Genomic DNA, 72,089 nt, shown 5'->3' with positions numbered 1-72,089 from the left:
GATTCTCAAAAATCTCGGTCCAAGTCTCATGCGAAATCATGTAGCAAATCCCGTGGCAGGAATGCAGATGTTACTTGTCACCATTGTGGGAAAAAGGGCCATATTAGGCCACAATGTCATCAATTGCGCAATGAAAGGCACAAAGATAAGGGGAAAGACAAAGTGCAGGATAAGTCTTCTGATCGTAGCATAGTGCCTGCAAAGTCCAGTGTTAAAATTGAAGAGATCAATGTTATGCAGCCTGAGGATATTGATGATGATGATTATATCCTAGCAGCTTCTTCTAGTGCTTCGCAGATGACAAAGATACACTCTATGTATGCACATTGTTGGCTCTTGGACTTAGGTGTGTCCTTTCATGTGACACCTTGCAGAGAGTGGTTTCATTCATACCATACTATTTCGGATACTGTGCGCTTGGGTGATGACAACTCTCTTGATATTGTGGGCATTGGTGATGTTAGGCTACAGTTTCCTTCTAGCAGCAGTTTTGTTATGCAAGATGTACATCATGTACCTGCTTTGACATGCATTCGCATGTCAGCTGGACAGCTTGATGGCGCAGGTTATCATGTATCTTTTGGAGACTCTGCATGGAAGATCACTCGTGGCAGACTTGTGATTGCGAGAGGTACCAAGGCTGGCAGTCTCTACCCCTTGATTGTATCAGCTTCTTCCCTTGATCATGTTTTGTCTGTGGGTTCTATCCCACATGTTTCTCTTTGGCATGCCTGTTTGGGCCATATATATTTGAAGGGAATGAAAATGTTTTCTAGTTTGCAGTACTTACCGCCCCTTGATTATGCATGTTTTGATTCATATAAGCATTGTCTTTATGGCAGGCAGACTAGGTCTACGTATAAGAAGTCTGGTAGGCCACGCATGAGTGAGCCCTTGGCATTGGTACATTCGGATGTCTGTGGGCCCATGCATTGTCAGTCTATGGGTGGTACATTCGGATGTCTGTGGGACAATGCATTGTCAGTCTATGGGTGGTGCAAAGTATTTTGTTATGTTCATAGATAATTTTTCACGAAAAGTTTGGGCTTATCCCATTAAGCTGAAATCCGATGTCTTGGCTGTGTTTCAGTCATGGCTTGCATTGGTTGAGAACCAGTCTGGGTATAGGCTAAAATGCCTAAGGACGGATAATTGGGGTGAGAAAAATGATACTCACATTTCCTTTTTAAATGGAGCCCCAAGAGGAACACCAAGGAAAAGGGAATTCTCTTGCAAGAACATATATCTTGTAACATCAACATGCTTTTTTTATTAGATTTTATATGATCACAATGAAGAAAAGAACACCAGGCATAACAAATCTTCATGCAGCATCATGTAGATCTCCCACGGATTTGATAGAATTAACCATATTCTTCAATATCTTCACAAAATCCATCAATAGAACAAAGAAAACAAAGGAATACACCATCTTTGAATGGAAATACATCACATAGTATTCATCTTCAATGTCTTCATAGTCTTCTCTCTCAATCTCTCATATACAATCACTCCGTTTTAATAAAATTGGCTATCTTCGACTCTCTCTCTCTCTCTCCATCAATAATACATCATATCCTCACTACAATCTCTCATAATCACCCACAATAATCCTTCTTAGGTCGTGGATACCCCTCCCAAGAGGTGTGTCTGATATAAAGAGGCACCAGAGCCACTACAGTGTCCTTTCGTAGTTCACCACTGTCACTTCACTTCAGTCTTTATTTGAATCTTCAGCAGCTACTTCTTTGACTTCTTTTAGCTCTTTTTCACTTGTATTCACCTCTTTCCAAGGCTAGAAAACTTTCCCAAGCTACACTCTCATCCAACAGAACACATACAGAAGCATACAAAAGGTCTACAGAAGCTCATTAGAAGCTCAACAGAGAGTTACAGAAGGTCAACAGAAAGCATCAGAACCACATAACTCATACCAAAACCATTCCAAACCATCAAAAATCACTCATCAATAAGCTTTCAAACAATCTCAAACCCTATCAATCAATACTCCATCCCTCCTTACAGAGAGAAAACAGAACAAAACAGAACAAAACAGAAGCTCAACAGAACCAATCAGGACCAATCAGAACATATCAGAACTTCACATCTCTACTAATAAACATCATGAGCTTAATAAAACCATTCCAACCTATCCAAACACTCTCAAACCACTTCCAAACCAATCAATCATCTCATAAAATCAACCATTCAGCTCTCAAAAACAGCAAAAATCAGCCAAAAAATAGATCATTTCAACACTCAACATATCCCCACACTTAATAAGGTAGCGTGCTCGCAACCCAGGAAAAAGGGAATACAAGTTCATTCAAAAGCTCAACTTTGATCTTCAATAAATCTTCAAAAACAGTCCATCCAACCATGACCCCAACTTATCACCTGTATCTGATATAAAAATACAACGAAAAGAAAACCCTTTATACATTAACACTTCTTATCAAACTGGAAATCACAACAAACTTATAAAGGATATAAGAGGTTTCTTCTTCTTCTGCATCAGCATCTTCAATTATCCAATCAGCAACACCATCACCACAATTCTCCAAAAATGTAGCTCGCATGAAAGCTAATCGAATAGGCAACCACCATGATCTTATTACATTAATTAACCCACAACACAAACACTACACACAACACAACCATCTGAATGACTCCTCCAAAAAGAGAGTTTTATCATTAAAAATCATCCACCATACATGGCAAAGGTATCAATGAAGATGATCCCTCTTGAAAGATTGGTGATTTCGAAAACGATCCATGGACAAAGATTCATCTACAAATGTCTTGGGAGGATTCTGAAAAAACTGAAGGCATCACATCCTTTCCAACATGACAATGTATCTGCTAGGCAAACAGAGGGCATGAAAATACAATACATCCAGTTGCTGGGAATCAATGCTCACATTGACATTCATGCACAACTTTGGAATAGGCTTTGAATCATTATGAGAATGCCTATGCATATATGCCAAGTACCAAGTAAAATGAGTAGTTAAGCGCACAGAAGGATCTGCAGACTAAGAATACTGATGAGCAAAATGCAAATAATTCTGATAAGCCTGACTAGCACTTATCCATTCTCCTGGGATCAATGGCCAATTGATTTGAGGTCCAGTAAGGGAATCATTTGAACTCCAGCCTCGTCTTCGAAGAATCTTCTTATCAAATCCTGGATACCCACTAACTAACTGAGGAGGAGTAGGAATAGAAGTGTTAGGAGACGGAAGAGGGACTAAGAAAAGAGGATGAAGTGATGGATAGGCAAAATCATAAAATGAAGAATGGATTAAAGATGGATTGGCTAAAAATTGAGGACATTCTGTTAAGAAAGGCGTTAAAAGATAAGGAGGAAAAGTTGATAGAATATCAGGGGATGGGGAAGGACAAGGATCAGGAGGTAGAAAAACTTGATCTTCAATAAAAGAACAATGGGTAAAAATAGGAATTTGAGGAGATACTTAAGGTTGGAAAAGAAGGGGTAAAATGACTTTTGGGTTAGATTGAAAAAGGGAAATATAAGCATCATACCTATGAGCCATTTGTTGATAATGAGTTAAGCATGGTAAGGATGGACCTAAAGCTGATCTACGATGATAGGCTTCAAAGAAAGAAGTATTAAATGGGGATTGATTGGAAAGATAGGCTAAAAGATCCACCCTCAGTTGGCTAGTGTTCTGGGCATGAGCTGAAGCTTTGACTTGTCGGTGATTCAAAATGACAGAATCAACCATAGTGTGCCATGAAGACTCGGGACACTCAGTCACCTTGGAAAAATATCCCTAGAACATCTCATCAATCCTCAACTCCAAATGTCTGACATACAAAGAAGCTTGCAATACTACATCTCCGACATACCAAGCCAGATCTTCCTCATTTGGAATCAGTAAATCACCCCTCAAATACATATAGGATAGAAGCATCGTATCTGGAGTGACAGAGTCTTCAAAAACCATCCTCACTACTTCTATCAGCAAATCTGATGACCACGCTCCACTCCATCCATCCTCTGGAATAGGTAAATCCATCGTGGAAAGCTTTATATAGAAGGCCAACTTCTGTTGTTGATAATGGACAAAAAAGGAATGATCTGGTGGAACATATTCTTGATACTGCTCAAAAGAAAACCATAACAAATCCATACGAGATTGCAATCTTTCCACCTTGGCCTGGAATAAGGGACATAAGGTAGCCTGTCTTTGAAGAGCTGCCAAGTCTGCAGGGGATAAAAGAGAAATTGGCTGCATAGGACTCTGTGTATTAGACCGAGACTGAGCCAACTGATCTTTGAGTTGCTGGATTTGAGCATTGCTCTGGTCTAAAATAGCTGTGGTGGATTTCAACTTCTCTGCTTGGGCAGCTATCGCCTCCTTCATCTCTTGACTCTCCTTCTGTAACTTATCACTCTCCTCTGTTACAGCAACCACTTGAGGCCTAGCTTCTGCCAACTCAGCTTTCAACTAGGAAATTTCAGCTTTCTGAGTATCCACGAGCTTAGTCTGCTGCTCCATTTGCATACAAAGGTCAGAGAATTTCTCCTGAGCCGAGGCTAACTCAGTAGTGGTCTTATTCAGTTCCTCCTTAGACTGATGAACTTCGTCATAAAATGAATAATATAATTGCTGGATATAGGCAATCATCGAAAGTTCAATAGAACTCTGGATATCCTTGCACAGGAATGGAATAGCATCTCCTGTTACCATGCGGTGAACAAAAAGAATATTAAGGTCGAGCATCCCATCTCTATGGGCTCTGAAAAGATTTGGTGTCTGAAGGAATGCAGGCAAGCTGCTGCAAGACTGGGCAGGAATTGTCACTGGAACTGGAGGAATAGGCATTGAATCAATCACCCTCTTGAGGCATTTTCTCTGAATGACCAGGGGAGGAGGAGAATCATCATCCTCAATTATCACTTCATCATCTTCATTATGAGGCAGAGGAGGAACTTTTGGAGGATCAACTGGAGGTAAAGGAACTTCCTTTGCAGGGGCAGCATGTAGCAAGAAGACATAGAGGAATGACCCAAATGTAACATTAGTCACATTTTCTCGAGTAGCTCGAATAAAATGGTGATCCATCTTGGAGAGGAGGTAAGTACTCCAATCAATGGTTATGCCTTTCAAAATCATTCGTGAAGCTATAAACAACTCCTTGGAAAGATAATGAGATGGGGATTTTGCAGGCATGAACCTGTCCTGAAGGAATTGGCATATCTGTTTCCATAAGGGATTGGAAATCATGGAAACACCCACTCCTGACGTGGTAATGACCTTCTTCGGATCAAGAATATCTTGAGTCTGCTTCTGCAACAGCTTCAAAATATCATCATTGGTAAAGAATTATCTGGCAGCAGGGACAGACTCCCCACGATATGGCAGACCAAGAGCCTTGCCTAGACTCTTCGGTGTCAGAAGAACAGAAGTGCCACGGACTGGACCAGACCTCTTGCTGTAAGAGGTTAGAAACTCATCACAAAGGGAAGGATCATCTGGAACCAGGGGGAAAGACAGGCTCACGAACTTGGACAAGCCCGCTTTAGCGGCAACGTCCGAATCCAGTAATAAAGAATAATCATGGACAGCCAAAGAAACATACTGAATCGGGGGAGAAGTACGAGAGGGCGCCATTCAGATGGTTATACACACACCACAAACACGGACAAACAAAGAGAATACCTGCAAAGCAACAGATGAAAAACCAAGGATAAGATATCAACCAAAGTGGTAAAACGTGACTCGACCAACTATCCCCAAGCAAACCACAGCCTAGAAAAAATTCGACATGACCTTTACACATATGCGACCGAAAGCTTCATGCTATGCAACATGCAAACACCCAAATCCCTGTATCAGGCAATAAACGTACCCTTAATTGTATCAAAGAAACTGAACTAAAACATAACAACAACCCACACATATCAAGACCACAACTTTGATAATCAGGTTTGACCATGGAGACAACTCCGAAGACTTCGCATATCCATCCCATGAAATGAGTTCATTAAAAATGGAAAATAATTGTAGTGAGGGGGAATTAATTTAATGAAAGGTTCATTTTAATAAATTATTAAGAAATGGGTGAATTTTTTTTAAGTGATAAACCTTATCAAGAAAACGACGGTTCCTTCTTAAAATTTTAATTACCAATTATTAGGTTGGAGCAATGCATTAATCCGAATCCCGGACTTCTATACCCAGACTGGGTCTCTAAATGCAAATTCATTTATTAAAAATTAAGGTGATGTGGAGTGCTTTATTGCCAGCGCGTACTCTTGTGACGGTTGGTTCATTTTAATTAAAAATATTAAAGTGCCTCTTAAGTGCACTTAGCACATGCTAAGTGAACGGCGGGTTAATTTTAATTATAAAATGGTGTGTTTAACAAGAGTGCGCGTGCTATGGTGGTGTTTAGGGTTCATGTTAAAAATTAAACGTGGATTTTGGGGTAGCGAAAAAAAATAAAAAATATAAAATGAAAAATACTTAAAAGTGAGTGTATGTGTATGCAATGAATGCGCTCTTCTCAATCCCAAATGGAGATCAGCAATCCAAAAAGAACCAAGGTACCTGGATTTTTCTAGAATTTTCAGTTTGTGTTTTGAATGAAAGAGAATGTTGTATGAATTTAGCATTTAATGAAGTATGTTTACCATAAAATAATCATGGAATAAAATGACACATCATTTTCAGCTTAGAAAATCTTCCAAAAATAAGAAAAATTATTAATGGAATTTTTAGGATTTTTTCTGTAATTAAATTGGAATTTTTTATGATTTTTAATGAATTGTTTTCATTTTCTGGGTATTTTTAAAAAAAAAAATTAATTTTAAAATGTTCTGAATTTTTTTTCCTGAATTTTTCAGTTTAGAAAAATATGGCAATTTACTGCAAAAATATTGGGAATTTTTCAAGATTTTTCTTTTTCTTTTTTTTTGACTTTTAAGTTTTTTTTAATGATTTTTTTATTTTATTTTTCAATGTATTTTTAAGGTTTTCGGGTTTTGGAATTAAAAATCTGGGAATATACCCAGGAATAGACTGCGTATCAGCTACGTGTGAACAGCCAACTGCACACCACCTCGCGGACCAGCTAACGCGCGTCCCTGCGCGTGAACATCCGCGAACGATCTCCCGCACACGAACATGAACAACCAAACTCTCACGAATAGCCAAGCGTGCGTGTTTCAAAGGGCGAAGAAGAGGAGCTGCAAAAAGAGAGCTGCAGGTTTGCGTTGTTTGGTTGGGTGCGGCTGGGTGTCGTCCGGTGGTTTTTGCGGGTGTCTGTGGGGTGTGACAGTGGGCTTGGGTGGGGTTCTGCGGGTCTGCGGGGTGGGACAGTGGGCTTATGAGGAGATTTCTGCGGGAGGGACAGGGGGCTTGGGAGGGGGTGGTGGGTGGTGGGTGGTGGGGTGTCCTTGGGGGGGAAGGGGGGCTTATGCAGGGGTAAGGTGGGTTGTGGGGTTGGATTGGGGGTGGGGGGGGTTTGGTGTGCTTTGGGGGGGAAAGGGGGCTTGCAGGGAGGTGGGTGTGTGTTGTGACTATGGGAGGGGAAGGGGGGCTTAGAGGGAGGTGGTGGGAATGGTGGGTTGTGACTGTGGGGGAAGCGGGGCTTGTGGGGGGGTGGGGGTGGGTGTGTGACTGTGGGGGAAAGGGGGGCTTACAAGGGGTGGGGGTGGGTTGTGTGCCTTGGGGGGGAAAGGGGGCTTAGAGGGAGGTGGTGGGAATGGTGGGTTGTGACTGTGGGGGAAGGGGGGCTTGTGGGGGGGTGGCGGTGGGAAGGACACATGGAGGGGAAGTAGGGAGGAGGCCACGGCGGGGCAGGGCCACGAAGGAGGGGGCGTCGCGGCAGGGAGGAGGCCACGGGGGGGCAAGGACACGGGCGAAGGCGGGTGAGGACGGTAGCAGGGGCGTCAGAGGCCACGGGGCGGCAGCACATGGAGGGGTCCACGGCGGGGCAGGGCCACGAGGCGAAGGCGGGCGAGGACGGCGACAGGGCGGCGTGGTGGAGAGGAGGCGCTAAGCGGCCATCGGCGGAACAGGGAGGGCGCGAGTCGGCAGGTGGCATAGGGCGTGACGTCAGCGGCACAGGGCGGCGGCGGCAGCATGCACGACCAGGGCAGGGGCGAAGGACAGGGGAGGGAGGGCGCCGTGGAGGAGAGGAGGGAGGAGAAGAGGAGGAGGGAAGGGAGAGGTGGAGCGTGAAGGAGAGGAGGATGGAGATGGAGATGGAGGGGGGGAGAAGGCACGCAGGGAGAGGGAGATGGAGAGAGGGAGGGAGGTAGTTGCGGGGGGAAAGGGTTGGGGGGAGAGAAAGGTGGGGGGGTGGGATAGGGAAGGGTGCTCGGGAGGGTTGGGTAGGGGTGCCCATGGGATGGGGGGTGGTAAAGGGCGCCCGGGGGTGAATGTGGTGGTGGTGGGGGGGGGGGGGGGGGGGGGGGGTGCCCAGGGATGTGGGTGGGGGTGCCAAGGGGTACCCATCATAAGAGAAAGGCGTGCCCCCGTCCCACGCGCGTGCGCGGGGTGGGGTAAAAAAATTTGCCGTGACGGGATCGAAATAGAGCTTGGATGTCGGTGTGGGGCACGCGGACGCGGCCGGGGAGCGTGGAGATGCATGAAATCGAAAACGGGCGTGTTCACGCGCGGAACTAGTCGCGCGAAAACACGGAAAAAGAAAGAAAAATGAATATCTCCCAATCTGGTCATCAAAACGAAATGTCGTAAAAACAAAAACTGGGCAGGATGGTAGGGGGAAGACAGGGAAAAAACGCAATGGGGGTTCCGGGGGAAAGACAGGGTGTTCACATGCAAAAAATGCAAAAAAGGGTTCAAAAACACAATTAAAAATTAATATCGAAAGTTCCGTGCAGCAAAACAAGGTGCAGGAAAAAGGAAAAATGTGCATAAAGATGTCCCTGACAATCTATCACGTCAAAACATAGGTCCGACTGAGCTAAGACGCGTTCACATGGGAAAAACCCAAAAAACAGACTCGAAAATGGAATCAGAAATTAATATTGGACGAATCGCTGGCTGGAATGACATGTAGTAAAAAGAGAAAATGTTTGCAGGAAGGGGTGGCACAGGGTTGTCATGTCAAAACGCAGTTCCGACAGAAGTAGGAGGGGGTCACACACGAAAAACACCAAAAATACGTCCGAAAACACATTGAAAAATTAATAATTAAAAATCCAGAAGGCGAAAGAGGGTGGAGAAAAAAGGAAAAAGGTGGGGAAGGCGTGGTGGACACGGTGTCAAATCAAATTGGAATTCCGATACAAACAGGGCAGGTTCACATGGAAAAATGTCAAAAAGACGCACGAAAAAGTCTCGAGAAACCGCAAAAATTAATAGTGGACAATCTGTGCATCGAAATGACACGGAGTAAAAAGGAAAAATGTCAGGGAGAAAGTGCTTGTCATGGCTATGACGTCAAATCACGGTTCCGAAGCAAGCAAGATGCGTTCACATGGAAAACTGTCCAAGTTGCGTAAAATGCTTGAAAAATTAATAACTCGAAAATCGTGGACCGGAACAGGGGTAGGTAAAAAGGAAAAATGGTCAGTTCAAAGGGAGGAACAGGTTTGTAAAGTCAGATTGGAAGTCCACTGAACGTAGGGTGTGTTTACATAAAAACACAGCAAAATAAGGGAAAAAGAGAAATGGAGGAGGAACAGGTCCAAGGGAGGGGTGACAGTGGACGGGTGGGTGGGAAGGGACCTCATCAAGGTAAAAGCAAGTCATGGCATACATGCATGAGCAGGTTGAGGCATATGCAGAGGGGTATGCAATGTAGACGCGCAGGGACACGTCCCCACACTTAAAACCTTAACGGGTAGGGTTAACCGAGCAACAGAAATCTAATACCACATAACAGACCATCCACTAACGTCCCTACACTTAAAACATGAACGTCACTGAGAAACAGAAGGTGTAGGGTTAGAAAAACTTGGCCCATAGTGTTGAGGATCAAGGTTGATTGTCGACGGCACGTCCGGTGTTGTTGTCGGCTGCAGGAGATACCAAGGTATCTCCACAGTACACGTCCTTTGTGGCAGGGACCACGCGGCAGCACCCAGGGAGGTAGTTGATTGAAGGAATCGCAGGAAATTCGCCGAGGACGAGGGACATTACACTCAACTTACAGGCACTCAAATGGAATAAAAGAGCAGTCACTCACCCCATGACTAATATCACTCGAGGAAGAATAATTGAAACCCATATCTCATACCCGGTTTAGGAATCGACAGGGGAGATGGTGCAGAGGGAGTATGCCAGGGTGCACAGTTGATGGTGCATTAGTGCGTCCAACCCATCTGGCATAAGTGCAAGGAGGAAGGTAAGAGAGCCTTACAGTGCAGTGTACAGAACAGGGTGACGTGTCTTATGATGATGGTAGAGACCCACCCCATGGGTGCATAGGGAAATGGGAACGTACCTGACTCCAAGTGTCGTAACGTCACTCAATCTCACCTCTCGGTAATTGATTGAAAAAACTCCAATCACACTCAGTCCACCCTCTGTCTCACGCTCTGCTGATATATACAGGAGGGCAGCCCTTTCCTAAAACCCATTAATGTTATCCTCACGATCACTTATGCAAAGGTTGTATGCCTTGTGCACATTTGATGGTGCAACTGTGCATCCTGCCCTGTGCCGGCATACGGTGCGAGAAGGAAGGCCAGGGAGCCTTATAGTGCAGTGCACAAAAACAAATTGTGCTTTGTGCATTGAGAGGCCCATCCCGTGCGTACAACACTTCATTCACACTTCTCACCTCTCATTTGATTTGAAGGGAAAAGACTGGTCACTCGTCCCACCCTCTGTCTCACTCTCTATTGATAGTTACAGAGGGCAACCATACTCATGTCCCCATCCGGTTAGGATGAAAGCTCGCATCACTCGATTGTTTGTCGATGAAGATCGCCTCGTCAGTTATTGAAGAGGCATACCTAGGGAGGTAGCCATCAAATCGAACATTGTGTTGGATAGGACATGTCGTCTGCTAGAGGACAATTAGATGCTCTGCAAAGAGACACAAGACACAGTGTACCAAGGGAGGCAGCTTCGGAACTGGATCCTGGGAATATCAATTGATGAATCCACTTTCCGGACTGCTGGGTGTTGCCACCTTTTCCACAGTCAGCTTCCCGCCCGAGGGTGTGTACCACCTTTCCTTGGTACGAGGCCTGCTATGACAGGGAATTGCTTCCTTTTCTCCTATAACAGATTTGTTTTTCATTTTTCTTATCTTGTTTTTTTTTTCTCTTCTTGTTTTTTTTTCTTGTTTTCCCCTATTCCCGAGAGTATCTCCACCTTTTCTCGACCTTTTCTCCCATGATCGATATGTATATTTTTTCCTTTTTTTTCTCTTTCACCTCGCCATTGCCGCTGGTGGAAAATAGAGGATAAGAGATCAAGGCTGGAAGGTCGGACTGAGGGGACAGAGGGTTGCGTCCACCTCATTAGAAGGCTGGAGAATTGCTATCAGAAGTAGCATCATAAGAGTGATAGGGCCATGCCAATAGGGGAAAGGATCAGGTGACCATGATTGTCAAGATCCCTAAGGAGGGAAGTACTTCTTCAGGCGATATCCATTGATCAGGAAGGGATCATCAGAGGCATCAATGGTCTGCACTTGGACAGAGCCATTAGGGTTGATAGCAAGTATCTTATATGGGCCCATCCACCGTTGTTGAAGCTTGCCAGGAAACTTGCCAAATCGTGAATCATAGGCTAGGACCAAATCACCTTCTTTGAACTCCTTGTGCTTGATGAAGCTGTCATGGTAAGCCTTGCGTCGAGCTTGCGTGGCTTCCATGCACTGTAGAGCCATCCTGCAAGTTTCGGCCAAACATTCCAGGTGCAGGAGACAGCGTTGCAGTGAATCATCGTCCCCCTAACGTTCTTTGATAGCCACTCTCAAAGAGGGTAATTCCAGTTCAACAGGGACAACAGCTTCTGTACCATACACCAGCTGGAAGGGTTCTGTCATGTTGCTGCTTTATGGGAGGTTCTGTACGCCCAGAGGGCCTCTGTAAGTCGATCATCCCAATCACGATGATGTGTGGCAATTGTTCTTGTCAGAATCGAGTAGAGGATGCAATTCGTGACTTCGACTTGGCCATTGGCTCTGGGGTAATAAGGAATGGACTTGCGATGGCGAATCTTATACAGCTCTGTCAACTCTTCCATGACTTTATTAATGAAATGAGTGCCTCTGTCACTTACCAGCTCTAAGGGACTGCCAAAACGGGTGATGATATTAGAACATGGGAACGACCAGGTTTGGTAATTACCTCAAAGTCAAACTCCTGAAATAGAAGGAGCCATCTCATCATTCGTCCTTTCACATCCGCTTTGTTCATCAGGAAGGACAAGGCCTCATGATCCACATAAAATTTAAAGTGGGTAGATAGGAGGTAGTGGCGAAACTTTTCTAGGGCAAACACCATTGCCAAGCACTCCAGCTCTGTCACTATATAGTTCCGCTCCCTATCAGTGACTTTTCGGCTTGCGTAATAGATGGGTTGATCCAGCTTCGAGGAGCCCTTCTAGCAAAGAACTGTGCCTAAGCCTTCAATGGATGCATCAGTGTGTACATGAAACTCCTTCGTCCAATCAAGAGGCTGCAGAATGGGTGCCTCGATTAGACACTGCTTCAAAGTGTTGAAGGCTTTGTCACATTCTTCCGTCCAAGTAAACTCTGCATCTTTCCTTAGAAGCTTGTGCAAGGAGGTTGCCTTTGTTGCAAAATGAGCTATGAACCTTCTGTAGTAACCCACATGGCCTAGGAATCCCCTCAACTGTTTGAGGTTGGTGGGTGCTGTCAGAGCTGTGATCTTTTCGATCTTTGCAGGGTCTATTGATATCCCTTGTGCAGAGACAATGTGGCCCAACAAAACTCCAAAAGAGACTCCAAAGATGCATTTGTTGGGGTTGAGGGAAATCCCATACTCCTGACATCGATCAAAGCATTGTTCCAGGTGTTCACGGATAAAACTATAGATACAGAAGTCATCCAAATACACCTCAATAAAGTCGTGCAAATGATTTTGGAATGCGGCCATCATGACTCGCTGGAAAGTAGCAGGGGCATTGCAGAGTCCAAACAGCATCACTCAATAAGCATAGGTCCCCCATTATGTGGTGAAGGTTGTTTTGGATTGGTCTTCTTCTGCTATCTGCACTTGGTTGTATCCGTTGAATCCATCCAGAAGGGAATAAAGCTCATGTCCTGCCACTGTGTCCAACAGTTGGTCTGTGAAAGGGATAGGAAAGTGATCCTTCTTCGTCTTGGAATTCAACTTGCGGAAATCCACACATATACGAAGCTTGCCATTCTTCTTGGGTACAACCACGATGGGTGAGACCCATTCACTATTTGCCACTAGATAGATGAACTCAGCTTCTAGAAGCTTCAGCAACTCTGCTTTCACCAATGTGGAATAATTCGGAGGGCGGCATGAGCCACTGCTGAAAGATGGCTTGGTCTTCTTTAATCATTTCTTATAAAGATTTTGCATATGAGAAGATCCATTTACCAGACCAAATGGTACCATTGCCATTCTATCCCACAGCATGAGCTCATCTGCTTCTGATGCTTCTGGAACTTCTTCTTCATATATAACCTCTTCAGGTGGGATAGACTCTTCCATCTCGCTTTCATAACCTTCTTCTTCCATATCATCTCCCTCCTCTTCTGTCTCTGTCTCTATCTCTATCTCTGTCTCTGTCTCTGTCTCTGTCTCTGTCTCTGTCTTTGACTCTGTCTCTGTCTCTGTCTCTGTCTCTGTCTCTGTCTCTATCTCTGCCTCTATCTCTGGCTCTGGCTCTGGCTCTGTCTCTGTAGGAGCTCTGTAAGAGAAGAACATGTTCTATGTTTCATCTTCTGCCTCTGTCTCTGGCTCTGCTATGGCCATGTAACAGGGAGAGCAGTACATCCATACTTCTATCTCACTGTCAAAAGTGATTTCGAAAATCGTTCCTGGTTCAGGCAGGAAGTATTCTCCCATTGACAATGGCTTTGCATCTTTTGGGAGTTGGCTTACAGTATCCACTGTTAAGGAACGTGCCACTGTTTTCTTGGGAAGGATCTGTTTGACAGCATCTTCATCTGCTGATGTTCCATCTGTAACCTCATTAGGGGAGTCAGAAAATAATTCCAAGGAGGTGGATCCATGCCCTTTTTGAGCACCATATAGCTTCAGCACCACTTTGTTGGGTCCTCTACCCAAGGTCAAGATTTCTTTGAACCAATCCGTCCTTGCTCTGGCTTCAAAAAGCCATGGTCTGCCCAATAACAGAGGGTAGGATATACCATAAGAGTTTGGCTTCACCACCAGATAGGTTAGCCAATAATCTTTTCTAGTCACTGTAGTCTTCACATATGGGAGAATGCCCAAAGGCTTGATTCTACTCTAATCCGCCAGTCTGATGAGCCATTGGGTTGGTTGCACACCTTGTAGGCCTAGATCCTTCATTGTCACATCCGTCATAATGTTCACTGATGAACCACCATCAATCAGTGCATTTGCAATGAAGCAGCCTTCTATCCACACGCCAGTCTCTGGGGTACCCGGATCTAGGAAGGCGTTAGCCACGTCCACTTCTCTTACAAGCTCTGAAGCTTTGTTGGGCTTTGTTGCTGTTGAGGGAGCAATCCTTAAGCCACGTCTTCTTGTCAGTATACTTTTGAACTTTTTCGACAACTGGGAGACAGCATCAACAATTGTCAGAATGTGAGGTTTGGTTTAAAGGTATCTAGATCTCTGACCAGATCGTATTCCTTAATAGAATCCACTGGCTTCTCTAAACGGTTAGGGAATGGGGCAACACCCATTTTCATTTTCCTTCTTTCTTCCAACAGGGGCATCATGGGAACTTCTTCTGCCACTTGTGGCACTTCCTCCTCTTCTATCTCCCGGACCTCTGGTCCTATCTCTAGAATTGTCTCTGTGACTCTCTGTGGCACTGTAGTGCTCTGTACGGCACTATCAGGCTCTGTTCTGTTCTATTCTTCTGGCGGAAGATTGAACTTCACTATTCTGGTAGGAGGATTATGTTCTTTCTGGATAGGTGGTTCCTTCTTCTTTGCACGCGTAATGGCAGCAACTTTCAATTCCACTAAATTGGAGGTAGGCTCTTGGGCCTTGGCCGGACTATCAGTAACACTGTTTTTCACTAGGGCTGGGCTTGGACAGTCTTTTGCAGTGTGGCCTTCTCCTTTGCATCGACTGCATAAGGGCTTGTAATCCACTGACCTTCTGGGATTTGGACAATTTGGTGAAATGTGTCTCTTTTCTCTACATCTGTAACACTCCACTTCTGATCTCTGACCACCGCCAATCTGTCTTCCTCTATAACTTTGAGAGGAAAACCTCCTTGGACCGAAATTAGGACCAAACTCTCTAGGCTTGGGTCCAATATCCTGTGTTGTCATTTTGGATTCCAGCAAGTTGAATCTTGCGTCTTCTTCCTTCATTCTCCTATCATGCATCTCCTTTAGAGAGTAAATATCCTCTGTATGGTTCTTCCGTAAACAGTAGGAACAGAAAGCTCCAGGGATGGTTGGTTTCCGTGTACATTTAGTGGCTAAATGGCCTGCTTGATGACACTTACCACACCAAGTATTTGACCGCATCACATCTCTTCCTGCTCCTGCAACGTTGAATATACTGGCGGTATTCACTTTCAACGTCTGTAGCTGCTCTGTAATCACATCCATCAACTCCCTTTTGATATTTGCCACTGAGTTGGATAAATAATCCTTCAAGCTTTCTCCTCCTGAGGTACTGGCAGTAGGGTTTTGAGGAGTCTCTGTAATCACTGCATAAACAGGTTGTGCTGGTGCAGAGGGATCTCCGCTCTAGTTCTGATTCAGAGCTCCTGTTTGAACTGTTGGTTGTTGGCTCCAATTGGTAGGGTTCCACTGTTGCTGCTGATTTGGCATTGGGGAAATTGGTTGAGACCATTGATGTTTTGGTTGAACCATCATTTGAGGCATTGATTGTGGCCACTGTGGATTTGGTGCACTGTACTGTGATACTGGGGGCATCTGTGGGTAAGGATAGGGGATTGTCCCTGGGACTGCATTTGGTGGGTACATCATTCCTGGCATCAGAGGAGGTAGGACTCCTCTTTCTGGATTCATCGCCAATCTAGCTTCCACTTCATCGTACAATCTTGCACCTTCTGTTGCAGCTTGCAGGGTGGCTGGTCTTTGCAGCTCCACAAACTTATGGACTTCTGGTTATAATCCTCTGAGAAACACCCCCTTCTGAATGCCATCATCTAGATTATGGTTAGTCCATCTCTTCAGGATGGATTCCATTCGTGAGACATAAGCTTCTACTCTTTCTCCAGAGGACTGACTTAAATTCATAAATTCCTCTCGCATCCGCTCTTCAAAACCTTCACGCCTAAATTTAGTGAGGAATGCCAACTTCAGGTCGTCCCATGTGCCAAAAGTTCATGCTGCTTGTCTCTCATACCACTGAAACACCGCGCCCTTGAAAGTGGCGGGGAATATTGCTAACCAATGCTCAGGGGTTCTGGCATTGTTAGCCACACATGCTACCATAAACTTTGCTACATGAAGATCAGGATCTTCATTGTACTCTCCCTTAAAAATTGGCAATGGAACTACATTCGTTGGCCTGTCATCAATATTTCCAGGACAGATCTGGCTTGGAAGTGGACCTCCAGCAGAAGAAGGAAGGGCTTGATGTGCCATTGGGACTTCTGTAAAGAGTTCCGCAAGGGCGTCAAAGGCGGCTTCTGCTGTGAGCTCGTTCTCAGCTTTGCTTTTCGCTTTCTCTCTTCTCGCGTACCTCTGGACTCGTTCTAACGCTTGCCTCTTTATTGCGTCATTCATAAGGGGGTTGGCTCCACTATGTTGTTAGTACTCCACAGAGGGATAACAGAAGGCTTCAGTCTCTGGAGGACGCTCTTGCCAACATTTCTTCTACTTCTTCCTTTTCAATGTCCCTAAATTCTGCTTTCATGCCACTACACAGAGGAAGGTATTTGGTTCTAAAGGTGTCAAAATGCATACGTCTAAGCATTGTAGTGGTGCCATCATCATAGTAATGCCAGCTTCTGATGGTTTCAACAGTGTATGTTGTAAAGAACACTCTGTCTACCAACTTCCAGTGAGTTGCCAATTGAACAAACAGAAGATTGTCAGAACACCAAGCATCCCACGTATCTTGTTGTTGAGCATCCATGAACAAATTCCAACACTTTTCCTTCTTGTCTTTGTGAACCTCCACAGACCAAGACTCCTGAAGCTTCTTTACAATCTCCCACTTGATGATGTCTGGGAACTTCTCAATGAATGCCAAATCTTCCATGGATGGTCATTTTCTCTGTTTCTGCTCTTCAATTTATCCCCAAACAGTTTGCCACCAAGATGCAAGTTTCCGGTGCTTCAACAGGAAGAGGAAACTGTCCACCACATAGAGCATGCATCATGATGGTGATATGTTTCCGCCATTGTGGGATAAACTTCTTGTGGAAAGTGGCTTTGATTATGAGAAATTCCAACTCTTCAGTGGAAGAAGGAACTTTACCAGCATCCATTGAATTCTTCTCTTCTTGGCAATGCCATTTCCTTCATTTTCAGCCTCTTCTGGTACTTGTTGATAGCAAGTTTCCCCGGCTGCGCACCAAAAACATGGAGCCCCAAGAGGAACACCAAGGAAAAGGGAATTCTCTTGCAAGAAAATCTATCTCTTAACATCAACAAGCTTTTTTATTAGATTTTATATGATCACAATGAAGAAAAGAACACCAGCACAACAAATCTTCATGCAGCATCATGTAGATCTCCCACGGATTTGATAGAATCAACCATATTCTTCAACATCTTCACAAAATCCATCAATAGAAGAAAGAAAACAAAGGAATACACCATCTTTGAATGGAAATACATCACATAGTATTCATCTTCAATGTCTTCATAGTCTTCTCTCTCAATCTCTCATATACAATCACTCTGTTTTAATAAAATTGGCTATCTCTGACTCTCTCTCTCTCTCTCCATCAATAATACATCATATCCTCACTACAATCTCTCATAATCACCCACAATAATCCTTTTTAGGTCGTGGATACCCCTCTCAAGAGGTGTGTCTGATATAAAGAGGCACCAGAGCCACTACAGTGTCCTTTCGTAGCTCACCACTATCACTTCACTTCAGTCTTTATTTGAGTCTTCAGCAGCTACTTCTTTGACTTCTTTTAGCTCTTTTGCACTTGTATTCACCTCTTTCCAAGGCTAGAAAACTTTCACAAGCTACACTCTCATCCAACAGAACACATACAGAAGCATACAGAAGGTCTACAGAAGCTCATCAGAAGCTCAACAGAGAGTTACAGAAGGTCAACAGAAAGCATCAGAACCACATAACTCATACCAAAACCATTCCAAACCATCAAAAATCACTCATCAATAAGCTTTCAAACAATCTCAAACCCTATCAATCAATACTCCATCCCTCCTTACAGAGAGAAAACAGAACAAAACATAACAAAACAGAAGCTCAATAGAACCAATCAGGACCAATCAGAACATATCAGAACTTCACATCTCTACTAATAAACATCATGAGCTTAATAAAACCATTTCAACCTATCCAAACACTCTCAAACCACTTCCAAACCAATCAATCATCTCATAAAATCAACCATTCAGCTCTCAAAAACAACAAAAATCAGCCAAAAAATAGATCATTTCAACACTCAACATTAAAGGAGCTTGAAAATGTGAAGATGAAATAAGATGATGCTATGTAGGATCACCTTAATAAAATTCAAGACTTGTGCAAGCAGTTGATGAATATAGATGAGTATTATTCTAATGCTCAGATGATCTCTACGACCTTGAATTCTTTGCCGCCTTCTTATTTGGCCTTTCATACGGCATTGAATCTTACAATGTGAAATTTACTTTTCTTCAGTTGATTAGCTTGTTGCTAGAAGAAGAGCAGACAATGAAGAATAGTGGAGTGGATATTGTAGCTTTTGAACAAGTTGTTATGGCAGGACAGAAGGGTAAGGGCAATCTATCCAGGAATACTCTACAAAGTTCTGGAAGTTATGGATCTTCATAGATTAACAAGAAGCAAGGGGACACACAAGCCAAGAAGGGAAAGTGCCATTACTGTAAAAAGATAGGTTATTATATCACAGAATGCAAGAGATGCATTACCAAGGAGCAAAAGGAGTCTGGGATATTAGTTTCAGATGCACCTTCTACTGCTACTGCTATAGAGTCCGTGTCATTTGTCATTGACCATGACTATTTTTACACTTGTAGTTATGATTCTTCTTAGGCAAATAGAGCATTCAACTCTACATAGGATGCTAGCACTTAGTTCTTTGACATTGGTGCTTCTAAGCACATTATATCCCGCAGGGATTCATTTACCTCTATTGTTGTAGCTCATGTTGGCAAATCAATGCATTGTGCCAACAATGCATCTTATCCTGTTAGAGGTGTTGGAGATATTGTCTTAAAAGCCATTGATGGCTCTACTCTACATTTGCAAGATGCTTTCTATGTGCCAAGGATAAAGAAGAATGTGTTGTCCATTTCTTCTTTAGCAAAATGTGGAATGCAAGTCACATTTGATGATGATAAATGCATGGTCACGAATAAGGAATTCTTGACTTTGGTACTCACTGGTATATTATGTCATGGACTTTATGAGTTAGATGATTATTCAATTGATCAGTCGGTTTGTTTGGCATCTACTATTACTCCTGCTATGTCATAAGAAGAGTTATGGCATGCTCACATGGGGCATGTTAACTATGGCAATTCGATGCTTGTGCAATGTACTCAAATGCTAGAAGGCTTACCTCTCTTGGAGAGACCTCCTGAGCACATTTGTGAGGGATGCATTTTGGAAAAAATGCGTCGGTTTTCTTTCCCTCATAATGTTGCTTTTAGAGCTACGGCCATTGCAGATTATACATTCAAATGTATGTGGACCCATGTAGAAAAAATTGGATGGATGTTATCATTTCATCACCTTCATTGATGACTTTACTCATTTTTGTTGGGTTTATTCATTGATGAAAAAGTCAGAAGTGTATGATGCATTTTTGGCTTTTATTGCACTTGTGGAAAATCAATCTAGCTATCAGATTAAGACTCTTGGTTCAAACCAAGGGGAAAATATATGTCTTCCTTTTGTTGAATAATTTTTTGAAGGTAAAAGGCATTGCACATCAATACACTATTGTATATACCCACAATAAAATGGGATTGTAGAAAGAAAGGATCAATCACTCATGGAGATGGCTAGATGTATGATGAAAGATTAAAAATTTGCCACATGGATTTTGGATGGAAGCAGATATGTGTGCTTGTCACATTTTGAATAGGTGTCCTACTAAGGCATTAAAAAATGTAACGCCTTTTGAGGCATTGAACAACCATTGTAAACCTTCAATTAGTCACTTTCGTACTTTTGGATGTCTTACATATACTCATATTCCCAAAGTATTGAGAAAAGTTGGACAATAAGGCTGTCAAGTGCATATTTGTGGGGTACAGTAGTGAAAGCAAAGGATACAAATTGTACCATCCTATTTCCAAAAAAAATTTCATCAGTAGAGATGTGCTTTTTGATGAAAAATCTATTGTTGGTTATAACACATATCAAGCTACAAACGATGTGTTTGAAGGGCTACTACCTATTTCTTTTGGTGATCTAACTAGAGCTTCAATAAATGAACAAAATGTTCAGCCATGTGCTCCATTTAATAATGCAGAAATTTAGCCTATGGCTAATCTGAATATTCAACAAGATGCTAAACTTGAGGTTCATCCAGAGCATGTACATAATCAGGAGGCTAGACAAATACCTAGACAATACTTGCAAACTCTACAAGACAGTCATTTGGATGCTCCTCTTTGAAAACAAACATGTCTACATGATCATGCTAATACTATATGGAGTTTGTTATGGTAGCAAACATGCTTGATGATGTGATGAGACTAATCCTTTTGTACACTAGATAGCAGCAATGCAAGAGCTGAATATGATTCTATCATGAAAAATCAAACATGGGATTTGGTAACATTGCCTATTGGAAAGAAAGACATCCGTACTAAATGTGTCTATAAGTTGAAATGAAAAGTGGATGGATCCATTGATAAGTACAAGGTCAAGCTTGTGGCAGAAGTCGATGCGCAAAAGAAAGGCATTGATTATGAGGAGACATTTGCTTCTACATCCCAAATGACCACTATCAAGTTTATGGTCTCTTTGGCTGCCCATTATGGTTGGATTGTGTACTAGCTTGACATTAAAACTGCATTTTTACATGGGAAAATTTGGGAAGAAGTGTATGTTCAGCATCCAATGGGTTTTGCAGTTGAAGAATCCAAACACTTGGTATACAAGCTAAAAAATAATTTGTATGGTTTGAAGCAAGCTCCATGAACTCGATATGCCAAAATTGATGCCTTCTTACTCAGCTAAGGGTTCATTAACAATCCATCAGAGTCTACGCTTTACGTATGCAAAGAGGGGGGATCCTTACTGGTCATTTGTCTTTATGTAGATGATCTTCTACTCAGGGACACATGTTGGTCAAACTTCAATATTTAAGAAAAATTTGCAATAAACTTGCATTACTATATGGGCATTCTATTAATTCATGATACTAGAGGCATTGGATTATCACAGTCCATATATATTGGTAAAATCCTTCCAAGATTTGGCTTCTAGGATTGCAAGCTAGTAAGTACACCGATGGGAGACTGAACTTAAGCTGTCTTTCCATGATGACAGCGACATGTTTGGCATTCATACATATGCACTAGTAGTTGGATGTCTCATTTATTTATGCAACACAAGGTCAATTAATCAGTTTGCAGTTCTAGCCTTGAGCAAATATATGCACAGCCCATGATGTCACATTAGCAAGCTGTAAAGCATGTTTTCCGTTACTTGCAGGACACTAGGACTCTTGGATTGCTTTATGCCAAAGGGGAGCCATTGCAATTACATGTTTATAGTATTTTGCTTGGCTAGAGATTTTGATTCTTGTCACTCTATAAGTAAAAATTGTTTCTTTCTTGGCTCTTCTTGCATTTCTTGGCTTAGCCAGAAACAATCCACTATTGCCATATTCTCTTGTGAAGCGGAATACAAGGCAGCTTTCACTACTATAGTTGAATGTGTATGACTAAGACGTTTGTTGGTTGATCTTGATGTATCTATCACGGAGCGTACTCCTTTGTTTACTGACAATCAGAGTGCTATTGCAGTGGCACGAAACCCAATGTTTCATGCACACATGAAACACATTGAGATACATTATTACTTTGTCATAGAGAGGCTACATGCAAGGGATATCAACCTTGTCTATTATCCTACCAACAATGTGATAGACATCTTCACCAAAGCTCTACCTCACAATAAATTTAAAGCATTTCATAATGCTTTAAATTTGATCTCCTTTGGTGGATGATCCTTGTATGTGCCCATTACTTTTCACTCCAATGGGGTTTGTTGGATTTTACTCACGCCTATGCTCACACAAGAGTGTCAATGATCCACAGGTACAACATTGCGTCACTTTTTACTCTCTGTAAGAGAGGTTTTTTTCCCCATTCATATTATTTTTTATTTTTGTATTTATGTTACACAATTCGATCACTTATCACACATTACACACTTTCCTGTGTGAACGCACCTTAAGGCACTTACACAAGCCTAAAGTCTAAGGATTATACTTTGTACTTTGAGTTACACGCTTTGCAACTAATCAAGTATCGAGTAGTGAGACCACACACACTCTCCCTCTACTGCCTACACACTCAAGCTGAGCTAAGTTGATTGTTATCGTCTCCAAACCAACAAAAGAGTCTCACCAAGGACTTCCAAGACTCTTTGTTTGACATTGCATCTTGTTTGTTGAACTGAAGATGGCTTTGGAAGCAAAGACCCTTTGACCATTTTCTTCATCAATATCTCTTACATAACTTTGAAGAGTTGAGTATAGCTTTGTCTATTGATCCCTAATTGTTCAGGGTGCCTTGAATCTCTTCTTTGTTTAGGAAAAAGCTTTGTAGGAACTTTTCAACACTTCTTCCTTGGCCTTCCTAAAGCTCTTCTTGGTCCACATGTTCCTTACAACTTTGGGAGGAATGATGTTCTTGTAGACTTACAATACTCTCTCAATGTTTCTCGTTTCTTTGTCTGGATAGATAAAAGCCCTATTATTTATAACAACAATAATAACAACAACACAAATATAAGCATGGATTCATAATGCTTTCACACAATGAACACTTACTTTGAACTTGATGCTCTCCAAACACAAAAGAAGAATAGAACTAGTTTTGTGTGTGGCTAATTGTTACCATATTACTATTGATCTTCTCCCTCAACCTTCACTTCTAGGCTTGAGAATCTAAATATTTTTAAAACTTCTTTGTCTTTCACACAACCCAAGTATCGTTTCCTTCTGCATGATTACACATAGTTGGCCTTGAGACTCTTTATTTTTCCTTGGCTCTCTAATTTTTTCTTCATTGTATCTCTTTCTTGGTATAACCAGTGGTTCTTAAACTTTAAAATGTTTGAATGGTCTGCTCGATTTTGTGTATAAGCTAAAAGCCCTTGATGACCATCTTCAACAAACCTCGACAATGAGGAACATGAAGAAAATGGAGGGGTTCTTCTTGTTATATGATCCACATATAATACAATCTACCATCAATCCATAGATCCAAGTTCTTTCTGCCCTCTAATCACAGTGCTTCCATTGCACTCAGTGTATTAACAGAGACCTTATTTATTTTACAAATAGATTCTTAGTCATCATCTATATCAACATGAAGATGGTATAGACTTCGTCTACAATCATCCATGCATGCAATAGAGTTATCAAGAAGTAATCCATGCTTACAATATGGATGTGGTTTAGAATCCCTCAAAATCAAAATTTGAAAATAAATAGGGAACATTTTAAGAGAGTCATTGAAGGAGATTCTAAGTGGTGGTGAGAAATTGAAGGTCACAAGGGCATGCAACCCCTTCATTCTCAATGATAGACAACAAAAGTACCAAGATACAAAAGGGGAAAAAAAAATCTAGATTGTGATTTCTTTTTCCAATAATGTTTTTAAACATTTGCACCACACTTTCTCTCTCCTCAATTTCTTATAGGACAAAAAAAGGACCTCAAATTTTGCCTAATGACTCAACTAGAAGGAGGATAATGTTAATTGCAAATAAGAAAATTGGTAGAATCAAAAAAGGTGGGTATTGTAGGGAGACAAAAAACAAATAAGGGTGCAAATCTGACAAAGGCATAGGGTGTCAAAAATATTTTGAAAATTAATCCTTTCAAATCATTCAATAGAAATGATAATTTTGTGCACTATCATACAATTATTTGTAATAATATTTTGAAATCCAGACTCAATGCTTGTACAAGTAATATTTTTTTATGTCAAAAAACAAAAACTTGCATCTTTCAACAAGGATATGATCACTAGCTTCCATTCACTTTTGAAAATCGACCAATGTAATCTATAAGCATATATGTAAAGTAAGAAATGTCAACCAAGAGCCAAAAAGAAGAGATAAACGCCCAACTTTGAGTGGAATCCAAAATCCTAATCCCTATGTATAAATATTAAAAAGTCGATGGATACGCTCATTCTTGTGGTGTGCAACCTTGAGAGCTTTCTTCTTCTCCTTGTTTCTACTCTATCATTTACAACTTCATCTTGAGAAGGATGGATAGACTGATGAGAGCCAGAGATATATTGCCTATATGAGAGGTAGCCATCGCCAAAATGAAACAATAAGCATTCTGTTAAGTCTAGTATCCAGCTTGGGGAAGCTCTGACAAAATTTGGCTAGCTCATTCAAAGGGGTACTTTGAAGGGAGTAGACTTTCCTAAGGGTGAACATCTAAACTCTTAGTTTCAACATTGTGAGAGCTGATTTGTAGGTTCTTAGCATTCTAATGGACATATTTCAATCCTTGTTTGAGCTCTTATGTTCATTGACTAGTTTCAACAAAATAGAGATTTTATTTTTGGGACATCACAAGCCTATTGACTAGATTTACAATCATGGCTTCAGAGTGTTGAAAAAGGGTGAGATTTTCTCATTCTTAAACTACCAACTTAGCTTCATCTAAGTCAGAATTAGAGGGGTTTCATTGGAAGGGAAAAATATTTGCCACAATTCAAAAATAATCAAACAATCCTCTCATTGTTTGGTGAAAAGCTTGTCATTCTTGATTCTATGTTGCTTTCAACTCTCGTCTTTGCCACTACAATATTTGGCTTTAGCACAACATCTTGGAAGCAACTGGAGAGATTTGTTAGAAACTATTTTGTCACATGAAGAGGGACACCAATGGCATGCAATTGCTTGGGATGTAAGAACTTCAAAGCTCTAAGAGGTGGCTTGGGTGTTGAGTCACTCCAAGATAAAGCTGAAAGACTCCAATCTTGCCAAGGAAATTCATCAAAAGCAACCCTGAACAAAAAATACTCTAAAATTGGATGGCTAATAGCAAACTACTAACGGGGTGTTGGCTTGAACTTCGATGGTCAAATACCTTACTCAAGAATGCGATTGTAATGAAGATATCTGACTCAAATAGTGACCATATGGAAAGCCAAAACCGAAAATTCTACTTCGAGTCAAACGGATAATGGAAAATGTGAAACTTTCCTAGAACAAGTGATATGGCTCTTTGATGGAGACTTTGAACACAATTTTAGTCCTATCTTGACAAGCCCAAACTCTCAAAGGCACTCTATGGTAAAGCTACAAGAAGATGGGAATATGTGTCGCATGATAACTACCTTTGGTCGCTCAACTTGGAAGAAATTGCACAAAAATGGAGACTACTAATAAGGAAAAGCTTTGGATCCAAGAAACCTTCTAAAAGAAGGCGATGACTTGGCTAACTTCATATATTGTCAAGTTTGTTCCCCTTCTAAAGTGCTTAAATTTAGAAAGGCAAAGTACTCTTAGCATGTTCTAAGAGGAGCAATTTAATTACTTTTAGGGGTGATACATCTTCAAAGTGGCCAAGAATTGGAAGAAGAAACATCCCCACACTAAATTGAGGACATGGAAAAAAAGGGTTATGAGGATCTAGGGGAGTACCCCTTCCAAGAAATTGTATCTAGTTTCGTAAAAGCCTCTCTAGTTTCATAAAATACTCTTGTATAATTTTTCCACAAGAGAGAGAGATCTTTCCTAAAGAAGTGCATGGAATGTGCAAGCTTCCATGGCAAATTTAATGTGAAGAATGTCATGTTTGGAGATCTTGGCCAACTCAATGAAGGCTCAATCAAACTACGAAATGTTCTCTATGTGAGCATTAAGTTTATCCAAACTTTAAAAAACTAATGGCCTCTTTGGCAGTCCCTTGACCATGTCCTCTCTAAATGCTCATGGCTATAAGAAATAAATTTTGGTAGGCTTGAAAGAACTAGAGAGAACTTGATGCATAAGGCTACATACAAGGCTTTTAAGGTATGGCTGTCTTTTTCCGACTTTAAGCTATGTGGCATCCCCACAATATTGTGGGTAGATGTAAATATCTCATGACATATTTTGCAATGTTTGTAAGAAAGACATTGAGATTATTGACATGTGGCAAGTTGATCCAAAGCTTGGGGATATTGACAAGTGTGTGATTGAGAGGTTTGAAAGGGAGGTTACCAATATGAATGAGTGATCCTTCAAGTATGCTTGGGTGCTCAGATGAAGTGTTGGAGTGTGGTATTACTATTGATATTGCTCTCTAGAAGTTTAAGACAAATTGGGTAATGAAGCCCATGAACTGGAGAAGACCAGAGTAAAGATAGAAGTTTTGGAAGAATACACGCATGAGCAATGCTAACATACTAAAAATAACACTACACACTAGACTACAAAAAATATCATCAAGAAACAAAGCACCACATCAACCACCGTATTAAACTTAGATGCAAGAAAGCACCCACCAAAATTAAGGGTAATAGCTGTTCACCTATGAGTTTTTAGGGAGCAGCAGCTTAATCTAAGCCCACATAAAACCTTTATATGCAAAGGAGCATTACACAGATCCATGAGTTTGTAGGGGCAGCTTGACCCACACCCATGAATCTTTATGCAATGGATCATTATATAGACCACACTAGGAATCAAAGCCACATCTCACTCTTTTACAGCAAGAATGTAACAAGGGTTACACTTCTAGGTCTTGTATGAAGCCCCTAATCCAAATCACTCATATTTTCTAATCTCAAAAAATAACCTCCTATGTTAATAAGTGCAAATGGGCATAAAGAGCCCATCATTGATAGGTCCTTTAGTAAAAATAGTCGGTCCTACTTGCAACTAAGCATTCCGGAAATAGGCCAATCCTGTGATAATTGAAACCTTATCTCCCAACACTCATTTTGGGGAGTTCTTTTCTTGGGTGTGGGGTTTTGGGGGGAGGGCGGACTTTGTGTCACTCACGATTGTCTTCTATTAATGCGATCCTTGCCTTTGCCATTGCAAGGGATTGTTTTAAGCAAGCTTATAATGCATTGGGAAACCCAGAGCAATTTACTCAGTGTGTGCATGAAGTTACAGCCATCACTTGTTTGCATTCATCCACTAGATTTTATACTTCAACTCTTACAGCATAGGAACCATTCTTTCTTGACCAGAAGCTTGACTGTTCACCTTGTCTTATCAACAGGATGTTGACTCTTGTAGTGGTCTTTTGGACTACTGTAACTTACATTCTTGCCATGAAAGATCTGGGCAAGTGCATCTTACTAGCGGCCAACTACCAAATATATCAAATTTTCATTCAATATTCTCCATGGAGAAGACACTGAAAAGAGTGCTCATTTCAGTTCACACATGTTTGTGTCGCAACGTGATGTGCTTCTTATAGTTTGCAGGAGATCAGACTCCAACCAAAAGAAGGCATGCTTGCCTGCACAATATTGGTGATGTGGTATACAGAGCGAATATATACATATACCCCTTCATTGCACCAGCTGTAGAGCAAGGCATTCAAAACATCCAGGACTAAATAAAATGCATACCAATAAATTGAATATATATGAAAGCTATCATACACCAGCAGACATTTATGCTGCTAAAATTTACAATGCAGGCAACTCTAATTTTTCAGCTATCAAGTCACCATTTGAGAGTAGCTGATTCAAAGTCTTTCTCACGCTTCTCTTTATCTTTTTGAAACCAATCACAGATTGTGCCTGCATTTAACTTCTCTATCGGTATCCCTTCTTGTTCTGAAATGACCCTCAACAGGTTAAGCGATGAGACCTGCAACAAAAGTTTGGACACTTTCTCACTATATAACTAAGACTTCAGATTTTTGCTGTAACATTTTTTGCATTTGATAAAAGATTGTTCAATCTGAAATGTGAAACGACAGAACTTCAGGAGGCGCACCGTTAGCCTGCAAAGAAATCGCTCATGCATGTCCAAGCTTGAAAGTTCAATAAGACCAGCTTCTTCTGATGTCAAAAATGTGGTAGGTGATGTTGATCCATCCTGAATGTTAGCCACAACAGAGCTTCTGATCTTCATACTATTCGGAAAATGCCTGTGGGCAAGTTTCATAGATCCTGCCTCCATAAGATAGCCACTATAAGGAGCACAATCCGGTCCTTGCATAAAACAGCATAATCAAAATTCTATAGATAGGACCCCATATTCAATCATACTTCTACATCAAAATACCAAAAGAACACTGTCAAGCTGTCTGCCCCTGATTGGCTTCTGAGGCACCTCCCAGCGTCTCCAGTCACAGCATGCTGTCTCTGCTTTTATTTCAAGTTCATAGAATGCAAAGGCTATCTGTGCATCTGAAGGTGAACCGCCTGTCCCAGAGTTACAGTCACAATCTAGTCAACACAGGACAGAGCATAGTGCAGCCAAGGCCATGCAGTAGGGCAACTGAATTTGGATTTGGCAGTTCTTAACCTCGAATGATGGAGGGTGCTTAATCTTGATTAAACATGGGTGGTGCTTGACCTCGTCTGACCAAAGATGGGAACAGGATTGCCTTAAATAAGAAATAAAGGGGAAAGGAAAGATATCTTATTGAGCTTTCCAAAGTCCAAGCAAGATTATAGACCTTCACACATTCTACAAAAAATTAAAGAGGTGGTTTACAGACAGGTATTGCCAGAAAATTGGAAGAATCACAATGCATCAAATACAGCTCATGAAGTTCAACTGTAGAAGTACAAGCATAAGTTGCAGTTGGTAGTCTTGTTGCAGCCCTGCCCACCATCCCAATCAGGCCTGCCTATGACCCCTATTTGCGAACTTCAATCTTGCCCTTTCTTGGGTCACTGGCCAAGGGGCACAAACCCAACTCCCCATCCAGGCTGTCACTTCTTTAATCTGTGGGGGCTACAGGCAGTCCCTCTCTCTCATCAACCTTGCTCATGATCTCTTCCTATTGGACTGCACTGGCCCTATAAGGTGGTCAACTTAGGTGTGCTATGATACCAAGCACTCCATCTATAGCACGATCCTCGGGCCCCTCATTCGCCCTTTCTATTCTGCTTTAGAATCTACATTCTTAAGGTCCATAGAAATAGGGGATGGCCAGTCTAGAGCCCCAAGACATTGGAACGACACTCCTAATGGATTCCGAGCCAATGACATCCTATTGAGCCCGGCATTCCTTGATCCGTCCCTAACAAGGGATGATACGAATATGTCCTAAAACACCACTTACATGTTGGGCACACCAAAGGGATTGTGAAACTCGCCTTCAAAAACAATCTAAAGAGCAATGATCATAAAATAACTTGCACACATGAAATAAATCAGCAAACAAACAAGAGATTCACTGAAAGCTAGAATGCTCTTGCACGGTAGATGACACATGATAGGCCTCAAAGAGTGGCACTCCTTTTAGTATTTCTTTATCATTATTCAAAGCTTACATGAATCACAAGTGACTTGCTGTCGCAAACTAGCACTCTATGCCATTGCAGCCAAGAAGAGAGAAATAGCTATCTCCAAACTTGTGCTTCTCAAATGAGAAAGAAAGAGACCCCGAGTAGCCAAGATCAACTTTCTAAATGAGCAACCAGCTGCTCCTTAGTCCAAACTCTTTTTTTCATAAGGGCTAATTGATAAATTGGTCATTAATCAAACTTAAGCTCAAAGCCTACTTAATAACTTCAGACCCCTAAGTGAGCTACTTGCTAGGCTAAACTTTCAAATGTAACTCAATTCTAAGATGTAAACTTTCAATTTATTTAAAGTTTCACATTGCAACTTATTCCTTCTGCTTGTCCTTGTACCACATAGCATGTACACTTATCCACCATATGCCATGGTGTATCCTAACTATGCAAAGCAAGTAAAAAAGGAGACTGATAAGTTTCTCAAAGTTCGATTTATTAAGCCAGTAAATGAAGTCTCATCACATGTAGTACACATCTACCACTGGAGACCTAGCAACCATGCAACATATTTCCTATGGAGAGACCCTTGAACTCTCTCTCTCTCTCTCTCTCTCTCTCTCTCTCTCTCTCTCTCTCATAAGAAGAGACCCTTGATACTAAGCTTTCATATAAAAACTCTCTTTTTTTCATAAGAAACAATTATATTAATCATTGTAAAAGTACAAGAGTACAAGAGTCTTTTATCTAATGGACACCTTTTACCTTCTAGCTGGAGAAGGGTTTTTCCCCATGTGAACACCCATCAGTGGATGTGGTACTTGGTACCTTAGAAATTGTACTTTCATTTATCCTCACATAGTGGATGTGACCTTCCAACACACTCTTTTCTCTTATTGTTCACTTGTTCATTGTGAGTGTGTGTGTATTGTTGAATCCTTACCTAACCATGGTATCAAAGCCATACCTCCTTTCACTCCCCACATTGCTCACGTGCCACCCTAGTTGTCATGGAGCCTTAAGCTCGACTGCTCTTCTTCTTCTCGGTCTACAATCGCCTTCAATTTGAGCTCGACTATCTGTCGCATTCCTCGTGTTGTGTGGCATCAATTCGCCTCAACAATACCAACTCAGGTCTGCACCAATAGCACCCGCCGATCCACGTACTTGCCTTGATTAGTGTTGACCTTCACTCTTGACAAGGCAGTGCAAATTGTTTATCAGTTCCCCTATGCTCCTACCACCACGCAGCTATCCCTTGATATTCTACTAGCAGTCAACAACTCTCGTCAACATCAAGCCTAGTCAAGCCACGCAAGACTGCTCCCATTAGGCTTGAGCATGCCGTGTCCTGCCCTGACACCGACACCTATACACACATCGACAAGCAACATCGATAGCCTACACCGCATCATGCTTGACATTTAATGTCCTGATAACCTTCACAAATCTGCCACTTGACACTCAACATTATTTTTCATTAAAATATTCAGCTCTCAAACCTTAATCAGTATCAAGTCACTTAAAATTGCTTCAATTCACACGTAGTGGCCCTGTCAAGCACAAATTTTGGGGATTTACCATCAGACCTCAATTTTCCTTGAATTTCTTCAAAAAGTTTGGGGTTTTTGCCTTAAATTTCCAAATCTCATCAAATTTTTAGGGATTTTGCATTCCATGCACAAAAATTGCTCGATTTTGTGCCAAAATTTGAAGTTTTTGCGTTTAGGTTTCAATTTCACCAAATTTCACCGATTAAATTTGGGATTTTTGTGAAATTTTTCCAAATCCATCGATATTGAGGCCAATTATACCCTCTACGTCGAAATTTGCGCACATTGGAGCCCTTTCGAGCTGAAAATTCTTCATCGACGCCATCAATTTTTGAAAATTTGTGAGTTTTTGGTATTTTCTTTGCTTTATTCATGTATTGCAACTGCATTTGTACTTTGGACAGCAGCTAGTTACAAAAAAACCAGAAATTTCAACAAGCAATGACCGGGCAAAATGATTTGCTTAACATATTTGGGGACTCAAACAAATTAGATGGCACTAATTATCCCATGTGGGCATACATGATGAAGCATGTACTTGTTGCCAAACAACTTAAGTTTATGTATTTGTTTTAGAAATTGAACCTACAAGCCTTGCTACACAGAATGCCACAGTTTCTTCTGGCTCATCCACAATCACCAGTGGATCTTCAACTTCAACTCCTCTTGCATCTCCCAAGCTCATGCTTTGATTGCACTTTCATGCAAGAGACAAGTTATCCCGCATTTCGGTTGTGCACAATGGCAAAGGATGCTTGGGATAAGCTTGCGTCAATGTATCAAGTGCACAATGAGGCTCATGTAGCCTATTTGCGTAAGCAGCTTGAGATAGAGGGTGATTCTATGGACGCCTATATTATACATATCAAGGACATTACTCAGCAACTTGCTAACATTGATGAAATCATTTCCAATGCATATCTTGTATATCTATGGTCTTGGCTAGTCTACCTGATACTTATCAAAGTTTTGCCACTACACTTTGTTTACTTGCAAAAGCAATCAAGACTGAATCACTCTAATATAAGTATCAATAATCAAGCATTTGTAACCAGCCATCATACAACCCTAAAACTCCAAATACAAAGGCAAAATACATTTTTCTATGGACTCCTCAAGCACGAAGGATGATGGTGCTAAGAAAAAGAGGTGCAACTATTGCAAGAAAGAGAGGCATGTAATTGAAAAATGCAAAAAGAGGATAGCAAGTAAAAAGACCAAACAATTGAGCATGAGTGTTGCTGAAAATTCGGTAAATGTAGAGAATGCAACCACACATTTGGTAAGCTTGGACATTGGTCAATCCTATGCCTTTGTTGTGCGTTGTTTGTATGATCCTTCTTCACATGAGTATGGTCTTTCATTTGCAGAAAATTGCAAAACTTCATATTTTGATAGTGTTGCTTCTAAGCACATAACGTCCTTTCATGATTTGTATCATATGCGAATGTACAAAAGGAGGGATAGTTGTATACGCAAACAATGTTTTGTATGCCATTCAAGACATTGGTCAAACTATTGCAATGGATAGGAAAACTATCATGCTTGAAAAGGTCTTGTATGTGCCAAGCATAAAGAAAAACTTACTTTCAGTTTCAGCCATTGCATGTGCTAGTTTTGTAGTCAAATTCCACATGGATCAATGTAGTGTCTATGCCTGTACTGATAGGAATGCCCTCATTGTCACTTGTACTTTGTACAATGGACTTTATCAAGTTGATTTATATGAGAGGAGAGCGTCAGAGGATGCATTACATGTTGATGCCACCATTGTGGATGACACTGAGTTTTGGCGTGCTCGGTTTGGTTATCTTAATTATGGCAGTTTGCTACGTCCCAGAAGCAAAAATATGGTGCTCGATCTCCCTCCATTGAAAGAACCTACTCTCAATATATGTGTAGGTTATGTACTTGGCAAAATGGCCTAGAATTTGTAGTACGTTTGGGCCGTCTGTGGTGGTGTTCATTGATGATATGACTTGTCATTGTTAGACATATGCTTTGAAGCACAAATTCGAAGGGTTTACATACTTTAAAACATTCTTGGCCTTAGCTGAAAATGGCAATGGATGCAAGCTAACTACACTCAAAACTGATCAAGGAGGGGATATATATCACAAGAGTTCAATTCATTGGCTAAAAGGGGCATTTTCCATCAGTATACTACACCTTGTACACCTCAACAAAACAATGTGGCTGAAAGAAAAAATCACACTTTGATGGAAATGGTAAGTTGTATGTTGTCACACAATAAGCTACCCCCAAAAGTTTTGGCTTGATGTTATCATGTGTGCAATGTATATGTTGAATCACAACCCAACTAAAGCATTGGCTGATTGTATGCCTTAGGAGACTTGGAATGATCGGAAACCAATGGTGTCACATATCCGTGTCTTTGGTTGTTTGACATATGTTATAGTGCCACAACCACAAGGACATAAATTGGACAACAAGGCTATCAAATGCATCTTTATTGGTTATAGTGTAGAAAGTAAAGGGTACTACTTATACCAACCCTCCACCAACAAGATTTTTGTAAGTAGAGATGTGGTATTCACTAATATGCTGGTCAGTCCTTCATGGACTACAAAAATCAGCCCAATGTGGGACCTATGGACATGTTTGACAATTTGTTGCCTTTATTTCAGCAAAGTAAACCTAATTTTGGTCAATTTCAGAAACCTATTGAGGGCTTATAGCAACAAAATCAGCAGCAAACACATGCTGAACAGCAGCCTGATTTTCAACCCATTGATCAAGGCATTGCTGATTATGAAGTGGCCAATGAGAAGGTTGCTATTGGCAAGCTAAAACAATCCCTAGATGGCTGTTAGATACATAACAGGACAGAATCCAGCCCATTCCTTTTCCCAGTAGAACTAGAGCAGCCACTCACTATGCACAAGGTAACTTGATTGCACAAGCACTTGTAGCTCGATTGTAGCTAGGCAATCAGAGTTAAACTCTATTGATAAAAATGGCACATGGAAGTTATGTGACTTGCTTGCTGGCAAGCATGCTATAGACACTAAGTGGGTTTACAAATTAAAATGCAAATCTAATGGTAGCATTGATCGTTACTAGGCACGTCTTGTTGCCAAAGGTATGCCCAACAACATTGGATTGACTATGATGAGGCATTTGCACCCAATTCACATAGGACCACCATTTGCAGTGTCATTGCTTTGGCTGCTCATTATGATTGGTATGTGAATCAGTTGGATGTGAAGACTCCTTTTCCAAATGGTGATTTTCATGAGGAGGTTTATGTCACTCAAACTCCTGGCTTTGTTCAAAAAGGATCAAAAAGAAAACTGTGTCATTTGCATAAGGCCCTCTATGGTTTAAAGCAGGCATCTAGAGCAAGGTATGAGAAGATACATGCATACTTGATTGCTCTTGGCTTTAGTAATTCACAGATTGAGAGCACACTTTATGTCCGCAAAGATGGGGATAGCTTCTTGATTCTCATTCTTTATGTGAATGATATTTTGTTGACTGGACCTCATGAGATACATATTTCAGCTTTAAAAGCTGAATTGCAACATGCTTTTGATGTGATAGTTGACCAAGGCCCAATCTCATTGGGACAAACTGAATGCCAGGATTCGTTCTTTTCTTTTTCTGTCTTGCACTACAGCTGTGATAGCTCACATCAAGCACTTGACGGTGGCTCGAGAGATATGGCTGGAGCTCGACCAGATGTATAACCGGATGACCCTCACGAAGAGGGTTTCTTTGGAGGTACAGATGTGGACCTTGTCCGTGAATAAGTCTTCTTCACTTCGGGAACACATCAACAAGCTTCAGCAACTTCAAATGCAAGTTCAAAATGCGGGGAAGCCTATTTTCTCCAAAGACATGACGATCACTTTATTGTCCCAATTGCCGCCATGATTCGGTACCTTTTATTCCGCTCTTATTACATCAAGGCGGGAGTCGACTCTTCGGTGGGAAGAGTTGGTTCCTATGGTCTTGGACCAAGAGGAACAGTTGAAGGGACAGAATGCTTCCAAATCGAAGGCATTGGTTGGTCAAGCCTCTCAGAAGAAGGAAAAGGATCAAAAGAAGAAGGAGGACAACAAATCCAAGAAGGACAAGGAGAAGGAATCGACTTGCCATATTTGTGGTAAGACCGGTCATTGGAAGAAGGATTGCCCCGACAAAGACAAGAAGGATACCAAGAAGAAGGACACGAAGGATCTGGAGCGGTGGCTACACCCTCATCAACTGCTTTTCTACACTTAACGGTCATTGAGGACGCTACACCGAAGACTTCTAATGCTGCAATGACAACTCCCCAAACTCGAGAATGAATCATCGACGGTGGTGCCTCACGGCACATGACTCCTCTTGTTGGTGTTGCCCATTTGCACCCTTAGCGTGGGCAGATTCTCATTGGCAACAGCTCTTCTGTATTTATTATTGCACGGGGTGAGATGCAGCTCATTCCAAATGGGTGTAGTGGTATCCACACTTTCGAGGTGTTGCATGTGCCAGGCTTGGGGTATCATTTGCTTTCGGTCCATAAGATTTATGCTCTTGGCCTCTTGGTGGAGTTTGACAGTGATACTGTTCGAGTCCTTGATCGTGAATCAAGGAAGGTTCTCTCTGCAGGATATGAGGAGAATGGCATCTACAAATTGAAGTCTTCTACAGCTCTTACCTCTCTTCTTCTTACCTTTCAAACAAAGTCCGCCGAGCTATGGCATGCTCGGTTTAGCCACCTCAACTATGAGTACCTTCGAAAGGCATCGCGAGGATCTTTTGTCCGAGGTTTGCCAAACATAGTGGTGAGCCATCAGCCATGTGTCTCCTGCATTCGTGGGAAATTGCATCGGGATGCGATTTGCAACAAAGCTTCGAGGCGGTCTACTTCACCTTTGGAGCTTGTATCTACGGATCTATGTGGCCCGTGTCAGAAGTGGAGCAGCGGTGGAAGCATAAACATGTGCTGAAATAAACTGCTGAAACACAAGACAAAAAGAGAAAAGAAAAGAACACGATACAGATGAGAACTCAGATGTATGCACGGGAAATGGAATCCATATATCTGAACACGAGACAGTCGCATACAACAGTGAGTCACTGGCTGCGTGGGCACTGGCACTGGCTCCTCTCTCCACAGAGTCTGCAGATGGTGAAGATGATGATGATGTGACTGAGGAGGAGCACTAAGTATAAATAGGCTGAAAAAGTGGGGAGCAATAATGCTGGTCGGACAGCATTTAATGCTGGCCGATTGGTGCATAAAATGCCCCAATGGCATAAAATGCCACACCAGAAAAATACCTAAAATACCTAATAAAAATGCCCAGCCCAGATCAAGCTCAGACTCACACATGAGCTGACAAATACTCTGCTAACACCCTCTCTCAGATCATGAGTGATCTGATACAATACAATAGTACAATGAAAAGTGATCAGAAACTATACAACATAGAACCACCAAGTAGAACCATGGATACCCAAGCAGTGGGTGATCAAGCCACCACCAAGGTGCCTCGGAGAGAACCCGATGTCGATGTCGATCGTACCAAACACTTGAAAATAGAGAAGATCATAGCATGTCTCTGTGTCCATCACCAATGTCTCGCAGTAGCATACAAGACCATCCTGTCAAACATGCCGCTGAACATATGTGACCATGGATTCTCCGCCTTTGGCCAGACCGCCAAAGTGTCCCCTCATGTGAGCTCCAGACGAAAGCCTCCCGCTCTCTGTCAGATAACCAGCTCAGCATGAACCTGGATGTCAATCCCAGCTCCAGGATTTGATTCCGCCAGACTGAAGTCGATGCGTCAGGAACGTCCCTCTTTGGAACCTGTGCACCTGTATAAAAGTATAGATGAGGCGCGGCTGCCCCATCTAAACACCCGCTCACACTCCCTCTCTGGCACAGGAGAGTCGTGAGGGATGACCTCATCACCAACACTAGAAAGCAGCCGAGAAAGAGGCCACCAAGCCCTTCCCGCGATCCAAAGAAGAGGATCCCTTCCGCGCCTTGGACTTCACCTTGGTCGGAGGATCGGAATCGGAGTCTGATAAAGGAGAGGACTCATCGGTAGAGTCAGCATCCCGCTTCGTCTCCTCCTCCTTCCTGGAAGCCGCTAACTTCTTGCAGTCCTTCCGCAAATGTCCCTTCTTGCCACAGTGGTAACACTGGGCCTTCGACTTCTTCTTCCCGTCACCCCTCTCTGAAGCTACATAAGCCTCACCTCCAGAATGTGCCGGAAGCTGCCCCTGTAATCTCAAGGATGCCTCATGCTTATCATCAGTGGAAGTGCACGGAGTCATATGGAGAGGATAAGAAGAGAAGTAGAGAAGAGATGGAATTGAGAGAGGAAACACAGCCAAAACACAAGCACAGACTACAGAAAATGAGAGTTCACATGCAATAGAACCCAAAATCTGATCAATAGAAGACAAAAGCTGCTGCAGAAAGTCAAAAAATCAGTCAAAAACTACCAAAAACAGAGAAAACGGCCTGAAGTAACAGTCACCCAGCCACGAGAGATGCTGAATCAGCAAAACGCAGACTGTAAACTGGAGAAAAACAGGTAGAAAACTGTCGCCAGCAGCTGCAGATGAAAAACGCAGGCAGCAGAGGGTGCGTAGGCAGCAGAGGGTGCAGAGGCAGCAGGCGATGGCAAAACTGCAAAAAACGCAGGCTGAAAACAGCCCCAAAATAGGTCGCCTGGCTGCGACAGCAGTCGTCTGATCAGCAGGGGTATAAAACAGTCCTGAAATCAGCAAGAAAACACAGCAGAAACACAAATCCTGAAAACTGATACCATGTCAGAAGTGGAGCAGCGGTGGAAGCATAAACATGTGCTGAAATAAACTGCTGAAACACAAGACAAAAAGAGAAAAGAAAAGAACACGATACAGATGAGAACTCAGATGTATGCACGGGAAATGGAATCCATATATCTGAACACGAGACAGTCGCATACAACAGTGAGTCACTGGCTGCGTGGGCACTGGCACTGGCTCCTCTCTCCACAGAGTCTGCAGATGGTGAAGATGATGATGATGTGACTGAGGAGGAGCACTGAGTATAAATAGGCTGAAAAAGTGGGGAGCAATAATGCTGGTCGGACAGCATTTAATGCTGGCCGATTGGTGCATAAAATGCCCCAATGGCATAAAATGCCACACAAGAAAAATACCTAAAATACCTAATAAAAATGCCCAGCCCAGATCAAGCTCAGACTCACACATGAGCTGACAAATACTCTGCTAACAGCCCGATGAGGACCGAGTCCCTGAAGGGGAGCTTGTACATCATGTTGATCGTAGATGTGACTACAGCAGGATGACATGGGCCTATTTCTTGGCATTGAAGTCAGAGGCTTTCTCTCACTTCAAGGATTGGCTTCTCTTTGAGGAGAACCGACCTGGCCGGCGCCTTAAGACCTTGCGCTAAGACAAGGATGGTGAATTTATGTCTAATGAGTTTGCTCGTTTTTATGCAAATAGGGGCATTCAGCAGGAGTTTGCTAACACCAACACTCCCCAAGAGAATGACATCTTGGAGCGGAAGAACAAAAGTGTGATCGAGATGGTGCGCACCATGATGAAGCACCGACAAACATCTCAGTTTATGTGGGCCGAGGCAGTGGCTACTGCAGTTCACATCCTCAATCGATCACCCACTTCGGCCATTGACAGGATGACCCCTTTTGAGGCTTACTTTGGGACTAAACCTGATGTCTCTTATTTCTAGATCTTTGGGTGTGACGCCTATGTGCACATCCCGAAGACGCAACGTAACAAGTAATTTTTTGTTGGCTACAGCTCCCAGTCCCAAGGCTATCGTCTGTTTGATCCTGTCAAGCGGGATGTCTACACGAGCTAAGATGTGCGGTTCGTGGAAGTTCCAGCCACAGAGGGGGGTGAGAAGCACCCAGTCCTTGGAGATCCATGGGAGAGTTGGGCTCGCGAGACAGTTTCTTTGGAGCCAGTGCCTCTTGATGGAGACTCTTCTTCTGATTCAGAGTCTTCTCTTCCACCGGCCACCCCAGTGGAGCTTCCACCAGTGGACGTACCCAAGTCTTCAGCAAATGGAGAGCAACGGGAAGAGGTCCGACCTCCTCCTCGTTGGGCTATGACACACTCCGAGATTTAGGGATAGAGGGGTTCCCTGAGGAGTAGAAACCATAGGATGGTGGACCGCATGTTGAGCTAAAACATGCATTACTTATTGATTAGCCTCTTAAACAGCCCCAAAACACACTAAAAAATACTCTTTTAGAGTGAAACCCTAAGACAGGAAGCGGTTCGAGAGAGTTCAGTGGAAACCCTAAAACGGGAGCACTTTGAGAGAGTTTAGTGAAAACCCTAATTTTTGGGCATCCTTCCACATCTATAAATAGACAGGTTGCCCCCATTCAAATTCATTCCATCTGTGCAGGTTTCTCACTCCACATGCAGATTTCAGCCATCAGCCTCCTCCCACATGGTTGTCTAGACCTCCAGACTACTACCACTCTATCCGTGTTTACTCCTGCTACTGGCGCCTTCATCCATGCTGACGTCAATTGCTGGCGACACCATCATTTGCTGCGATCTCATCATCCAGTCATCGCCAACCACATCAGACACTATTTCAGCCTACTGTTTACAGCACACTGTGTGCAATTTCCAGCCTCCGATCGGTGGTACACTGCTACATTTACCAGTTTCCAGCCTCCAAACCGCTGCGTTTTGGTGACCAGTCTGCTGCCATTCACTATTCAGCACTCCTACACTCCAACTGGTGCTCACAAACTTGGGATCCATCTCCAATGGACGTCACACTCCGATATTGCTCTGCCCTTAAGCACATTGTACACTCTTACATTCATTTACAGCATTCATTCACTTCAAAGTTTTGTTCTCTCTCTCCCTTCTTCTGTTTGTGTTTGAGTTTCTGTGTTTGAGTTTTTGAGTTTTGCATTTAGGGTTTGAGTTTTGAGTTTTTACATTTAGAGTTTGAGTTTTGCCCTCTGTGTCTGTGTCTGTCTCTTTGTGTTTCTGTCGTGATCGTACACTCTGTGTGTCCTCAATGCAAACCCTAGCAGTTTTCTTCACACCGCAGAGGTCACGGAGGCACTAGGCACATTCTATGGAGCTTGTTTTCTCTAATTATTGTTTGATGACCCGTGTTATGAAGGATCGAGAGCCCATTTCTGTGAAGGAAGCTTTGCAATCCGACCATTGGCAGAAGGCTATGGAAGCTGAGTTGGAGGCTATTGAGAGGAATGGCACTTGGTTTTTTGTGCCTCGTCCCTCCCACAAGAAGGTGACTGGCATCAAGTGAGTCTTCAAGACCCAAGTACCTTAGCGATGGTTCTTTGGACAAACACAAGTCTCGCCTTGTTGCTAAAGGTTTTACTCAGCACCCAGGCATTGCCTTCCATGATACTTTTTCCCCCACTACTCGTATGGCGCATATTTGAGCTATTCTTGCCTTGGCTGGCCATAGAAGATGGCCTGTCTATCAATTGGATGTGAAGTCGGCCTTTCTCAATGGTGACTTGCAAGAGGAGATCTATGTCGAGCAGCCTCTTGGCTTTGGATCCTCGGATGGGAAATTTTACAGGTTGAAGAAGACCTTGTATGGCCTAAAGCAAGCTCCGCATGCATGGAACGAGAAGATTAACTCATTTCTTCAATCGAAGTTGGAATATCGGCGCTCCAAGACCAATCCGCAGCTTTATGGGCACACTTCCGAGGTTAGTCGTGTATTGTTTGTGTTGTATGTTGATGATTTGATTCTGACAGGGGATCTTGCACAGAAGGTCCAAAAGACCAAGACAGCTTTCCATCAGACGTTCGAGATGACAGATTTGGGGCTTCTTCATTTCTTCTTGGGTCACGAGATTTATCAGTCTCAGAGGGGGATCTTCATCTCTCAACAGAGATACATTCAGGAGCACTTGGTGACTTTTGAGATGGAGACTTGTCGGACCATTTCTACTCCTATGGATCCAAACTGAAAAGCCACTTCACACTCAGATTCTCCATTGACGGATGCTTCCCGTTACCGCCAATTGATTGGATCATTGATTTGGCTACTCAACACTCGTGTTGATCTTTGTTTTGTTGTGGGTCTTTTGGCGGGGTTCATGAGTGAACCCAAACAATTGCATTGGCAGGCTGCCCTGAGGATTCTTCGATATTTGAGGGGAACCTCTAACTTAGGAATTTCTTATCCAGCAGGTATAGATGCTTTAGATCTTGTTCTTGCAGGTTGGAGCGACTCATATTGGGCTAGCGATGTGGACCACCGGCGATCTACTACAGGCTACTGCTTTACCTTGGGTGCAGGTGTTATCTCTTGGAGTAGCAAGAAGCAGCCCACGGTAGCCCTTTCTTCTACTGTGGCGGAGTATCGAGCTACGTCTTCTACAACATGTGAAGTTGTGTGGCTTCGGCAATTGTTGGAGGAGCTTGGCTGCCCCCAACCTCGTCCTACTCTTCTGCGGTGCGACAATGAGAATTGCATTGCCTTCGTACAAAATCTTGTATTCCATGCCTAGACGAAGCACATTGAGATCCAATGTCACTTCATTCGGGAGAAGCTTCTAGATGGGACCATTGATGTGGAGTACTACAAGATGGAGGATAATCTTGCAGATTTGTTCACGGAGGCACTTCCCCAGGCTCTTCGGCAACATTCCAGATCCCTCCGTCTTCTGTCCTGTTCAGGATCTGAGAGGGGGTGTTAGAGAGTCATTCCTTGGCCACGTCAGCAATCTGCGCAGGTGCCATGTGGCAGGCTGCAGTCGAGCAGTTTTTTATCATTATTTTATGCAGTCGGCCGCATTTACTGCAGCCAACTTGTGTTAGAGATCATAGCCAGGCTGGGCAGGAGTGCAGTGTGCAGTCGGACAGGCAGTCGGACTGCACAGTCAGACTGCCACGTGGCAGTCCGACCAGTGCAGTCAGTCGGCTGCATTTAATGCAGCCGACAGGATATTTTTCTGCGCCCTGTTTTTTGGCAGATTCTGGCTATAAATAGCCGACATCCCCAGCAGTCTCCTACACTTCTCTACTCGCAGATTACAGACCGGTGACATGCGCAGATTCCGTCTCTGTTCGCAGATTTCAGACAGGAGACAGTGCAGACTGCAGCGGACTTCGAGGTGAACAGCAGGTTGCATCGTCGAGGTGGAGACATGCAGTCCAGCGCACTGCGCCCGTGTATATATCTGCATATCTTTGTATTCAGCACACTTTATATAGCAGATCTTCATCTTCCACTGTCTCTTTCTCTCTCTTCTCTCTCTGTGTTCTCTCTCTCTCAATCCTACGCTTCCGCACCGCTGCACTCTGACATGGTATCAGAGCAGTGTTAAAGGGCTGACTGAGCGCAAAATCAACCTAAAGAGGAGTTTCTATCGCGACACAAATTTGCGTTTTTTGCGTTTGAGGGCAGACAGGAGGGCTGCGCCTTGGAACAAGGCTGAAGCGAGTGTGGGCGCGTAGGAAAGGAGTCCAGGTGGTGGATTTGCTGCTGTTTACTGCTATTTGACGCGGAGGAAGTTTGAGTTTTCAGCCTACAAGTGCAGGTTTTGCTTTTTCATCGCCTCCGGCGGGTGAAGAAGTTTCAGGACGCGGAAGAGCCTTAGCAGGCTGAGTTTTCACAGTCAGAGGGGGCTGCTTTTGTGTTTGTGAAGGCATTACAGGTGAAGATGTCTACAGAGATTGACTTGGAGTTCTAGTCGATTATGGACCGGAATGTGCCTGTTTTACCGGCTCTTCCTGCAGATCAGAAGCTCGACGGCGACAACTACCGCATTTGGCGCGTTATGATGTTGGCCATCCTTGAGTCCTATGATTTGGCGGAGTTGGTACAAGAGGAGATCGACCGGCCCTCGGTAAGAGATGAGTCCAAACTCTCTTCTGATGCTCGTGCGGAGTTGGCCAAGGCTCAGTCTCATTGGGACAAACTGAATGCCAGGATTCGTTCCTTTTTTTTTTCTATCATGTACTACAGTCGTGATCGCTCACATCGAGCACTTGACGGTGGCTCGGGAGATATGGCTGGAGCTTGATCAAATGTACAATCGGATGACCCTTATGAAGTGGGTTTCTTTGGAGATACAGATGCGGACCTTGTCCGTAAACAAGTCTTCTTCGCTGCGGGAGCACATTAACAAGCTAAGGCAGCTTCAGATGCAGGTTCAGAATGCGGGGAAGCCGATTTCCTCCGAAGACATGGCGATCACACTATTGTCCCAGTTGCCGCCACGATTCGGTACATTTTACTCTGCCCTTATTGCTTCGGGGCGAGAGTCTACTCTTCAGTGGGAAGAGTTGGTTCCTATGGTCTTGGACCAAGAGGAACAGTTAAAGGGACAGAATGCTTCCAAGTCGGAGGCGCTGACAGGTCAAGCCTCTCAGAAGAAGGGGAAGGACCAAAAGAAAAAGAAGGGGGATAACAAGTCCAAGAAGGACAAGGAGAAGGACAAGGACAAAGAATCCACATGTCATATTTGTGGAAAGACTGGCCATTGGAAGAAGGATTGCCCTGACAAATACAAGAAGGACACCAAGGATTCTGGAGCGGTGGCTGCACCCTCATCAGCTGCATTTCTTCATCTAGCTATCATTGAGGACGCTTCACCGAATGCTTCTGATGCTGCGATGACAGCTCCCCAGGCTCGAGAGTGGATCGTTGATAGTGGTGCCTCCCGGCACATGACTCCTTCATCAAATGGTATTGCCCAGTTGCGACCCTCGCGTGGGCAGATTCTCATTGGAGATAGCTCTTCAGTATCTATTGCAGGTCGGGGTAAGATGCAGCTTATTCCAGATGGACGAGGTGGTACCCATACCTCAGAGGTTTTGTATGTATCAAGCTTAGGGTACCATCTCCTGTCAGTTCATAAGATTTGCTCCCTTGGCCTTTTGGTGGAATTTGACAGTACTACGGTGCGAGTCCTTGATCGTGGATCGAGGAAGGTTCTATCCTCCGGATATGAGGAGAACGGCATTTATAAGTTGAAGTCTTCCACCGCCCTCTCTACTCTTCTTCTTACCTCTCAGTCACAGTCAGAGTTATGGCATGCTCGGTTTGGTCACCTAAACTATGATTATCTTCGGAGGACGTCACGTGGACAACTTGTTCGAGGGTTGCCAGATATAGTGGTGAGCCAGCAGCCATGTGTCTCCTGCATTCGGAGGAAGCAGCATAGGGATGCCATTCCCCACACAGCTTCGCGGCGGTCTACTTCACCGATGGAGCTTGTATCTACGGATCTTTGTGGCCCTATGAGAAATGAGTCCTTACGAGGGAGCTCGTACTTCATGCTGATCGTGGATGACTACAGCAGGATGACATGGGCCTACTTTTTGGCATTAAAGTCAGAAGCTTTCTCACACTTCAAGGATTGGCTTCTCTTTGAGGAGAACCGATCGGGCCGGAAGTTGAAGACCTTGCGATCCGACAAGGGCGGTGAATTTGTTTCTAATGAGTTTGCTCGGTTTTGTGCAGATAAAGGAATTCACCAGGAGTTTGCTAATACCAACACTCCTCAAGAAAATGGCATTCTTCAACGGAAGAACCGCAGTGTGATCGAGATGGCGTGCACCATGATGGAGCACCGACAGACCCCTCAGGTTCTGTGGGCCAAGGCTGTGGCTACTGCAGTCCACATCCTTAATCGATCCCCTACTTCGGCCGTGGAAGGGATGACCCCGTTTGAGGCTTATTTTGGGATGAAGCCACATGTTTCTTACTTTAGGGTATTTGGGTGTGATGACTATGTTCACATTCCCAAGGCTCACCATGATAAATTTAAAGCAACTTCCCGAAGACAGGTATTTGTTGGCTACAACTCCCAATCCCAAGGCTATCGATTGTATGATCCCGTCAAGCAGGATGTGTACACTAGCCGCGATGTGCGGTTTGTGGATGTTCCGGCTATCTCAATGGGTGAGGAGCATCCCGTTCTTGGAGATCCAGGGGAGAGTTGGGCTCCTTCTACAGTTCCACTCGAGCCCGTGCCTTTTGATTATGATTCTGTTTCTGACACAGAGTCTACTGTTCCACCGGTCATCCTTGAGGAGTTACCACCGGTGGATATTCCAGAGTCTTCTACTGATGGAGAGAGACGAGGGGAGGTTCGGCCTCCTCCTCGCTGGGCCTATGACACACTCCGTGATTCAAGGATCGAGGGGGTTCCTGAGGAGTGGGGACCGCAGGATGGTCTGCGGCAGTCACGGCGGTACCAGGCACATTCTACGGAGCTTGTTTGCTCTTACTATTGTTTGATGACCCGTGTTATGCAGGATCGAGAGCCCACCTCCGTGAAGGAGGCTTTACAATCCGCACCATGGAAGAAAGCTATGGAAGCTGAGTTGGAGGCTATTGAGAGGAATGGCACTTGGTCACTCGTGCCCCGCCCCCCGAATAAGAAGGTGATTGGCGTCAAGTGGGTTTTCAAGACCAAATACCTTAGCGATGGTTCTTTGGATAAGCACAAGGCTCGCCTTGTTGCTAAAGGTTTTGCACAGCGCCCAGGGATTGATTGTCATGATACTTTTGCCCCCACAGCTCGTATGGCGACCATTAGAGCTATTCTTGCCTTGGCTGGCCATAGGAGATGGCCTGTTTACCAGTTGGATGTGAAGTCGGCCTTCCTCAATGGTGATTTGAAGGAGGAGATCTCCTAATGTTTACTTATATTTGCAAAGTTTTGTTAGCTAACTTCCCTGATGCCTGCTATTTGTGTCACCCATTAGGTCATTTTTCTAGAGCCTCTTCCTGGCAAAAGCAATACAAGGATGCCTCAAGGACCTAACTAATCAACTAACAAGAAAGATTGTAAAGCTAACAAAAGAGCTATCCCCACTAAAACTAAGGGGAATAAGGTGCATTTCTCTCATTTCTCCCTCCCTCTCTCATTTCTCTCTATCCCTCCCTTTCCCCCTCTCTATTTCTCTCTTCTATCTCCTTGTCTTTCTCTCAAACTTTCCCTTTCCCTCTATTTATCTCTCACAATCTCCACATCTCTCTCTCGTCTTTCCTATCTCCTTCCCCTCACTCCCTCTATTCCTTCCCCTCTTTCTACCTCCCTCTATTCCTCTCTCTTCTTGACCGTCTATTTATCTCTCACTATTTTTGTCTCTCCATCCCCATTTCTCTCTCTATCTCTCAGCCCTTTCCTCCCTCCTCCCTCTATTTATTTTTCTCTCTCCCTTCATAGCCTCTCTCTTTATCCCTACCTTTCTCTCTTTATTTGTATCTCTCTCTCTCTCTCACATCTATATATCTCTCTCTTCCTCTCTCCCCTCTATCTCTCTATTTTTCTCTCTCCTTCCCTCTCTTCATCTCTCTCTATTTTTCTCTCTCCATCCTCTATTTCAGGCTTCTGCCCTGCCCCGGCTCTGAGAGGGGGTGTTAGAGATCATAGCCAGGCTGGGCAGGAGTGCAGTGTGCAGTCGGACAGGCAGTCGGACTGCCACGTGGCAGTCCGACCAATGCAGTCAGTCAGCTGCATTTAATGCAGCCGACAAGATATTTTTCTATGCCCTGTTTTTTGGCAGATTCTGGCTATAAATAGCCGACATTCCCAGCAGTCTCCTACACTTCTCTGCTCGCAGATTACAGACCGGTGACACGCGCAGATTCCGCCTCTATTCGCAGATTTCAGACAGGAGACAGTGCAGACTGCAGCAGACTTCGAGGTGAACAGCAGGTTGCATCGTCGAGGTGGAGACACGCAGTCCAGCGCACTGCGCCCGTGTATATATCTGCATATCTTTGTATTCAGCACACTTTATACAGCAGATCTTCATCTTCCACTATCTCTTTCTCTCTCTGCGTACTCTCTCTCAGTCCTACGCTTCCGCACCGCTGCACTCTGACAATCTGGTGTTGGGCACTATTCTTTTCGGCTATTTATAGTCAATTGGTGGCACACTCTCACCTATTCTGATCTAACTTCTGACACAGACAGACTGCAGAGACGGACAACACCCAGGCTGATGGAGATCGAGGTCCCCAAGGCGGAGACACGTGCAGATATTTTCTCTGCACCCATGTATATTTCTACACTCCTATACAGCATACTACACTGCAGATTTTCTGCATTTCACTGTCTCCTTCTCTCTCTCTCTCTTCTCTCTATGTTCACTCTCTCTCAATCTTTGTCCTACGCTTCTGCATCGCTGCACTCTGACAATAAGCAGCAGCACTCGTCAAAAGGAGAGAAGTAGATAACTATGTTGTCTACACTGATGAAGGGCAGCAGTACCTCTGTAGGAATTCGGAAAGGCAGCAACTTGTGGGCAGCAATGAGTGAGAAGCAGTACTCAGGACAACAAGACATTGGTGAAGAACGATGTCGAGGAACTGAGGAGAAGGCTGGAGTCACCAAAATGCAGTAGCCCACGATTGACAAAGGCTGCCCAGGCAAAGTAAGCAGCAGCTGGAGCACAAGCAGCTGGGCTCCAGGCTGAACCACGAAAAGAAGCAGCTGGAGAGGTAGGCGACTAGCTGGATCAGGCCCCAGTGTGGAGCTGCTGATTAGCAAAATGCAGGCAGGTGTATGCCAAATGCAAACTGGAAAAGTAGGCAGCAGTCCCCAATGTGCAGGCAGATGCATCCAGCTGAGTGGGTGGCAGCAGGAGAAGGATTGCAACAACTCTAGAGGGCTGGGCAGCAGATGGAGAACAAGACGGTGGACAGAGAGTCAGCACAGAGGGTGGAATGGATCAAAGAGAGAAGATGGATGCCCACAACATGTCCTTAATCAGGGGATTTTAGGGCATTTGTCCTACCGAATAAATAACAGTAATATTCATTAAATAAATAAATCTCTTTGGGGCAACTGTTGCAGAGAGTAAAAGGCATGATATTTCCATGTTAATGCAAACCTTCATTATTAATGGCTCATATTGTAATAGTTACAAACTGGTCCTAATGGTTTCACTAGCTTAATACTGGCTAAAGTCTCTCTGAAGTGTTGGTCTTCAATCAGTCAAGTCAGATTAATCCTCATTCTGAATTAGATGTACAGCTGCAGAAAAGGAAATGAAACAGAGGTTTCGTGTAGGCAGTGAATCACTTTGTAGATACAAATGAGATTGTTGTGATACAGAAGAGGTAGTTTTAAAAAATTTGATGGCATGCGGATGCAGTTCATGCATGCCACAAGGCTTCTCGGATACTGTTGGAAAGCAACCGCACAAAACAGGAACCCTATTTTATAGTGTTCTGACTCGCAGCCTAGCCAACTAAGATCTACAGATCCGAAGTGGTCTGACTACTGCTGCTCTTGGTGATCATCATCCATCACCAGTCCTTCTGCTGCTGTTTTATCTCATGTTATAAGGTTTTCCCCAAGTGTTCTCCTTGGATAATTTTCATGTATAGCAGGTCTGAGACAAAGCATAAAACCTCAATAGGTGCTATTGATGGAGAACTATCACACCTCCAGACTCAAAGGCAGGGAAATTCATCACCTTCATAAAATTAAACCATATGCAACAACGTTTAGACTCTAGTCCACATGCAAACTAGACGTGCGTATATATTCTACGAGTGAATAGCATATCTCTATTGAGCAGGATGCGCGATCAGTATTACAGACATCTGACAGTAAGATTTCCGGCAAGGATAAACTTCAGAAGCATACACACTGAAAACTGCCAGCATGTAATTGGCTGGGACTTAGACAGAACCTTACCGAGCTGGAGAGAAGCAAGGCGAAGATATGGCGACCGAGGATCCAAAACATTAAGCGCTGTAGAAGAGCATGCTACGCCCGCCGCTACCATCCTCATCTCCCTCGGTGCAAGCGATCAAGCGAGGTGGTTAAGTGGTCATGAATTACAAGCCTCAATCCATCGCACTTTTGCTTTTCTAGGAAGCCTCTTTAGAACACCCTTGGTCTCTGGTCCTGCCAAACAAGGGCATGAGATATGTGTAGCATGACTGCAAATTAGCCAAAGTTATTAAGTTATAGCAAAGCTCATGAAGCTTCACTCGCTCATTTCGCACTTTTCCGAGCAAATGGAGACAATCATACCATGGCACGGCTGCTTTGCTCGAGAAATAGCACATTTGCTTCCCTTTACTCGTTTTAAAAAAAAGGACAAATTGTGCATACAATGCACCATAAACCTCACATGATTGCTTCTCTTGTTCACATAAAAATATGAATGGCCCAATTTATCCACTTATATATATAATTACAATATCACAACTTGGGTACGTTAAATCAATCTCTACTTGTATGTTTTTTCTTCTAAACATATCACACTCGTCTATCTCTGTGAGCCAAAATTATAGCCCAAATCCTAGATTTTGATCCAATCTAAATGGCAATTGTACAATGATCTCAATTTATAATAAATCTATATTCTCTTATAATTGAAAATTTTCACAAACCTGAAGCCAAACCTACATGTCATCCATACAACGCTCCCCAAACCTCCTCTTATTCTTTATAAGATGAAAAATTAAAGAAAAAGAATCCCAAATGTATCAATATACATATAGGTCATCAAATTCTCCTCTTCTATCTTTCTCTTGATGGGCCCTTATTAAAGTGAGATTATCTACGCTATCTTATAATTGACATGTTTCACAAACCTAAAACCAACCCTACGTGTCATCCATATAATGCTCCTCAAGCCTCTTCTTTTTCTTTATAAGAAGAAAAAATTTAAAAAATATTACGAAGGTATGAATATACAAATATGTCATTAAATCCTCTTCCTCTATCTTTCTCTTAATGGACCATATTAAAGTGAGATTACACATGCATACACACACATGACCCCCACCTAAATGAGGTACCCATTTGTTCTCAAATGACCAAGTTTGTTCTTTTTCTTTTTTATTTCTCTCAACACTTATCCTCATGAGAGATGCATTGATAGGTCTTCAATCTTACCTAGGCTTTGAGTCTTTACTTTTCTTCACATCATCACATAACAACTCCTAGAGAGAGAGAGAGAGGAGGGGAGAGCAAATTTCTTAGCCACCATGAAAGAGACCGGAGAGGGTAGCATTTTAATGGATGACTTGGGAATTTTCTCTCCCCCCAACATTAATCTTTGCTACTACTCCAATCCTCCCAAGCAGATCCCCAAAAGTAGGCCCTCATCTCTCTAGCTTCCCCTTATGAAATATGCAAATGAAGAAGAGCTATAGAAATTAGTTTTGACAACCTTACAATAGCCCTTGCACCTAAGGCCAATAGAAGCAAGTCGGACAATGTTCCATCTTCTTCATCTTCCATAAATGCAACTATCATCATTGCATGCATATTTAGTTTCTTCTTGTAGCCATAGCCTCATGAGTGTGATGAGGGTGTCATCCACATGTCTATGTTCGCCCATGTGATGACCATTGTATCATATTGTGCTAGCATGGATGCATCCTCCAGTAACCCTCTCTCCACCTCGTCATCTTTTCGATGCTCATGCCTTGGATACCTCCCCATAAGGCTCGCTAACGCACCAAGATCGTCAGTGCAATCTCAATAATGCAGTTAGATTATCATATTGGAAGAGTGGAAGAGGGTTACAAGCTACTTCTTTGTGAGGATTTGGATAACTTGGTGCATGGAGGGGCAAGCATCTCCAATGGATTGGTAGCATAGGAGGGTGATGTAGACATCTCTTTCCAACTCATCACATACGAGGAGATCCACAACATTGCATAGCACGTCATTGTCATTTATTAGCTATGCTAGTTGAGGAGCTAGGCTTGCTTAGGTGACATGCCACAATATAGGACGATGCATCACCAGGACACGAGCTTCATCAAGGGGAGGTTGAGCACCATGTAGTTGGCCATTTCGATCATTGTTATGGTGTCCAATTGATCAAACGTGTGACTTGTAAGTTTGAAGTCCCCATCTACACGTCAAAGTCTACATCTAGTAGCATATTTGCATTGTTGTCACATCCTAATGTACAATACACTATTGATGCCCCTCATGCATGATGCACATGCATCCCTAGGTGTGGGCATTATGCAATGGCTACCATGTGGCAATGACCAAACGAGCTATTGAAGGGTGAAGAGGTGGAATGCCATGATGAGGGTGTGGAAAGTGGTTGGTGGCCACATATAGCCACATGGGACCACTTAGTCATCATGCCAAACCACGTTGGAGACCGATGTAGATGCATTCTTAAGGTTAGATGGGGGATAGGGAGTGAATTGGTAGCATTTCATAGTAGTAATGCCCATTTATTAATTGCATTTGATATCAGATGTCTTTTAACTACATCTTAACCAAACATTATGTTTAACAACAACAAGCCACTTTTTATCCAAGCTTACATCTATTGTGACCCCGAATGCACTTGAGTTACAAAGTCGCTCTAACTCAAGCTATACACACACACACACATACATGTGCACACACACACACACACACATTCTCTCTCTCTCTCTCTCTCTCTCTCTCTCTCTCTCTCTCTCTCTCTCTCTCTCTCTCTCTCTCTCTCTCTCTCTCTCTCTCTCTCTCTCTCTCTCTCTCTCTCTCTCTCTCTCTCTCTCTCTCTCTCTCTCTCTCTCTCTCTCTCTCTCTCTCTCTCTCTCTCTCCCCTAGGCATGGGACATTCCAACATTGAATCCCCCCTTTCCCTCTCTCAACTCATAGTAATTGCGCATGACTTAACTCACATACACACACATGTATATGCACACACACAATATACATAAACACAACCATCTTTGTCTCTATCCCCATCCATGCAATTGCATTACAACTCATGACTTGTGCTCCCCCTATAGTGCATTCAATTCAAAATACATATTCAATTTCACTTCGCCACAAGCTTGCTCTTTATCTACTCATGTATCATTCATCCTATCATTACATAAGTTGATTATCAGGACTCATCCTAACTCAAGCCAACCCTTCGTCTTCTTTTAAGGGGGGAGGCTTGAACAGTAGAGGTAGTGCATGCTCTGTGATTGATGTTATTTGAGGACCTATTGCTAGGGAAGTGGTGTCATGATCCGACATCACGAGGTTAGGATATGCCTAATGGTCTAATGACCTAAGGTGCAAGGCATGATCCGACATCATGAGGTTAGGATATGCCTAATGGTCTAATGATTGACCTAAGGTGCAAGGCATGCCTATTGGTCAATTTGAGTAGAGAGCCTAGATCAAAGTATGTAAACACAAGTTGAGGTTGCGACTGTATATAGTTTTCATTTTTCATTGATACTCTTCTATTGCTAATACACATCCTAGTCAATTCACATTCCTTTGTTTACTCATTTTTGTTTAAGGTACCTTCTTCCTTTCATTAATTATTTGCCTAACATCTATATTATTTAGTAATCATGCATGATAGGTTACACATACTTCAAACTAGCAATGTGGATTAGTGTGTTCTATTATTGATAGATTTTTTACCTATAGTATATTTATCATTAACGAATTTACCAAATTTAAACGCCGATCTTACATCGAAACCATATAATGATTCCAAACCTCTCAATTTTTCAAACCTTTAATATGAGAGAATGATAAATTAACAATTAAAATTAGAAAATCATATAAGAGGATAGATACATTATATGATACAAAACAAAGATTTTGTATTTTTTCTTTTTAAGCTTGAGGTTAAGTAGATGGTGGGACCTTGAGCCATTTTGTCATAGAGCATCACAAGCATGTTTGATTTGGTGTGGGTGTGCAATAATATGATCCATCTGGGCTTTACATCCATGCATTGATTGTCTCTCTCATCCCCATTTTGGTGACTAGTAATTATTGTGATGTTGCCCTTTTCTCTCTATGCATTAGTGGTCTCTTTCTCCCACTTTAGGGCTTGATGTGTTCTCTTCAAGTCTCTTCTATATTTTACCAAGTTTTTCTATATCATGAAGAACATCTCTACACCACAAATGAAAAATAGACTTGGCATGGCTAGCAAGGACTGATGCCCTCTTTGTGTCACTCTCACACCTCCCATGTTCTCTTTGCAAACCTATGTACATGCATACCCTAACTCTATCTTACAGGTCATGGGATGAAGATAATGAGCATATGATGTGTCATTGTGTAGAGCAAAGAGAAGCGAACTATCTTGCAACTTCACACACATGCACGCACACACACACACACACACACACATCTCTCTCTCTCTCTCTCTCTCTCTCTCTCTCTCTCTCTCTCTCTCTCTCTCTCTCTCTCTCTCTCTCTCTCTCTCTCTCTCTCTCTCTCTCTCTCTCTCTCTCTCTTTGATGCACATGATTACATTTTGGGGCATACTATCCCCCCCCCCCCATTATCCTAAATAAAACTAACCCCACTAGTTATGAGCCTATTTTTACCATTATCTTTGGTAAATGTATATAAATTCATAGCAAGAGTGTGTGCATGATCCTTTTACAAGTGCAAAGAAAGAAACAAAATATTAACTCAACTTGCTAAATCCTTAGACATCTAGCCTAAGTATGTATATAGAGTGTGATGCAAGGTGCACACCCTTCATATTTTTCTACCAAAGGGAAGAGTTTACAAAACCCAAAATGTGAAGCTATTGATGAATGGCCAACAGTCTAATGATGCATTCTATTTCAAATCTTACTTGACAAAGGGGGGCCAATAGAGTGACACTAAGGATGCATTGTTTAAATATTTCATAAAAATGAATAGTGAATGCTCAATAATGAGTGAGCAATAGAGTGACACTAAGGCAAACAAAGTGGGGGGCTTGTTGCATGTGAAGCATGTTGTTTGTTTAATATTTGTGAGCACAAAAATGCGAAGTGAGCGAGACATAGCCTTACAAGCTTTTCAATGATGCCAATTTCATGAAGAATGATTAGTGGGTCTAGCTAGCCAACTAATATATATAATTGATATAAAGCATTATAGAACTTCGTGAAAGTTTGAGCATGTATGCGCATACACACATCCTCCCTCCCCTCTCCCCCTCACCCCTACATATATATATATATACAACTTTAGATATATGTACACTTGTATGCTCCTTGTATGTGTGTGGACATATACTTGTATATAATATTTTGCATAGGAGAACATGGTTCCATATGATTTATATACGTTTGCATTCCATTAAGTGCACTTACACATTTGAATGTGTTTCCATCTATAGGTACATATGTACCTCATGTAGAAGTGTTGCATGTGTATGTGTGTGTACACGTATATTTATTCTCATGTCTATGGCTGTCACAAGAGGGTGTGCGACCATATATGTACATCATTGTGATGTATCCATAGGTGCACCATTGTGCTCTCTCTATATATTTGAAGGTGGGTAAAAAGTATTCTAGCCCACTCTTGTGATGCATATGAGTCACTCTTGATAAATTGATTCTTACAAGTATAGGTGAGAGTATTTTGCATGAGCATATCAAACTTTTCTATTGATTATGGGATGTAACTTTATAAGTTAACTTTGTTTTTTCAAGGATTGTGATATGGAGAATGTGATATTCAAACATTTATGGGACTCTCTTCCATATGATGCCCATCTCCTTATATTTTGTAGCTTGTAGTACATTTGGAACCTTGGCCTTGATAAGCATATAGTGTGCATATATTCATATGTTTTGGCTCTGTCAATAGGTTGGAAAGATGATCTGAATAGTGAAGGGGGATCAAGTTTGCTTTACTTTTTTTAGGTATATCATTGGGTGGGTTTAAGCTAGTGGTGGGTTTCCCTTGCAATAAGAAATTACATTGTTAAGTCATTATCCTCTTCCTTGGACATCAACACATAGGAGCATCTTAATGATTGGCTAGTTCTCTTGGAGCATGTGAAAAGATGGGGACACAGACAGGGAGCTTGGGCTCTTGCAAGACATAATGCACCCAGAGAATGCACACAAGATCAGAAGGTGAAAATTCTAGCCTTTGCATACACAAGATAGGAAGGGGAAAAACCCTAGTCTTTCTTCTTCTTCTTCTTCTTCTCCACTATAGCAACCTACCAAGAATAAAGAGAGATTATAATATACATAATATATAAGTTGTAATCGTGTCAATGATATGAATAGGGAAACAATCATCCGAGCACGAGCGTTAGCTCATGTTGAGCTTGACATCTCAACACTCCCCATCAAGCTCAACTCACCAAGGCTATAGGAGTAGAAGCTTTTTTACTCCTATAGCCTTGGTGAAGGTATTTGCAACTTGCTCCTTTGTGTTTACATATACAAGATTAATGTCACCTGCCAAGACTTGCTCTTTGATGAAATGGTAATGAACCTCAATGTGTCTTATGCATGCATGAAACACTAGGTTCTCACCAAATATATGCTGCTTATGTTGTTACAATAAATAACAACTCTCCTCTCTATCTATGTCCCCAAATCATCAAGTAGCTTTTGTATCCAAGATACCTCCCATGCTGCCATAGCAGCATCCCTGTCCTCTACCTCTATACTCAATAATGCAATAGTGGTTTGTTTCTTATTGATCCAAGAGTCACAACTCTACTCTTAAAAGAAAATACATAACCACTAGTGGACTTCTTGTTAGACACATTGCCTGCCCAATCTGCATCACTATAACCAAAAAATTGCATCACTGAGTTGGCCTCATAAAAGACACCAATCCAATGTGGACTTAAGATACTACAAGGTACATCCTACACTATCCAAATGAAGCTTACAAGGCACTTGCATAAACTCTCCAAGCCAAATGTGTAGTTACAATCTGGGCTAGTGATAGTGGTGAAGATCAAACTTTCCACCATCTTCCTATACATCTAAAAGATAGAGCCCAAGTGGAAGCACACAAACAGAAGCAAGAGCTATGGCAAATAGAGCAAGAGAGCAAGAGAGAGAGACATTGTATGATGGAGTGGGAACTCCATCACTCACAATGTGTGACCAGCCTTACCCTATTCAAATGTCACTGAAAGAATAAAGAATGAAGCCACAATGATGAGCACCCACCACTTGTTGTGTATAGGTGTGTGGGTACTATCTATGTAATGAGTAAATGGACGATTAGACATAGGTGCCTTTATCCCCAAAAACCTCCCACTTAAACATGAATGTGCCCTTGGTGAGGAGAGAATAAGAAAAAAGTGATAAAGAAAAAATGTACATAAAGTACAATAGGATGAGGAAAGATATCATCTCATCCAATGCCCATTAGCTTCCTAAGGAAGGCAAAACGCTCCGCTAAGAGACTTTTAGTGAGCAGATATGTAAGATTTTAGTCTATTGAGATCATGATAAGCTGAATGGACTTATCTTCAATGACCTATCAGATAAAGTGGTAACACACCTCAATATGATTTGCCTTCTCATGGAAGATCTAATTCTTAGCCAACTAAATAGCACTCATAGAATTTGAATGCCGTATAGGAACCACATCAATAATACCAAGGTCTACCACCAAATGTCCTAACTAGAGAGCCTCCTTGCAAGCCTTAGTGGTTGTAACATACTTTGCCTCTATAGTAGATAGGTATGTGTATTTTTCCTCCCTAGATATCCAAGAAACAGCATATCTAGCAAAGGCAAAGACATAGCTAAAGGTGGACTTCCTATTGTCTACATGTCCTGCATAATCAGAGTCAATATACCCCGCGACTCATGTATCCTAGCTACCATAACATATGCACATATCTGCAGTGTCCTTAAGGTATTTTAAGATACCCTTCATGGCATCCCAATGCCGCCTGCGAGATGTATCCATAAAGCATACCACAACTCCCATTGCAATTGCTATGTCAGGACGAGTGGTTGTCATGGCATATATAAAATAGCCCACTGTGGATATATAAGGGATCTTGTTTATCTTAGCCTTCTGCACATCAAACTGTAGACAATCGGCCTAACTAACCTTCATATGAGAAGGTAAAGGACAACCAATAGGCTTAACATCCTGCATATGAAACTTCTCAAGGACCTTCTAGATGTACTCCTTTTGCGATAAGTAAAGAAGACCCTTAGAGCAATCGCTCGTGATGAGCATCCTAAGAATATGCAAGGCTTGTCCCATGTCCTTCATCTCAAAGCTCTTCTTGAGCTAGCCTTTCAAGGCATCCAACTCATCATGAGTACTCCCAAAAATCAGCATATCATTCACATAGAGTACCAAAACCATAAGGCTACCATCATGGGCCTTCTTCGTGTACAATATGGATCCATATCACTACAAGTATACCCCTGTGAATGCATGAAAGCATCAAACTTGTGGTACCATTCCTTAGGTGCTTGCTTAAGGCCATAAAGGTTCTTTCTCAACTTGTACACTAGGTGTTCTCTGTCTTTTTTCTCAAAGCCCTTAGGCTGATGCATATAAATCCCATAATGTAAGTTCCCATGTAAGAAAATTATCTTGATATCCATCTTATAGAGATCAAAATCGAGTTGTGCAACCAAAGCCAAAATCAAGTGTAGGGTAGTCATCTTGATGACGACAAGAGAGAAGACTTCATTGAAGTCAACACCATGCTCCTACTTAAAACCCTTAGCAACGAATCTAGCCTTATAGGTTGTCTTGGGGCATCTAGGGGTACTTTTCAACGTATACATCCACTTGCATGGCAAAACATATTTTTCATTAGGCAAAGAAACCAAATCCCACGTATGATTTTTCTGTAGTGAGGCATACTCTAACTACGTGGCTCTCTCCCAAGAGTGGCTATCACCTCTGCGCATGGCCTCATTATAGGTAAGAGGCTCACAAACATCTGTCACCATAACATAATCCATAGAGGATGCAAATTGATTAGCCTGATGTCTATCTCTAGTAGATTGCTACAAAATAGACTATGGAGCCTATACCTCTTGTCTATCATCATGGTCTTTGGCCATTGGAGCATTAGCTTGTTATAGGCTATCTAGCTTGTTGTATAGTAACATGAGGCTCCTCCTAAAATATCACCCTGCATACCTCAATGACCTACTCAGACTGCTTATGCATTTTCTTCTGATGGAAAATAATATCATGGCTACCAATGACCATCCAAGCCTATGGATCCTATAGGCGATAACCCATCTCACTTACACCCCCATAACTAAGAAAGATGTGTTTCCAAACTTAGGATCCAACTTATTGTGCTTGTCCTTCGAAACATGGCCAAAAGCCTCACAACTACTAAAGACATGCAAATGAACATATGATGGAGGTTTTCTAGACCATACTGCCCTCTACAACCTGATAGTCAAGAGCAGTGCATGGAAATCGATAATCAAACGTATGGCAGTACTTACTAACTGCCTCAATCAAAAAGTGTTGTGGTAAGCCTATTTTGTTAAGCATACTATGAACTCACTCTTAAATTGTCCTATTCATGTGCTTAGTCATACCATTCCAGGGTGGAGTGTATGGGGTAGTCAACTAATGCTGAATATCCCACTCATCACAAACCCACTCAAAGGGTTTCTCTCCCATTATCAAATTGTAGACATTTTAGCCTATAACCAAATTAGTTCTCAAACAGAAGCAAGCCAATGCTGAAATGTAGCCAAGACTTTCGATTTTTGCTTTATGGGGTATAGCTGGACCTTATATGAGCAATCATCAATGAAAGTAATAAAATAACTCGTGCCATCTAAAGACTTGCACGGTATAGTTTCACAAATATCAGAATGAACAAGAGCAAGAGGCTCACCCATGTGTGCAATGCTAGACTTCTTATGAGAACTATTGGTCTGCTTGCCATAAAGACAATGATCAGAAGATTCAAAACATTTATAGTCAAGGAGGAGAAGATGCTACAAACATGTAAGCATTTTTATTTCCTTTAAAGACATGTGCCTAAGGTGATGATGCCATAATGATACTTATGGTACTGGAGCCACTACCAAAATATTATCAATAGACCCAGATACAAGTAAGGGATAAAGACTGCCAGACTTGGTACCTCGTGCCATGACAAGCTTCCCATGGGTAAGCTTCCATGAGGAATCACCAAAAGATACAATATAATTTGCATCATTCATCTAAAGCAAGCTTTTGGTCAAAGTTAGAACATGGTGCACATCATGTAAGTAAACATATTGCCTAAAGGAAACTACAACTAGACATTTTGAATACCAATGATATCCAAGGCTAGACCATTATTCGATCTAACAGATGTTGTCATGCTACGATAGGAGTGGAATCACTCTCTAAAATGAGTGACATAAAATGAAGCCCCTGAATCAAGTAGCTGCCCAACAGTGAGCATAGGTAGGCGTAGTCAACTATGAAGCATCAAGACAAGAAACTGCAAGTATATAGTCATCGTCAAATTTAGTCTACATGACATTAATCTCTTCAATCCAACACTAGACTTATTAGGGACAATGCTACGATCATCATTCTTTTCCTGTACTTTATCATTTTCCTTTTCTTTACGCCTGTCATCACACATTTTATGGTACTACAGTCAAATATGACCTTGCTTTCTACAATAGTAACAAGTCAATGTAGACTTATGGCTACGAGACTTACTACGAGACTATCCACATGACTAAGAACAAGACTTTTAAGAGTCTATTACCACTCCTACCATTAGTGCCTCTAATTCTCAAAGCATGAGAGGTGTGGGAAGCATTTACATTCTTTCTATTAACCTCGTCATTTAAGAGAGCACCCTCTACATCCTACAATTTCAGCCCATCAATATGCATATTTGCACATATAGTAGTATAAAATGCGTCCCATGACTTAGGCATTGTAACCAGCCAAGGATAAGGGAGAAAAACTGTCCTTAAATTAAATTTTTTATGAAGAAGAGTGGCTAACAATAGAGTGAAACTCATTCAAGTAGGCGGACATGGAAGTCCCCTCCTTCATACAAAGGTCCGTGAGTTGCTTCAACCAATACATTTGAGAAGCAAGGTTTTGCTTCTCATAGACATTGTAAATCTTATCCCATAATTGTTAGGTTTTTTTCCTGTCAACTAAAATGACATGCTACTGTAATAAACTAAAGTAGTATGCTAGCAACCAACTATGAGTAACCAAGAAAGAAAGACCAAGAACAACCATCACTGAAAGGTGTCACAACTGCAGTGTGTTAGTAACCATACATGCGGTAGGCATAAACATCTTGGACGAAGGAGATCTCAAGGTAAAGAGAAGAGAATTGCCAAATGCATAACCCACTGAGAAAATTTCAATACGTAACCTAGAAGCATATAAATATAATTGACAACACACTGATAAACATAAGTGCTAGGTCCAAAGTAAGTGACCAAATTAGCCCACTATAGGGTAATTGTATCCAATACATATCAAGAGAGTATGTACATGAAGTAAGTGTCACATGGTCTCGATGAAAGTAAGCTCAAGCTTAATTACACAAATCCAAAGCTCTATTTGAATATCCAAAGTAGCACAAGTAACTCCCGTTGGAACAAAACCGAATGCCAAATGAGCAATGTAAGCTCAAAACACCAAGTACATGACATTCGAGTATCCAAGATATATGAAACATAAGCCGAGAGCATAAAACCTAGTAGATTCTTCAAGCCCGTAATTGTGTAAGCCATTAAAGTAACCACAACCAAGATCAATGTAATAGAGCTCAAATCTCAACTCAAAAGCACGTTATAGCATATCGGAAAGTATACACAACAATTGAAGTAGCAATACATCCACCGAGTATCCCATAAAGCACCAATGAGCATTAGGCATAAGCTTTTTACTAATAAATGCTTACTATCCTATTATTACAACACTAAAGTGATAGTGAAATCTGAGCTATTTCAAGCTTAAATTAGTCCCAAAAGCATAACCATACCATTCGGGTACCAAAGTAGCATCAAACATGCAAATGGAATTTATTGTTTATTGTCCAAACTAGAATTATTCTATTCTGTGAAAAACAAAGAATTAACAACTAAAAAGAATCAACTTCCCAAGTATCCAAATTTGTATCTCTTGTCGCACTCTTTGTTTCTAGCTATAAAATGCCTAAATCCGATAGCGTATGCGAATGTTATGGCCAAAATACAATAGTGTTGTCAAGCTACCGTAACTGTCCACAGCTTCTACATCATGCTCTATATCCACTCAAAATGGATAAAATGGTTTCTTCTCAGCTCAATAAGCACTCAAAAAGGCCCAAGTAAGTTGTGGGAAGCTCCTCAACAAGTGCGAAGTAATTTGGAATAAGTCGAAAGAATGAAAGATTCAATGTATGCCTTGAAAGAAAGAAACAATGGTTCCAAAAGTTAAGGATCTCATAGGCTTTTTTATCAGTAAGGTGAGAAAGGGCCTCAATACCTTATCAAACATGTACCTGATCCTGCTAACCATGCTGAAATCTTTGTTTATCCAGGTGATCCTATGAGCACGAGTAGCAGCAATGTAAGCATCATTCATAAGGTTAATAATGAATTCTTTAGCTCCCTCCTAAAGACAAAGAATTGCTACAAGCTACTATTTCTTGTGAAGGCCAGAGTCGGTGAACACTCTTGACAATCTGTCAACTATATCCTTGACAAGTCTAATAGAATTTGTCTTTGGAATGACATGATGTGTGGTTCTCTGGGCCTTCCTTATCTCAGTAAAACACTTCTACATATAGTAGAACCTAGATCTCCTCTTTCTCTTTATTGGCTTGAAAGGCTCACTCACTTGAACAGAAGAGGGTCTAACTTCATCAATTGGTTGATCAAATGCCTTGGGGGAGGTTGGAACCTTGCCAGTTGGAGGAGAGGATTTTCTACCAAGATTAAAGGGTGGGTCATCAACAACCACATGAGGTGTTGTTACATTGCCTTGAGCAGGAGGAGAAGACATAGTCTCTACACTAGATTGCTTTGACTGCATAGCTGGAGAGTGGGAAAAATGAGAAGTAGAAAGGGAGATCAAAGGCAAAAACCTCTAGAACCTCTAATGGCCTAGCCTTTGGTCCAATGTCCTTGCTATCTAAATAAACTTTCATTGCAATATGCTTTGTCCTTGCCATTGGCCTGGCAGAAAATGTCAGCACAAAGAAACAAGGAATATATGAGTGTCAAAGTAGTGAATGAAGATATAGCGCGATAGATATAGGCCTACACATACAGAAATTTCTAATCATACCATAATTTGAATGCACTTTGAGCCGATTGAAAAAGTAAAATGTACTACATTGAGAGAATAAAACATGATACAACGCAATGAGACATTGTGGATCCCTTCACAATCAAACAATCACGTCGTATCATTAAATATGAAAGATGCTTAGTAGGCTGAGGTGAAGAGCAAGGGGGGAAAGCAAAATGATACAGTGCAAGGAGACACGATCAGTCTTTTTGCAAAAAACCAATCATGCCCTATTGTTGGATGCAGAAGGTGCTTCGTAGGCCAAGGCAAAGAGCGATGGAAAGGAAAATGATATGGCGTGAGGAGACACAATCGGTCTTGGTACTCTTGTTAAATATCCTATAAAATATGAACAACAACAATTGGAGATAGCAAAATCTTCTAGCTTTTGCATGTTGAATGAGGTGATATATGAGAAGGATACAGAGGAACATATTGACCCTTAGCCCGAAGCATCTATTATTGACAGCTAAATGTCGTCCAATTCAGAGTTCAGACCATTATTGAAGAAAGCCATGTAAACGTAGATATTGTGTTCGACTCCCCTTTTTGCTATAATGTTCCTTCTCTTCCAAAGTTTCCTATCAAGGACACATAATACATAATACCATCAGACATCAAAAGTCTCTTTAATCTTAGAGAGGATTATCGTTTAGCAATCATTTCAAAGGCTTCGATGCTACAAATGGCATATTTGATGTCAAGAATGAATCCAATAAATAGTTAAATTGGATACAAGGATTGCAGATGACAAGTTTATTGATGTAGGGGACGCCCTTTCTCTTTGTGTTTGAACAAGGCAAGAAATGCTAAGAAAGAGTTAGGGAATACTAATGAGGAGTTTAACCATCTTCAAGATTGGCTTGGAATTTTCAATTTTGGAAGAGAACAATTGGAGTATGTTAAAGAATTGCAAGACACCAATGAGACATCATGGTGTACAAATCGGATGATGGACATGTACGTAGCGAGCACCGAAAGGTCCCCAAGAACAAAAGAACTCTACTTTAGCTCAAAAAAGAAGAAGAAGGTTTTGCATGACATGAAGGAAAAAGACAAATTGGATACAATCTCCTCCCATGCCTTGTGTGAGCACTTCACAAGGCATGTATTTATAAATGTATTCATCTTAAAGCTCAAAAATAGCCCAAATTTTACAATAAGTATGCTTTAGCTTTTGTGTTTGCTTTTGTCCAAATAAAGAATAAAGCGGTTGGGCGGCCCAAGAGTCGAGCTATGCCCAAATACAATGTCCAATAATGAAATATTTAAATCGTGTGTCCATGTGCATACAAAATAATAAATATTTGATAAGTGCTTCAATAAATAAGTGCGCCTAAATAAATATTAGCGCCACACCTTTAATGATAAGACGCACACCCATCAAAAAGGATAATTTCTTATAGGTAATTTGAATACATGCTATCACCCAGTGCTTTCCAATGCCACCGTCGCCTGCTCTACACATCAGTTGAAGCATTCACAATTGTTAAAAAATAATAAAATTAAACCAACAAAAGTGAATACATAGCAGTCTTCAGCTACAAAATAAATAAATAGGTTGAAACTATGTCCTAACCTTAATTTAATATGAATGTACTCTAAACTCATAAACATCCATTAATTTAAATATGTATTTTGTGGAATCACCCATTGTGGAGTCACCACATGCACATTAAATTAACATGATGCCTGAAAAGGATAGGCATCTCCGTCAACTTCTTGCACAAGGAATCCACCTTGTGTACAAGCCCTGGCAAATAAATATAGTTTTACGGAATCCACTGCAAAATCTCACAAAATCCACCGTGGAATAAAAAACTCACGAAATCCACCGTGGAATATGCCTTCTGGCATCATATCCCCGGGGTGAGATAGTAATTGTCATCAATTGCTATTAGGTCAATGTGGAGCGAGCAATGAGGGGTAAGCACTTACATCGAGTGCGCGCATCCATTGGGTCTCTTTAACATGATGATTTTAAAACTTAACCAAATATCTAGAGTATCTACGGCCAGCTTTAGTGGTCATAAAGTCAGTGTCTAGAATAGTTTTGGATTCAAGGATTTCAGTTTCTTCTTCTAACAAAGGAGGGTTTTCATAGATAGGATGAACTTGTAATTGGCCTCTAAAAGGTCGTAACAAACTTATATGAAAAGTATTGTGGATTTTTTAGTATTGGGGAAGTTCTAATTTAAATGCATTGTCATTGATTTTGTGAATGATTTTGAAAGGTTCATAAAATCTAGGGGTTAACTTAACAATATGGTGTTTCTCAATACTTTGTAATCTTCTCTTTTCAATTCGTAACCAAACATAATCATCAACTTAACAATATGGTGTTTCTCAATACTTTGTAATCTTCTCTTTTCAATGCGTAACCAAACATAATCATCAACTTTGAAACTCATAGCTTTTCTTTTCTTGTTAGATTGTTTTGTGTATCATGTCTTTGACTTCAGTCAAAATAGTAGCATGTATATTGGCAATATCATCAGTAGCTTTAACTTTGTTTGACAATGATGTAATAGGTGTAGACAATCTATTTTCATAAATGATTTCAAAATGTGCTATCTGTGTAGCTATATGTGGTGTGTTATTGTATGCAAACTGAAGTAAATATAAGTTTGTATCCCATGTTTGTGGTTTTGAGATTATGTATGCATGCAAAAGATCTAAAATTGTACTGTTAGTAGCTTCTGTTTGCCCATTTGTTTCAAGATGAAATGCATATGAGAAATCAATCTTTGTACCTAAATTAGCAAACAAAGTGGTCCAAAAATTATTACAAAATCTAGAATTACGGTTAGAAATAATAACTTTTGGCAAACCATGGTTAGTGAAAACAGTCTTCAAAAACAATTGTGCAGCTTGAGATGCAGTTAATATTTTCTTGCATGGAATGAAATATGCTTGTTTGCTAAATCAATTTACAATAGTCTAAATCATATCATGATCAGCTTGGGTGTTAGGCAAACCAGTTATAAAATCCATTGAAATATGTTCCCATGGTCGTTCAGGAATCGGTAAAGGCATTAATAAACCAATATGTTTACCGTGGTGTCGCTTAACTCTTTGACAAATTAAACACTCAGATATAAAGTAAGAAACATCAGATTCCATTTGTGGCCAATAAAAATCATCAACCACAGTACGCAAAGTAGAAATAATACCTCTATGGCCTTGATATGGGGAACAATGAATTTCGTGCAACATAAATGATCGAAATGGAATAGTTACACACAACCTTTTCTTATAAAACATAAATCCGTTAGAATAAGACAATGAATTTATTGGAATCCAGCTATTTGCAATTAATTTATTCCAATCAGCTTGAAAATTAGGATCTTGGTCATAGGTATCTTTTATAGGGATAAGAGAATCAAAAGATATAACATAAATATTATGAATAGTTGGTATTCTACTCAAGGCATCGGCAACAACATTCTCTTTTCCGGGTTGATATTGGATAAGTGGGTGAGAGCTTTGAATAAAAGCAACCCATTTAATATGACGGTCAAAGATTTGTGGTTGACTAAGGAGATGTTTGATACTTTGTTGGTTAGTTTTGATCATGAATTCAAATCCCATTAAGTAGTGTTTCCATTGACATAAATCTTGTACTACTTCTAGCAATCCTTATCATAGGTAGAATACTTGAGTTTAGATGGTTTAAGTTTGCAGCTAAAGTAGGCTATGGGATGTGAATCTTACATAAGGACAGCTCCTATTCCAAATCCACTAGTATCAGTAACTACTAGAAAGAATGGTCTATTAAAGTTAGGTAGTTGCAATATAGGGGCATATATTAAGGTTTGTTTCAATAAATCAAAAGACATTTGCTGATTATCAGACCAATGATACACAATACCTTTCTTTAATAATTTTGTCAAAGGCAATGCAAGCAATGAAAATTTTCTCATAAATTTTTTGTAAAAGCTACCAAGACTTAAGAAAGAACGTAATTCATGCACATTTTTAGATATTGGCCAATTCAAAATTGCTTTTATCCTTTTAGGATCAACTTTAATACCATCAGAAGAATCAATATGTCCTAAGTATTCAATGTGGGTTTAGAACAATTCACTCTTTTCAGTATTAGCATATAATTGATTCTCTTTCAATAATTTAAAAACCAAGTATAAATGTTCATAATGCTCATTCTCATTCTTATTGAAAACCAATATGTCATCAAAGAAAACAATGACACAATGCTGATGCTTCAAAAATATGTGATTCATCATATGATTGAATGTAGCTAGTGCATTAGTTAGACCAAAATGCATAACAAGGAATTCATAATGTCCAAATTGTGTTCTAAATGCAGTTTTTAAAAATATCAGATGTGTCCAATCATACTTGATGGTATCCAGATTTAAGATCTACATTGCTAAATATTGTGGCCCCTTGTAGTTTATCCATGAGGTCGTCTACCCTAGGGATCGGATATCTATTCTTGACAGTGATCTTATTTAAGGCACGATAATCAATGCACATCTTATAGGTGTTATTTTTCTTCTTGACTAATAAGACAGGTGCACCAAAAGGAGAACTACTGGGCCTAATGAGTCCTCGAGTTAACAATTCTTCAACTTGGGTTTGAATTTCTTTATGTTCAATTTGATTATGTCGATAAGGTGCTTTACATGGTGATTGAGAACCTGAAATTAAGTCTATTTTATGATCTTCAGGATGTGTAGGTGGTAAGCCTGGTGGTAAGTCAGCATCAAAATAATCTTTAAATTGTGAAAGAAATTGTGCGTGTCTAGGATGCATCTGATTTTCCTTAGCTTCAATTTCATTCACCCATATTAAGTATAATTTGCTACCTTTTCTTAATGCACGTTTTGCATGTGTGTGACTAAACAATGGAAAATTATCTAAGGTATGTATACCATATAATGTGATTTGTTTCCCATTAGAATGAAATTTCATTGAATGCGTGGAATAATCTATATCGGGATTATATTCATGACGCCAAGGCATTCCTAATATAATGTCACTAGACTGCAAAGGCATAACTAAGAAATTTCTGCGCTCAACATAATCACCAATTTTAATTTCTAAGTCGTGAACTTCTTGTGTTTCATTGTATCTTGTGCCTAAGAATGCAGCCTTGATGCGATAATGAGTTAAAACAATATGTAAATTTAATTATTTGACCAATTTTGCAAAAATAAAATCTTGTGTGCTCCCATCATAATGTAAAACAATCTTTTCTTTACTATGCACAAGACATTTCATTGTTAATAAAGAATGAGGATTTGACATACCTGGTAAAGTATTTGAAGTAGTACCGATATTGTCATAGTCTTCTGTGAGATCAGGCATTTTTTCATGGTCTTCATCTTTAGCCGCTCCCAAGTAGTTGATGTGAACAGTTGGCTTTTTGGATTGACGATTCACCGCTAGATGTCCAAGTCGATGGCACTTGTAGTAGACTATGGATTTGGCTTTGGAAACATTATTGGTAATGGCTGGGAGTTTAGGTATGTTGGGATTTGGCTGGAAAAATGGCTTAGGATTTGGATTTGTGTTTGATGGTAAAGCAAGGGGTCATGTCCAGGATTTACGGAAAGAAGATGGAACAAAGTGATTTTGATTGAATATTTGAAAATTAGAATTGAATTGCTTTGTACCGAAGTTACCGTTAGTTGGGAATCGTTGTGGTCGCTTCTTTCGTTCTCGAATTTTGTCTTCGGCATCATGGACCAAAGATATTGCATCCTCAAGAGTCGTTGGCTTGAATATGTTCACCTCCACATAAAAGTGACCAAGCAAACCAAACATAAACTTGCGCTTGTGGATTGCCTCAAGTACATCTTCGAGCATTCAAAGTTGCAATAAGGTGTTTCAAAAATGCTCAATATATTGTGAAATAGGCTCATGATCTCTTTGTTGCAGAAGATCTCACTATTTGATTGCTTTTTCGTATAATTGAGGTGGAAGAAAATTCTGCAAAAATTTCTTTTGAAAAGCCTCCTAAGTAGTAGGACAATTAATACTTTTGCGGACAACAATTCACCATAATGATGCTCTATCCAACTAAATGGTTAGTGACACACTTGAGTTTGTCTTTTTTAGCATACTGTTCTTCATGGAAATAATCATCAATTTGACTGATAAAAGGGAGAAGAGTCTTTCCATCACATAGCCCATTAAAAGTACAAAATTTGAAATTTATTTTACTTATCTTGGCTTCTTTCCTGATAGATTGTGCTTCGAGTGTCGCATCGATTGTATGTTGTATAATATCTTCGGGTTGCGGTCCATCTTATTCGATAGTAGATCGTTGAAGAGTGGCCAGTTGAGCTTGCAAAGTTTGACGTGCTCTTCGTTCCTCTTGAAGCTGCATCATAATTAGGTCTAATTTTTGCTCCACCGTTGGTTCCGATAAATCACCTTCGGCCATAAAATCTTCCATATTTTAATTGGTCATCCTGCAAAATTTCAAACAACCTCACACACTCGAAATCTTGTTAGCGGGATGAGCGTAGCTCAAAGTTGGGTTTACAAGGCTTGCTTCTCTCTCTTTTTTTAAATGGCTTTTTGTGATCTTTCTTCTTTTTGCGGGTATGGAAATTGATGAATGTCTTCTTCAAGCGAGAAATATACTGCGTGTATTCGTTTGATTGCTGAAAATTGTCTCTGTCAGAGTGTAGATATGAACAGGGGCTTGTTGGAATTGCAGAACGGGTTCAGGATTGGTTGTGTGTGAACTATTTCTATGGAGAAGACTTAGGATTGAAAGTTTTGAAGCTTCAATAAGTTTAATAACCTTAAGCTTTATAAAGCTTAACTTTCCTTAGTCAATTACAGAGGACGGCGACATGTATTAGCTACAATCGATGCCATTTAGTACGTGTTGTCGCCATAGATTATCAAATCATTGAATTTAAGCTTTTGTTAAGCTTAATTAAGCTTATAAGCTAAACTTAATGATAATTTTTTATTTGCTTCTTTGAGTATGAAACAACTTGCAAAGGAGCTTTAGAAGTGGTCCTCTGCCATCTAAAGTGGTCCTTCACGATTTGACAGTACAACAGGGGGTTCTTCACTGTCATGAACACACTGGTATTGATGGATGACTATAGAGCCTATTCATTCCAAGAGCTTCGCCTTTGCATGAGATGGTAAGCGATTAGAAGCCCTTGATCTCAGCTTTGCTCTCATACCACTAGTGTGCTAATCAGATGTTGAATGCGTACCTAGCAAGTGCTGGAAGATCCCCAAGAACAAAAAAACTCTACTTTAGCTCAAAAAACACGAAAAATGTTTTGCATGACATAAAGAAAAGAGACAAATTGGGTATAATCTCCCCCTATGCCTTGTGTGAGCACTTCACAAGGCTTGTATTTATAAATTTATTCATCTCAAAGCTAAAAAATAGCCCAAATTTTACAATAAGCATGCTTTAGCTTTTGTGTTTCATTTTGTCCAAATAAAGAATAAAGCGATTGGGCGGCCCAAGAGTCGAGTTGGGCCTAAATACAATGTCCAATAATAAAATATTTAAATTGTGTGTCCATGCACATACAAAATAATAAATATTTGTCAAGTGCTTCAATAAATAAGTGCGCCTAAATAAATATTAGCACCGCATCTTTAATGATAAGACGCGCACCCATAAAAAATAATAATTTCTTCTATGTAATTTGAATACACACTATCGCACAGTGCTTCCCAACGCCACCGCTGCCTGCTCTACATATCAACTGAAGCATTCACAATTGTTAAAAAATAATAAAATTAAATCGACAAAAGTGAATACCTAGTAGTCTTCAGCTACAAAATAAATAAATAGGTTGGAACTCTATCCTAACCTTAATTTAATACGAGTACACTCTAAACTTATAAACGTCCATTAATTTAAATATGTATTTTTTGAAATCACCCGCTATGGGGTCACCCACATGCACATTAAATTAACATGACACCCGAAAAGGACGTGTCCCCATCAACTTCTCACACAAGGAATCCACCTTATGTATGACCCCCGGTAAATAAAAATAGTTTTACAAAATCCAGTGCAAAACCTCACAAAATTCACCATGGAATAAAAAACTCACGAAATCCACCGTGATCTCACAGAATCCACCATAGAATATGCCTCCTGGCATCACATCATCATCCATTAATGTATGGAATCCAACTAAACTAAAGCATGATGAAAACCAAGTGATAATATTATCTCTGATTTTGTAAGATACATTGATAGGTTTAAGTTCGACTTTCATTTGGTATTTGCCTTTTTTACAGTCTAGTTATCTAATCAAAATTTTAAAATGCCATGAAAAATGCTAAGTGATTTCAACATGCAAAGTAGTCTATAAGTATGTAGCTTATATAAATATAAGTTTTATATATAGCCTACTCAAAGTAGCATGTTCAAATTTTAGATGGTATGCTTATAAGCTATGTAGCTTTCACCTATGTAGCTTATTGGAAAGTTACATAGAATGAGACAACTACCTTGGTTAATATCTCTATATTTTCTTGATGCATTCCATCAAATTTGAGTTATTTATACATTATTTCTCTTACCTCCATAATATTAGAAGCTTTTTTTAAACTATTGTAGTTGCATTGCTGAAACACCATCTTTGTACTTAAGATTTAAAAACACCAAGTTTCATCTTTATGTATACAATCTAATATACTAGAACAAGTTTGGATTCTTGTGATCATGAGATCGAAATTTGATGTGGAGATTTATCGATATTAAAAGGGTCTTCCACTATTATGTAATGTTTGACAGGAATATCAAATGAGAGAGTTGGTGCCATTGCATCAAGTTCTCATGTGAAGATTGATATGCTAATAAAAAGCCTTATGTAGTACTTGCTTTCATAAGTATAAGTCCATCTCCATTGGACCAATAACATATTCACATCATGAATGTTGTAAAGTTAGTCTCCCATTGATATATTGACAACCTTCAATCATTTTCTTTCTTTCTTATATGTAATATTTCTCTTATAGAGCATAGTAACTACTATTCTAATAAGACTACTTGGTACAATACATAGGACCACTAATTCAAACATCTCGAATGGAAACTCCATTTTGTAACTACTATGCTAATAAGACTACTTAGTACAATACATAGGACCACTAATTCAAACATCTCGAATGGAAACTCCATTTTGTAACTATTTCTCTTATAGAGCATATGTAATATTTCTCTTATAGAGCATAGTAACTACTATGCTAATAAGACTACTTGGTACAATACATAGGACCACTAATTCAAACATCTCGAATGGAAACTCCATTTTGTAACTATATACTTATCTAACACGATTAAAGCTGGGGCCCATGGGTACGATTTTAGTGGTAGTAGTGTAAACGCCCTGGATAACGTAGTATGCTTAACAATTATGAAATTCGCTTGTTTTCAAGATTTAATATAAAAGAGAATGAACACTTAAAGTTGAAAATGAAAATTACTCACAAAATTATAGCCATGAAAATGTAAAAGTAATGGAGACAAGATTGAGGGTTGAAGATGGGCAACCCCCCTCCCCTCCCCCTGAAGGAATGTATTTCTGCTCAACCCAAGTCCCTTAGGGAAGAGCTCAGTTACAATCAACCTGAG

The 72,089-nt window shown here is 41.3% G+C and overlaps 1 protein-coding gene across 2 annotated transcripts; it reads right to left on the bottom strand.

The window, feature by feature from the left end:
* Positions 1-28,082: 28,082 nt before the first annotated feature.
* On the bottom strand, positions 28,083-49,493 carry LOC148033900 (receptor-interacting protein). 2 transcript variants are annotated; one of them, XM_087681892.1, is made up of 3 exons: positions 49,184-49,493; positions 28,472-28,689; positions 28,083-28,342 (listed from the first exon to the last, which is right to left on the bottom strand). In XM_087681892.1, the coding sequence occupies exons 1-3, from the start codon at positions 49,278-49,280 to the stop codon at positions 28,196-28,198; spliced, it is 462 nt and encodes a 153-aa protein (XP_087538018.1). In that variant the 5' UTR covers positions 49,281-49,493; the 3' UTR covers positions 28,083-28,195. The 2 variants fall into 2 exon arrangements, with proteins under 2 accessions (XP_087538018.1, XP_087538019.1); XM_087681893.1 differs by having other exon boundaries at positions 28,472-28,647; positions 49,184-49,477.
* Positions 49,494-72,089: the final 22,596 nt, after the last annotated feature.

This window comes from Lygodium microphyllum, chromosome 7 (assembly GCF_053477565.2).
Source record: "Lygodium microphyllum isolate KBCC chromosome 7, Lygodium_microphyllum_v1.1.10, whole genome shotgun sequence".
Lineage (NCBI taxonomy): Eukaryota > Viridiplantae > Streptophyta > Polypodiopsida > Schizaeales > Lygodiaceae > Lygodium > Lygodium microphyllum.
The sequence above is the reverse complement of the archived record's forward strand: the minus strand, read 5'-3'. Positions and strand labels throughout refer to the sequence as shown.

Coding starts and splice junctions, on each gene's coding strand:
- LOC148033900 (XM_087681892.1), bottom strand. CDS start 49,280: ATGAGGATGGTAGCGGCGGGCGTAGCATGCTCTTCTACAGCGCTTAAT. Junction 28,690..49,183: donor CCTTGCTTCTCTCCAGCTCG/GTAAGGTTCTGT, acceptor GTTTTATGCAAG/GACCGGATTGTGCTCCTTAT. Junction 28,343..28,471: donor GATTTCTTTGCAGGCTAACG/GTGCGCCTCCTG, acceptor CTTTTGTTGCAG/GTCTCATCGCTTAACCTGTT.